General features: G+C 44.6%; 1 protein-coding gene across 1 annotated transcript; it reads left to right on the top strand.

Moving 5' to 3' along the window:
• The first annotated feature begins 2836 nt into the window (after positions 1-2836).
• Positions 2837-30954, top strand: wsb1 (WD repeat and SOCS box containing 1). Its single transcript, XM_033045684.1, has 9 exons — positions 2837-3190; positions 8299-8464; positions 14430-14689; positions 17723-17854; positions 18367-18467; positions 25979-26151; positions 27550-27663; positions 29374-29481; positions 30363-30954. Exons 1-9 carry the CDS (start codon positions 3151-3153, stop codon positions 30553-30555), a joined length of 1287 nt encoding a protein of 428 aa, XP_032901575.1. The 5' UTR covers positions 2837-3150; the 3' UTR covers positions 30556-30954.
• Positions 30955-63306: the final 32352 nt, after the last annotated feature.

Raw genomic sequence — 63306 nt, 5'->3', positions numbered from 1 at the left:
CTCTCCCCCCTCGCCTCTCCTCTCCCCCCTCCTCTCCTCTCCTCTCACCCCCTCTCCTCTCCCCCCTCTCCTCTCCTCTCCCCCTCTCCTCTCCCCCTCTCATCTCCCCCCTCCTCTTCTCTCTCCCTCCTCTCCTCTCCCCCCTCTCCCCTCCCCCCTCTCCCCTCCGCCCCCTCTCTCCTCTCCCCCCTCCTCTCCCCTCCCCCTCCCCCCTCTCCCTCTCTCCTCCCCCTCTCTCCTCCCCTCCCCCCTCTCCTCCCCCCCTCTCCTCTCCCCCCTCTCCTCTCCTCTCCCTCCCTCTCCTCTCCTCTCCCCCCCTCGCCTCTCCTCTCCCCCATTTCTCCCCCCCTCTCTTCTCCCCCCCTCTCCTCTCCCCTCCTCTCCTCTCCTCTCCCCCTCTCCTCTCCCCCCTCTCCTCTCCCCCTCTTCTTCTCCTCCCCCCTCCTCTCCTCTCCCTCCGCCCCCTCTCCTCTCCCCCCCCCCTCCCCCCTCCTCTCTCCTCCCCCTCTCCTCTCCTCTCCCCCCCCTCTCCTCTCCCTGCACCCTCTCCTCCACCCCTCTCTCTCTCCCCTCCATCCCCTCCCCCTTTCCTCCCCCCTCTCCTCTTCCCCCCCTCTCCTCTCCCCCCCTCCCCCCCTCCCCCCCTCTCTCTCTCTCCCCTCTTTTTCTCCCCCTCCTCCCCTCCATCCCCTCCCCCACCGTCCCTCCCCTAAACCCCCCTTCCCTCCACACACCCCTACCCCCTTCCCTCCACCCTCCCTCCCCCTCCCTGCTCCCCACCTCTTCCTCACCCCCCTCTCAGCCACCCTCTCTCTCCCCCTCTCCCCCCTCTCTCCTCCCCCTCTCTCTCTCTCTTTCCCCTCCTCCCCTCCCTCCCCTAAACCCCCTCCCCTCCACACCCCCTACCCTCTTCCCTCCACCCACCTCCCTCCCCCTCCCTGCTCCCCACCCCTCCCCCCTCTCTCCCCCTCCCCCTCTCTCCTCCCCCCTCTCTCCCCCTCCCCCTCTCTCCTCCCCCCTCTCTCCTCCCCCCTCCCCCTCTCTCTCTCTCCCCCCTCTCTCTCTCCCCTCCTTCCCTCCATCCTCTCCCCCACCCTCCCTCCCCTAAATCCACTCCCCTCCACACTCCCTACCCTCTTCCCTCCACCCCTCTTCCCCTCACCCCCTCTCAGCACCCCCTCTCTCTCCCCCTCACTCTCACCCTCTCTCACTCCTCCCCTCCTCCCCCACCTTTCCCCCGTCACCCACCCTTCCTCTTCTCCTCTCCACCCCCCTCTCCCTCTTGCCCCTCTCTCTGTGTTTCTGTATCTCTCTCTGTCTCTGCCCCATCTCTCTCTGCCCCCCCCCCCCCTCTCTAGATGTGACTGCAAGTTGGGGGCTATGCGTCAGTAGATAGTGTGGTTATGGGGTAAAAGGAGCAAATTAATAATATTAATATAATATCAAGGGGGGTAATTAGCGTGAGTGCGAGGGGGGGGGGGGGATAGTTAGTGTGTCTGACGCTGCATGCCGCCTCCCCCCCCCCCCCCCCCCACAACCGCACGTTGGGGGAACAGACCCAACGGGTCTGCACTTGGTCTAGTATATATATAAGCAGCACTTGCACTGAACTTATTTTTGTTGTTTATTATGGGTTTTACAGTGTACTAAGTTTACTTATGCGTTGTGCCGCTGCAAGTAAAAATATAATTGTTCCGGTTCGGGACATATGACAATAAAACACACTTGACTAGGAACTAAAGATGCCGGTTTACACTAGAGGACACAAAGTGCTGGAGTAACTCAGCGGGACAGGCAGCATCTCTGGAGAGAAGGAATGGGTGATGTTTTGGGTTGAGACCCTTCTTCAGACTTGTCAAGCAAAAGGGAAACGAAAGATATCGACAGTGATTAAGAGAGATATAGACCAAATGAATAATGATAAATGAGAAGCAAAAAAGTAACGATGATTTAAAAAAACTGTTTGCTAAATGAGAACGGGAACCTTGTGCGACGGGTGGGGGACAGATGGAGAGAGAGGGAGTGCGTGCAGGGGTTGCTTGAAATTAGAGAAATCAATGTTCATACCGCTGAATTGTAAGCTGCCCAAGCAAAATATGATAGGCTGTTCTTCCAATTTGCGATTAGACTCACTCTGACAATGGAGGAGACCGAGGACAGTAAGGTCAGTGTGGGAATGGGAAGGGGAATTAAAGTGTTTTGCAACCAGGAGGTCAGGTAGGTTCAGGCGAATTGAGCAAAGGTGTTCAGTGAAACTAGCGCACAGTCTACGTTTGGTCTCGCCGATGTATAAGAGTTCACATCTTGAACAACAGATACAGTAGATTAGATTGGAGGAGGTGCAAGTGAACCTCTGCCTAACCTGAAAGGACTGTCGGGGTCCCTGGACCTTCAAGGGAGGACAACGTTTCATAGGGACAGATGTTGCATCTCCTGCAACACCAAGGGGAAGGTACCTGGGGAGGAGGTGGTTTGGGTGGGAAGGGATGTGTTACATGATGGATGTGGTCATTTGGGGTCGGGACTGCCTTCAAAGAGTTTGAGCGTGGACGTGCACTCCGTGTCCTTTTGTATGCTATTCCACTTCCGCTGTTTATTGTCTTCAAACAAAGCACCCTTGCCTCTCGTGTGGTCCACTGAGGTGCAATCAATCGGGTTAAATAAACAGAGCGATGAAGGACAGGGAGGGAGGGAGGGATGGCGTCCCACGACCAAGCACAGTGACAAAACTGCGGTTGTTACGTCCACGTCCGCATCTGCCAACGCGGACGCGTGAGGGCGAGCTGGGTCGCTAGGCCCCGCCCTTCCCGGCGGCCATTTTGATGGCTGTCACTATAAAAGGGGGACGAGCGCCGCCACCACGTCAGTGCTCGCTGGTCGTCCGTCTACTCGCCACCAGGTCGTTGGCGCCCTCTCCTCGCACGCAATCACACCGAGAATTATAAACGCTCACCCTCGTCGTGGTGCGGGCGCCCGCGGCGGTCGATTGAGTGCGCTGCGAGGTGGTGTTTGCGGGAGGGTGAGGCACGGAGAGAGGGAGAGAGACGCCGTTGCGCAAGCCCCGGGCCTGGCTGGTGGCGCCGACTTTGTTCGCTCTTCCTTGTCCCGACGGCCGAACGTTCACCCAGAGCTCGCATCGCGCCTCCTTAGATGGCCAGCATCCCGGGGCATGTCAACGAGAATGAAATAGGTGAGGGAGGGCGGGAGGGAAGGAAGGGAGGGATGATGTGGGATCTCTCAAAGAGAGTTAGGTGAGTGGGAAAGCCTGGGCGGGTGAGAGGGAGGGGAGTGGAGGCTCAACTTGGGAGCTCAATGAAATAGGTGAGGGAGGGCAGGCGTGTGTGGGATCTGACAACTATATTTAAATAGGGGAGGGAGAGGTTGTGGGCGGAGAGGGAAGGGGGTGTGGGCGGAGAGGGAAGGGGGTGTGGGCGGAGAGGGAAGGGGGTGTGGGCGGAGAGGGAAGGGTGAGGAGAGGCGGGTGTGAGGAGGCGGAAAAAAGAGGGTGTGGGAGGGAGGGGGCGTGGAAGGGGAGTGGGGTCTGTCAACGAGACTGAAATGGGCGAGGGGGCGCAAGGCAGGTGTGAGGGAGGGTGTGAGATTGATAATACTGGCGGAGGAGATGGGCCGGAGGTAGAGTTTTTGAGGGAGGCTTGTGATGAGGTGAGAGGGAATGAATGAGAGCGGGTAAGGGTGGGGGTGTGATGAGGATAGGGAACGAGAGTAGATGAGTGCGATTATGGAGAGGTAGGAGCGAGTGTAGGGAAGGGAGGGAGAGTAGGTGGGTTGGGGGCGTGATGAGGGGAGGGTGTGAGTAGGTGAATGAGACTTGAGGGAATGAGAGTAGGTGAGGGTAGTTTGTGGGAGTATGTGGAGGAGGCAGGGTGGGGTAGTGAGAGTTTGTGAGGGGGTCTTGGGGAGATGTAGGGGGTGTAAGTAGTTGATGGGGCTTGGAGGGAGGCATTGCATGTAGGTGAAGGGGCTTTGGGGGAGGGAGCGAGGTGGGGGGAACTTGAGAGAGAGTCAGTGTCGGGTGGGCTTATGATAAGGGGAGGGAATGAAAGTTGAGGGGGCTTGTGGAGAGGAAGGGATAGCAGTTGGGGGGGGGGGCTTGTGGAGAAGGGGAAAGGAGTGAGAATAAGAGGTGTAATTGCGAAGAGGGTGGGGAAAGAATAAGTAAGGGGTAGACTTGAAAGGGGGTGAGAATAGGTGAGTGGGTTTGTAAAAAGGGAAAAGGAAGGAGAGTGAGGGTAGGCTCATGGGGGAGATTGGTGAGGGGTAGGATTCTGGTGAGGAATGGGTAGGTGAAGGGTGGGCTTCTGAGCGGATAGGTATGGGAGCGAGAGTGTGTGTGTCTGATGGTGACTGGGGATGGGCTGTGTTTAGCGGCATGGGGAGGCTGGAGGGAGGGCTGGGCTTTGCAGCCGGGTTGTCTCAGTGCCTCTTGCAGGGGCTGCAGCCACATTACTGCAGATTTTTCTCTCTGCATAATATTTTTGGGGAAAGGAATTCTCTTTAGAAACCTTGGTTAGTAGTTTGCCATCATTTTCACCAGCTTTTTGTTATCAGTTTTTCATATGTCTTGAACTTTGTGTGCATGGTTGGATAATGGTGTTGGCTCAATGGAGCTTCTGAATTATTTTAAATGGGTATTAGGACAAGTGTATTTTAACAAAACTGCATTTGCATTTGCTGAATGCCAAGATGTTTTAAATGTAAATTTCTGGTTGAAATTTTAAACACAAAACGCACAAATCTATTTTGAGATTAACATTGCAAATTTGAGCATTTAAATTTCAACATTGCCTCAAGTGATGCATACATTTTTTGGGTGCGTCTGTTTTACATTAGCCGGTATTTGGGTTATATGCTTTGTCAACATACATGGCCAATATCACTTTTTTGAAATTGTAAACCATTTTTCAAAGTTTAGGGTAGACAAAAATGCTGGAGAAATTCAGTGGGTGAGGCAGCATCTATGGAGCGAAGGAAATAGGCAACGTTTTGGGTAGAAACCCTTCAGACCTTCTTCAAAGTTTAGATGTGCATTGGCTTTGCATCACAGTATTTTGTGAATTTCTAAAACAAAAATTGTTATTGCTCAGTGCTTAGTTCTTTAGTTATTTGTTATTGAGAGAGAATGAAATAGAAATGTGTAGGAAGGAACTGCAGATGCTGGTTTAAACCGAAGACGGTCTCGACCCGAAACGTCACCTATTCCTTTTCGACAGAGATGCTGCCTGAGCTGCTGAGTTACTCCTCTCCCACCTGAGTTCATCAGAATTGTTTGGGCTGTATTTCGTACAGGTCAAATCTTGGTATGAGCTTGGAGTGCACTTGGAGTGCACCTTGACAACAAACTGGACTTGTCTGTCAACTCTGACTCCCTCTACAAAAAAGGCCAGAGCAGACTCTTTTTCCTCAGAAGGCTCAAATCCTTCAATGTGTGTAAGGATATGCTGCACATGTTTTACAACACAGTGGTTGCAAGCGTTATTTTCTACGCTGTTGTCTGCTGGGGCAACAGCATTAGTGCAAAAAACAATAGGAAGCTGGTCAAACTGGTTAAACGAGCTAGCTCAGTGCTGGAGGGGAGAGTAGATTCTGGGATGGAGGTGCTTGAGAGGCGTATGAGGCACAAGGTGCAGGTCATCCTGAAAAACCCTGGGCATCCCCTCCATATAATTCTGGAGAGTCAAAAGAGCACTTGGAACAACAACCGGCTCCTCTCCCTGCCCTGTAGAACGGAGCGGTTCAGGAGATCCTTCACCCCTGCAGCCATTAGATTTTATAGGCTGTAGGGGGATGCATTTTGCAATTATTAATTTTTAACTGTTAATTATTGGTCTTTTTAAGTATTTATTGCTCTCAGGTAGTGTCCACATTGTATTCTATGTATTTTCTGTCTGCGATTCGTTTTGAATCTGTGGGTTTGTTGGTTGGGAGCTTCTGGACATCTGAATTTCCCTGAGGGGATCAATAAAGTATTTATTATTATTATTATGCTTTTTGATGATCCTTGCTCTTGCAGGGCAAGGTTTAAGCTACTGGATGCCCTTGCCTGATTTGGGTGATTATTCTGAGAGTCGGTGGATGTGTTTAAACTTTCAGGCATACAGTTCAGGTGCAGTCCTTTCTTGTATGCAAGCTGTAGCTTGATTGAAGTGAAGATATGCAAAATGTTGCAATATGCAACATGCAATATGCAAAACAATTATTTGGCTTCGATGTCTGAAAGTTATGCTGCTTCTTAAGCTTAACTTGAGCAAGGATTATCCCATGCGAATAATGGAGTGAGAGTAAACCAAAGTTTGTGCATTACAATGTCTTTGGGACAGAAAACAAAATCAGTGTCTTTTCATAGCTGGAAAAATAAGCATGTTTTGTGTGTTAGTCTTGTTGCTTGTTGCCTTTCTCTTTGCGAGTGGTTGCTTTGACTACTCATGGAATTTGAGTCATTTCAGAGTAGAAATAAGTAGTTAATGAATATGCAAGAACTGTGCAAAAAAAGTGGCCTTGACAGGTCATTTGGTAAATCAACAATGTTATGATTTGTTTGAGCTTGCCTTGAGTACTGTCTTGAACAGTTAATGCAAGGATATGAATGGACCTTGACTTGTTTTTTAAAGTTTTGTTGTATGTAATTTTCTTGCATTATATCCCTCAGTGTGAACATAGATAGTGCTGCTACTTTTACAGAGGAAAAGAATAACACTTTGAGCATGCTGGCTTTAATGTGCCTGCCAAATAATGTTTTATTTATCAATTAATGATGCCTTTGAATGTTGGTGAAGTAATAACTTATTTTAGAAAATTGTTTTGGGCAATTTCACAATTGCAAGACTTTTTTTTGATATTTTGTAGTTTTATTATTGTCTTTAATTAGTCGGAATGCTTTGTTCAGTTATGTTTATTTGAATTTTCTCGATGTGTTGACTGGCATGGTTGCTCTGTGGGTTTCATTTTTCCATCAAACTGCGAATAATGTGCTTGCATGTGTTTTTGATGTAACGTCTGAAGAGACCAAGGGCATGACTTGATTACAATTCAAATTTAATCAAATGGGGCACAGTTGAGTTTTTAAGAACTGTACTGTGAATTATTTTAAATCTCTTGTCTCTTTTGAATAGCAGAATATATAATTAACCACTAAATCCCTTGAATGCTGATTACACCTAAAATTAAGCCTTGAACTTGCAGTTCCATTGTGTGGTGCTAATATTATTCAGGATTGTTGTGGTGGTCATCACCAAGTTTTTTTTACTAAGGGTTTGAAATGGTTGACTAATGCTTAATGAGTGTTGTGGGGAGGTGGGAGAAGGGGGAAACTCAAATTCCATAATGATACTGAAATCTGAAAGCCTGCAGGCTGGTTTCTAACTTGTTTCTAACTGTAATTTTGACCTTGCTACATTTGGCAACTAGTCCAAATGTTTCCATTTTTAATACATGCATTGTATAAAAACGATTAACTAGATGCTGGTTTAGAAAAAAGGGACATAGTGCTGGAGTAACTCTGCAGGTCAGGTAGCATCTCTGGAAACCGATAGATGAGGTTTTGGTTTCGAACCCTTTATCCTATCCATGGAACATCATCTATCCATGATCATTATGTGTAAAAACACACGTTGGAAATGCACAGCAGATCAGATGCCATTCAAGGAAAGAGGAAGAAAATTAACGTTTTTTGACTGGAACTCTGTTAGGCAGCAAAGATTCTGTTTTTTTTTTGTTTTTTTTTATTTCCAGCATCGGTGTTCGTTTGTATCTTAAATAGGTTTTGGTGATGTGAATAATAGAATGGATAACAATAATTAGACCTATTTCCTTCGCTCCATAGATGCTGCTGCACCCGCTGAGTTTCTCCAGCATTTTTGTGTACCTACAATAATTAGATCTTGGTTTGTGCACTGTGGTAATATTCAAATTGTTTTGTTTTGTACATGTGATGCCTCCAAACACGGTCTTATGTCGGTTGCTAATTTTTTTAAATCTTAGCGAAATAAAGCTGTTCTTTGGGGTCCTCTATTTAAATTTGAATTAATGAGCTTGTAGTATGATCCATCTATAATATTTTCAGTAATTTCCCCTGACCTTTGAAATGAGTCAAGATATACTGAAATTTGACAGAAAGCAGGACTTGCAGAGTGAGTCTTGTCCTGTTGTTGAATTACCCAGTGTTGCAAATTAGTTTAAATTCCATGGCATTTTGTTGATGACTGGCAATATGTTGCATTTCTACTGTCGAAAGTGTGAATTTTCCTTGGCTTAATACTTTGTATTTTTCTTTTTCTGCAGCAAAAGCCCGGCTAATTGCTGATCTTTGGGCACCCAGTGCTCCATTTGAACAGAAATCAGGCTGTGAAACTTGGACCGTTGCCTTTGCACCTGATGGCTCCTACTTTGCTTGGTCTCAAGGCCACCGTGTCGTAAAGTTAGTTCCTTGGTCTCAGTGCCAAAATAAGTGAGTATTTCAGAAGATTTGTATTTGAGTAGTAATTTAATCCACATGGAGGAACTTTCTCTCTGCCACTCTCCCACAAGGTTGGGCTTGAATTTAAACATGCACGCTGCTGCTGCTTAGCACTATTTGGGGGTTTTTTTAAGTGCATCTTTGGGCAATTTCCAGGAGGCAGGTTTTTTTTGTGATTTGAAATTGGAGAATTGTGGAGTAAGACAGTCCGACTTTAGATTTTAATTGCTGTGTAATTAGAAGCAATTGGTCAGTGATTAATTGAGTACTGGGCTGAATAAATGCCAAGTCCTTCTGTATGGCAGTTGAATAATGTGTCCTCAAACCACGTGTCAGTTGCTTGTGTGAGGATGGCTATTTATTGACAGCTGCTGCATTACACAAGTTAGCTTTGTATTTCTCTGAATAGTGCAAAGGTTTAGGGTTATGCAATTGTAATGAATTGCATCTATGTCAGACTGTTTTCCTGTGTTTGCTGCTCATAGTGTGTCATCTTGGACCTCTTGCAAATACAGCAGCCTTGGTGCAACAAAGACCTTTTTGACAAAATATATTCTGGATGAAAATAAAAGGACAATTGGTTTTATTAAGTGTACGGTTGCACTATTTTTGCAAATTTGTCCATAATTGTAGCTAGGTGGCTACTGAATTTTAGCAACCCAGCACTGAGTAGTTTTTTTTTTGGGGGGGAGGGGGAGAAGAGGGGGGAGTGATTTGCTTGTACTTGCCCACCTATGTCGTTACATCGCCAAAATATATCTGTAGTATTGATCTGCAGAATTATTATGGCATGTAAGGAAGGTATCTGGTGCAAAATAGCTGGTGTGTCAGTATGGAAATATTGAGTGTTTTTTTTAAATGGTCACGAGCAGCCATTTTGAGAGGGAATCTGACTGTTTTCATGTCTGCCCTTTTGTGGCAGTATGGGGCATTTGGTGTTAAGTATTTTTACAATTTATATGGGTTTGAACACTACCCTCAGCTGATGAATTGGTTTTCCAGCCAGGATTCTTCCTTTGGAAGAATCTCCATTGTGCAGACATTGTTCAGTGCCATTACTAATGGTATTGACGTCCTAAAGTTGTGATAATGATAGTTCTGATAATTGCGATGTCTGCTTCAGATTTTGATTGTTTAAATAACTTTGTATTACATGTCAATGTGCCGAAATAGATGAGGAATATTCAGCTATACTGGTGGGGCAGGTGATGTTTGATGTCTTGTACTCGGTGTAAGGATTTATCCACCAGCTATTTTGGTGATATTTACTATTGCCAAATGCATGATCGTCAGTGCCATTGATGAGACCCTTGATGAGACCAGCCACAGAAATAGATCAGCACAGGAACCGACCCTTTGGCGCATTGTCTGCGCTGAACTGATGCCAAATTGAACTGAGCTCTTTTATCTGTATATTCAGTGTTTATCTAAAAGCCTCAATGCTTTGTCATATCTGCTTCCTCCATCATCCCAAGTGGGTTCCAGGCACCTACCAAGAAAAACTTGAGCTGCACATCTCCTCGAAACTTTTTCATCTCTGACCTTAAGGCAATGCCTGTTAGTATTTGACCCTTGTATCTATGCCTCATAATTTTATGAACTCTTATCAAATCTCCTCTCAACCTCCAATGCTATGGAGAAAACAACCCAAGTTTGTCCAGTGTCTCGTTACAGCTGATGCCCTCTAATCCAAACAGCATTCTGGTAAACCTATTCTGCACCACCTTCAAAGCCTCCACATTCTTCCTGCATTTATGTGACCAGAAATGCGCCCAATTATCCAAATGGGGCTACCCAATATTTTGTAAAGCTGCAACATGCTATAATGAAATATTTTGCACTTAATTGAATAAGTGCCAGTCCACCAGTATTGGAGAACAAAGCAAACTGTCAGTAAGAGCAACATGCTAGGCTAAACATGGACGTCTTAACTCTCTCCTCCAGCAGCACATTGTTTGCCGTGTCTACCTGTGTCAGGAGCAAACACATTTAACACCACTCCTACTCCAGACTTGAAAATGCAATGTCCACACTTGATTGTTACTGTATGTTTTTTTTTTAATCCAAAAATATTAACGAATAATACTGTGGAAATGCCAGAAGCCAGCTCATAGAAACATAGAAATTAGGTGCAGGAGTAGGCCATTAGGCCCTTCGAGCCTGCACCGCCATTCAACATGATCATGGCTGATCATCCAACTCAGTATTCTGTACCTGCCTTCTCTCCATACCCTCTGATCCCCTTAGCCACAAGGGCCACATCTAACTCCCTCTTAAATATAGCCAATTAACTGGCCTCGACTACCCTCTGTGGCAGAGAGTTCCAGAGATTCACCACTCTCTGTGTGAAAAAAGTTCTTCTCATCTCGGTTTTAAAGGATTTCCCCCTTATCCTTAGCTGTGACCCCTTGTCCTGGACTTCCCCAACATCGGGAGCAATCTTCCTGCATCTAGCATGTCCAACCCCTTAAGAATTTTGTAAGTTTCTATAAGATCCCCTCTCAATCTCCTAAATTCTAGAGAGTGTAAACCAAGTCTATCCAGTCTTTCTTCATAAAACAGTCCTGACATCCCAGGAATCAGTCTGGTGAACCTTCTCTGCACTCCCTCTATGGCAATAATGTCCTTCCTCAGATTTGGAGACCAAAACTGTACGCAATACTCCAGGTGTGGTCTCACCAAGACCCTGTACAACTGCAGTAGAACCTCCCTGCTATACTCAAATCCTTTTGCTATGAAAGCTAACATACCATTCGCTTTCTTCACTGCCTGCTGCACCTGCATGCCCACTTTCAATGACTGGTGTACCATGACACCCAGGTCTCGCTGCATCTCCCCTTTTCCTAGTCGGCCACCATTTAGATAATAGTCTGCTTTCCTGTTTTTGCCACCAAAATGGATAACCTCACATTTATCCACATTATACTGCATCTGCCAAACATTTGCCCACTCACCCAGCCTATCCAAGTCACCTTGCAGTCTCCTAGCATCCTCCTCACAGCTAACACTGCCCCCCAGCTTAGTGTCATCCACAAACTTGGAGATATTGCCTTCAATTCCCTCATCCAGATCATTAATATATATTGTAAATAGCTGGGGTCCCAGCACTGAGCCTTGCGGTACCCCACTAGTCACTGCCTGCCATTGTGAAAAGGACCCGTTTACTCCTACTCTTTGCTTCCTGTTTGCCAGCCAGTTCTCTATCCACATCAATACTGAACCCCCAATGCCGTGTGCTTTAAGTTTGTATACTAATCTCTTATGTGGGACCTTGTCGAAAGCCTTCTGGAAGTCCAGATACACCACATCCACTGGTTCTCCCCTATCCACGCTACTAGTTACATCCTCGAAAAATTCTATAAGATTCGTCAGACATGATTTACCTTTTGTAAATCCATGCTGACTTTGTCCAATGATTTCACCACTTTCCAAATGTGCTGCTATCCCATCTTTAATAACTGACTCTAGCAGTTTCCCCACTACCGATGTTAGACTAACTGGTCTGTAATTCCCCGTTTTCTCTCTCCCTCCCTTCTTAAAAAGTGGGGTTACGTTTGTTATCCGCCAACCCTCAGGAACTACTCCAGAATCTAAAGAGTTTTGAAAGATTATTACTAATGCATCCATTATTTCTGGAGCTACTTCCTTAAGTACTCTGGGATGCAGCCTATCTGGCCCTGGGGATTTATCGGCCTTTAATCCATTCAATTTACCCAACACCACTTCCCGGCTAACCTGGATTTCTCTCAATTCCTCCAACTCCTTTGACCCGCAGTCCCCTGCTATTTCCGGCAGATTATTTATGTCTTCCTTAGTGAAGACGGAACCAAAGTAGTTATTCAATTGGTCCGCCATATCCTTGTTCCCCATGATCAACTCACCTGTTTCTGACTGCAAGGGACCTACATTTGTTTTAACTAATCTCTTTCTTTTCACATATCTATAAAAACTTTTGCAGTCAGTTTTTATGTTCCCTGCCAGTTTTCTTTCATAATCTATTTTTCCTTTCCTAATTAAGCCCTTTGTCCTCCTCTGCTGGTCTCTGAATTTCTCCCAGTCCTCCGGTATGCTGCTTTTTCTGGCTAATTTGTACGCATCATCCTTCGCTTTGATACTATCCCTGATTTCCCTTGTTATCCACGGATGCACTACCTTCCCTGATTTATTCTTTTGCCAAACTGGGATGAACAATTTTTGTAGTTCATCCATGCAGTCTTTAAATGTCTTCCATTGCATATCCACCGTCAACCCTTTTAGAATTAATTGCCAGTCAATCTTGGCCAATTCACGTCTCATACCCTCAAAGTTACCTTTCTTTAAGTTCAGAACCATTGTTTCTGAATTAACAATGTCACTCTCCATCCTAATGAAGAACTCAACCATATTATGGTCACTCTTGCCCAAGGGGGCACGTACAACAAGACTGCTAACTAACCCTTCCTCATTACTCAATACCCAGTCTAAAATAGCCTGCTCTCTCGTTGGTTCCTCTACATGTTGATTTAGGTAACTATCCCGCATACATTCCAAGAAATCCTCTTCCTCAGCACCCCTGCCGATTTGATTCACCCAATCTATATGTAGATTGAAGTCACCCATTATAACGGTTTTGCCTTTGTCGCACGCATTTCTAATTTCCTGTTTGATACCATCTCCAACTTCACTACTACTGTTTGGTGGCCTGTACACAACACCCACCAGCGTTTTCTGCCCCTTAGTGTTTCGCAGCTCTACCCATACCGATTCCACATCCTCCAAACTAATGTCCTTCCTTTCCATTACGTTAATCTCCTCTCTAACCAGCAACGCTACCCCACCTCCTTTTCCTTTCTCTCTATCCCTCCTGAATATTGAATATCCCTGGATCTTCAGCTCCCAGCCTTGGTCACCCTGGAGCCATGTCTCCGTGATCCCAACTATATCATAGTCATTAATAGCCATCTGCACATTCAACTCATCCACCTTATTACGAATGCTCATTGCATTGAGACACAAAGCCTTCAGGCTTGTTTTTACAACACTCTTACCCCTTATACAATTATGTTGAAAAGTGGCCCTTTTTGATTTTTGCCCTGGTTTTGTCTGCCTGCCACTTTTACTTTTCACCTTGCTACCTATTGCTTCTACCCTCATTTTACACCCCTCTGTCTCTACGCTCACACATTTAAGAAACCCTTTCCCTTTAACTCCATCCTCCACTATCCCATTTGACACCCCACCCCCCTTATTCAGTTTAAAACCACCCGTGTAGCAGTGGCAAACCTGCCTGCCAGAATGCTGGTCCCACACCTGTTAAGATGCAATCCGTCCCTTTTGTACAGTTCCCCCTTACCCCAAAACAGATCCCAGTGATCTAAGAATCTAAATCCCTGCCCCGTGCACCAGTTCCTCAGCCACACGTTCAGGTCCCGTATCTCCCTGTTCCTGCTCTCGCCAGCACGAGGAACTGGAAGCAAACCGGAGATAACAACCCTCATAACCCTCAAACCGGAGATAAGAACAACTCATTATCTCTTGTATAATTTGCCTGGGTAATAAATGCAGGCCTTAGTGATATTACATCATGTGTGTAATGGGTTTAATATTTACATTGCAGAGCAAGCAGTATGTTCAAAGTGCACAGATTGTCAGCTATTTTTTAAGTGTAGAGCAGGTGGTTTACCTAAAAATATTTGCTTAATAAATCATTAGTGGCAAATGAACCGTCATTGGAAAGTTTTGATAGAGGGCAAACTATCAAGATGAGAAAAAGATTCTAATTTTCAGACTGCTTTTATAATATTGCAGTTTTACTGCTTTTGTGGAAATACTGGGGTGTGGTTCAGACCTTTCACACTGGACATGTGTGGTGTGGTTCTGATGCCTGGTTGTACTTTCTAAAACTGTATTAAAACTCGGTTAATTTTGAATTACCAGCTTCCCATCACTAACAATTAGTTTTATTTCTTCCCAAAAGGTTCTGTATTGATGAGTACAATAATACAGGCAATAAGAGTCATCAAAAGCAAAATTCTGATGCTCGTAAGAATGCAGCAGCAGAGCATATTATAGACTGCGGAGATATTGTGTGGGCCCTTGCTTTTGGCTCCTCTGTACCTGGAAAACGCAGTCGCTGTGTGAACATTGAATGGCACCGATTCAAGTTTGGTCGAGACCAGCTATTATTGGCAACTGGCTTAAGCAATGGACGCATCAAAATTTGGGATGTCTATACAGGTATTGTACATCTGTACACTTATTTACACAACTTTTTTTCATCAACTTTGTCAAGATAGGGCTTAATCTGATCAACTAGAAACATGGGTGCCGTTGATATTTTTGTAGATAAATGCAAAATGTTACATTGTAAAATGAGCAGCTATCAGTTCAATTAGCACCCAAGTCTCCTTGACACCCATTGCCATGTTCCTTGAGCAAAAGTAATTGTTTTGATGTGTTAAATAGGGACCTGGTTCTCTCAAATTGTCTTTAGTTGAATGGTGGAATTGAAGAAGACATGTATGGATCATTTGACTATCCGTATAAAAAGAAAGCTACTAAGGCTTCTCCCGCTTCTTGGCTCTTGGTCTGCCACATTGAATGTTATTGTACATTCATCCAAGTACTTCAATATAATAAATGTTTAATGCCTAAACGAAAAGAAATTCCAGTATTCTCTTTTGGATGAAGTTCTTATTTACCCATGCCCTTCTGCCACTCCTGCCTCCTGTGTTTGTAAATCTATGCATCCGCCCCGCCCCCGGAATGTCATTCATATTTGAGCTGTGACAAGCTGCTTCCTTGTGCAAAAAATAATAATCTTGACTGTATGCTTGTCTTCCTTCCCTCCTAACAACTTGCAGCATTTCCACTGTTGATTCCCTGGTGCTATTGAATTCTCATGTAAAAGATTAGTATGGCCATTCTAGTGTACTGCTTTCCATGTACAATTTTAACACAATCATGTGTTTTACTCATGCCTTGACAGTTGAATTCTATCCTTCATGCACATTTTGTAACTTATTTGTTATGGTATCTGTGTGAATCTGGACATGTAAAGTGCCCTCCATAATGTTTGGGTCAAAGACCCATCACTTATTTACTTGCCTCTACTCCACAATTTGAGATTTGTAATACAAAAAAATCACTTGTGGTTAAAGTGCACATTGTCAGATTTTATTAAAGGGAAGTTTTATACATTTTGTTATCACCATGTAGAAATAATAGCTGTGTTTATACATAGTCCGTCTGTTTCCCCCACCCTCCCCATTTCAGGGCACCTTAATGTTTGGGACACTTGGCTTCACAGATGTTTGTCATTGCTCAGGTGTGTTAAATTGCCTCAATGCAGGTATAAGAGAGCTCTCAGCACCTAATCTTCCCACCAGTCTTTTGATCACCTTTGAAAACTTTTATTGCTGTTGATCAACATGAGGACCAAAGTTGTGCCAATGAAAGTCAAATAAGCCATTATGAGACTGAGAAACAAGTATCAAAAGAGAACACTGATGAGCTTACTAATCACAAAGGGACTGGCAGACCTCCACAGCTGATGACAGAAGAATTCCCTCTATAATAAAGAAAAAAAAAACAAAACCTGTCCGACAGATCAGAAACGCTCTTCAAGAGTCGGGTGTGGATTTGTCAATGACCACTGTCCGCAGAAAACTTCATGAACAGAAATACGGAGGCCACTGCAGGATGCAAAACATTGGTACGCTGCAAAAATAGGATGGCCGGATTAGTTTGCCAAGAAGTACTTAAAAGAGCAACTGCAGTTCTGGAAGAAGGTCTTGTGGACAGATGAGACGAAATTTAACTTGTATCAGAATGAAGGCAAGAGCAAAGTATGGAGGAGAGAAGGAACTGCCCAAAATCCAAAGCATACCACCTCATCTGTGAAACACAGTGGTGGGGGTGTTATGGCCAGGGCATGTTTGGCTGCTCAAGGTACTGGCTCACATCATTGATGATACAACTGCTGATGGTAGTAGCATGATGAATTATGATGTGTATAGACACATCCTATCTGCTCACGTTCAAACAAATGCCACAAAACTCATTGGCGGTTCATTCTACAGCTAGATAATGATCCCAAACATACTGCTAAAGCAACAAAGGAGTTTGTCAAAGCTAAAAAAGGGTAAATTCTTGAGTGGCCAAGTCAATCACCCGATCTGAACCCAATTGAGTATGTCTTTTATATACTGAAGGGGACTAGCCTCCAAAACGTGCATAATATAAAGATGGCTACAATACAGGCCTGGCAGCATCACCAGAGAAGATACCCAACAACTGATGATGTCCATGAATCGCAGACTTCAAGCAGTTATTGCATGCAAAGGAAATGCAACAAAATACTAAACAAGACTACTTTCATTTACATGACATTGCTGTGTCCCAAACATTATGGTGCCCTGAAATGGGGGAACTATGTATAAACATGATCAGCCCTGATCACATTGAATGGAGGTGCTGGCTCGAAGGGCTGAATGGCCTACTCCTGCACCTATTGTCTAACACTGCTGTAATTTCTACATGGTGAAACCAAAATGTATAAAAATGGCCTTTATTAAAATCTGACAATGTGCATGCTAACCACATGTGATTTGTTTTCTATTACAAATCTGAAATTGTAGCGTACAGAGGCAAATAAATAAATTATGGGTCTTTGTCCCAAACATTATGGAGGGCACTGTACTATTCTTCAGAATATTACATTATGTTGTGCTGCAGCAAGTAAAAATTTCATTGTTCTCTCTGGGACAATAAAACTCTCTTGACTCTTGTTTATTCTTTCTCTCTTCTCGGTTTCCTATAATTTTGTGTTTTGCTTGATTAAGCTCTCAAGTTTACCTCTATTCTCAAGATTGGAATACATTAGGAAATGTTCAGTGTAGCTTTTTTCCTTTTTTATTCCCCCTTCTCTTTCTCCCCCCCCCCCCCCCCCCTAATTTGTTCACAACTATCAACCTTTCTATTCCCATATCTATAACTAGCCATCCTACCAAGTAGAGCAATACCTTGGCAACCCTGGAGAATACAAGATTATAATTTCTATGTTAAATAAAATAATACTGCCTGTGGGAGTATTTTGTGCCTGTTTGGCACAAAAAGTACAATTGAACTAAACTTGTTTTGTCATGAGAACAAAGATTTTTATGCAGGAGCAACAAAATATTTAAAACTTGCTCTAATCTAAAAATCCATCGTAGCGTAATCTTGAACTGAGCATTGAATATTTCTATCACATTGTGATCTTCGTTTCAGGTAAATTCCTCCTTAATTTGATGGACCACACTGAAGTTGTTCGTGATTTGACCTTTGCACCTGATGGCAGCCTCATCCTTGTTTCTGCATCAAGAGATAAGACTCTGAGAGTCTGGGACCTTAAGGATGATGGTATGTCTGCTTTGGGGAAGAAAAACTTGTATTAACTCTGCTTGACTTTTAGTCCATGTAAATGAAAGTCCAATCAGAATTGTTTAACTATAACGATTAATGCATAATAATTTAAGTAACGGAGCCACAAATTAGAAGTATTGGTATTGTAAATTATGTACAAAGTAGTACATTGATGGACAGCACTGGTTTAAAACCATTGATGTACTCTGAGTTGCCAAATGAAAAGGGCAACTTGAGCAAGAGGCAGAACTATCATAATTAAAGCACCTTGGTGCTGTCTGCAAGGAAGAACAGGGTATTGATGATGGCTCTCTTAAGACAATTCCAGAAGTACACCAACTGTCTTGCTTTCCAAAGGAAGACATGTTTCCGTGCTATATCTATGCTGGAAGGTTAATTTTGTACATCTTCCTTCAAATTTGAACATGTGTGGAGAGTTTTTGTCCAAAGCTTAAAAAAAAAGATTGAATTGCCCTAAAATTAATTTAACAATCTCCGAATCTTTACAGGCAATATGGTGACCATACTGAGGGGACATAACAACTGGGTGTACTGCTGTGCCTTCTCCCCAGATTCAAACATTCTCTGTTCTGTTGGAGCTGGAAAAGCGGTATGTCTAGAAGTTCCTCCTTTCTCACTTTAAATTGTTTTGTAAATTGATGATTATGACTTGCATGAGTTGTGTTTTAGAGTATTTTAGCATTTCTGAATGAATTTGACTGTTTGGAGCCAGAAATGTTTTATGCTATTAAGATACAGAGACATTGTGTATGTAACAGCATTGCCATTCAAATGTTCAAAAGAACCCTGGGCTCAGCGTCAGTAATAAGCTACACACTTTGAAAGCTCAGTTGTTTTATTTCAGTACAAATCTGTAATTGAAGAGTTTCTCAATGTTTTTGTGTGTTTTCAGCACTGTACTGCAGAGCATGTGTGCAGGAAAATAAGTTTGACTTAATGTATGTCTTTTTAAAAAAAAAACCAAAAAAAAAAAACCCCTTTGGACTAATCTTCAACAGAATTACTAATTTTTTGACGCAATAATGTAAGCTTGACTACTTTACCACTGATTGTTGTTGTGAAACTGGAAGGAGAGAAGAAAGTTAATTTGTTTTCATTTACTATTCTCAACCAACTTTGGGATACAGTGCAATTTAAAGTTTTCTTTAAGAAAACTGGGCCCTGTCCTTTCCTAGCTCCTATGTCTCTCATCCTAATGTTAAAAAATAAAACGTAAACGTTTATTTTTGTCATTTTAATCCGCCTCTGACGAAGGGAACAGACACAGCCTCCTTTCAAGGCTTCAGATAGTTACAAGCATGAGTAGAGGAAAGGGATGGTTACTTTTGTGCGAGAATATATCTGGAGGATTTGCTGTGGCCTCATCCCTGTAAGTAAATGGATGGGGTTCAATGGACACTCCATACATGATTAAAATCAAATGCTGCATTTGATTGTTGGTTAAATTGATATTTCTAAGATGTTTGCTGTAACCTGACTGCCTGCATAGATAACTAAATCATTACCACCTCAGTCTCAGTTTAGTTTAAAAATACAATGTGGAAACGGCCATCCACTGCATCTACGGTGACTATCGATCACCTGTTCACATTAGTTTTGTTATCCCACTTTCTCATCCACTCCTGACACACACAGGGAAATTTGCAGCAGCCAATTAATCTACAAACCAGAGTGTCATTTGGAGGTGGGAGGGAACCGGAGCACCCAGAGGAAACTCGCATGGAGAACATGTAAACTCCATACAAACATCACCCGAGATCAGGAACAAACTTAGGTCACTGGAGCTGTGAGGTAGCAGCTCTACCAACTGCGCCACTGTCTCTTTCCCCAAGAGAAAAGTTAGGTCTGATCTTTTCCTCTCGTTTGATTTGTAAAATGAGCAACCAACAGATGATATGTGCTTCTAGTTGGTTGTGCAGATGCTCTAATATGTTTCAAGCCTTGTTCATTGACATTGACTCAGTTAAAGGCCATTCAAAATTTGAATGCATTGTTTCCTTTCTTTTAATCATGCTCAAACTCCACTTTAGCTGTTTCATTTAGTTGATTTTTTAAATATCTTTGTCAATATTCACAGAAGCAGCATGTTTATAGTCACATCTATATTTTTAAATCATTTGCAATATTTTTTGTTGTCCTTTTAATTTGTACTCTATTTTTCATACTTCAGTCTTGTCATTCCGAATTGTGCGATTGACTCCACTTTGACTAACAATAGAAGTTTGAAATATCTATTCTAAAATTCAGTCAGCAAACTGAGTTTTGCATAACATGAGCCGTAACACCTTCTGGCGTGGTGTCTTGGAACTACTATTAATGGACAGGATGAATACATTTTTGGAGGGGGGGGTGGAAATTACGTGAATTAAAATGGAATTCAAACCTGCAATCACATTGTTGCTCTCTTGACCCTAGCACAGGATTATACCTCATTAGCTACTTATTCTGTGCAATGCAAATGCGTACTACCAGTCATTTGATCTGATCAAATCCCAAGTGCCATTTTAGATTTTTTTCTGGGTGCCAATTTTGAATGTTTCAATCATAAATATCTGCTTCTGCATCTTTTATAATGGCCTTTATAGAAACAATTATTCAACACTACACATTTGTTTCCATAATGCTTCAAGTGATACGTGATTTTGGCAAAATAAATTAACTTGGGATCGCATTCGTCTTTGATGGCGATTTATTTCAAACAAAAGTATTTTCAGGGTTGACGTTTTATTAAATCAATTTTCTTAACTAAAGGTAAACACTTAATATGTAACTCTTCTGTAGTTATATGTCCAGGTAGCGAATAACAGACACTTGAGGGTAACTAAATTTGTAGGGTGGCATTTTGACTGAAGCCCCATAAAATCACAGCTTAAAGTAAATTGTTGTTTTAGATTTGAATAGTTTCTACCTTTGTTGTAAGGTTTGATGTCCAGAATTTGGTTTCCATGCCTTCCTTGAGTTGGTATGTATTAATTTTTAAACTTGGGCAGTTTCATTATAACAACATTGTCAGTAATTGAACCCAGATATCTAATGAGTTGCTTCCTTTGTGTTTTTTTACTTACCAATTTTTCGCAAATAGTCGTGTAGAACTATGATTTGTTACCACTTTTAAATACAAGCTAACTTCCTTCTGATTAGTATCAAATTGACCATTAAACCTTTTAACCAAAAAGTTTGTGTACTTTTTTTTTTTTAATAACAACATTAAAATCCAGGTATCTCCTGCTGTGAATTTTTGCTTGGAGGCAAATATTCTTCCAGTGCATGATGCTTAGAACACTTTCTCCATATTCCAGTTGTGACCTGATCTATAACTTCTATCATACTCTACAGTCCTCAAAATACCAAGAGCAACACTAGGTCTTGATGTTTTATACCTGTCCATGATGCCTCTTCAGTGCTCTGTTGCTTTTGGCTTTGCAGTTTAGAAAGATGACTCCACAGTTGCATGCATTGCAATCCATTTGCTGCCGTTTTGCTTATTTGCCCTATCTTTGTCATTCATTTGATTTTTTTGTTTACATCGCTTACAGTGCCAGCTCATTTCACATCAACAGAAAATTGTGCACTTGGTCTTGTCCTAGCTTCTAAACCACTTGTTTAATAGTTGCAATCCCAACACAATCTTGTGGGTGGTAACTAGACATGTTATGTTAATTTGAGAACCTCCTGGCAATCCCCATCTTGTCTCCTGTTCAGTCATTTTTATAGTTTTATTAATTTTGTCTTCAATTCCATTAGTTTCAAATTCCACTGTGGGAATTTATCGATTACTTGTTTCCAAGTCCATATAAGTAACTTCCATTGACATTCCTCTGTCCTGTACTTCAGTCATTTAATTTCCAGTTTCTTCAGGCATAGCACCATTACATGTTAGGAGGCTAGCTTAACTGCTTGACATTTATTCAAGATGAGACTATATCCACACCTTTATTTGGCAGATTGTGATTTTCAGTGACTAGTATTTTAAAACTTTTTGGCTGGAGTACTTGGCTTCTGCACTTGAAAGCTGTTGTTTCTCTGCCAATTGGAAGTTTTAAAAATTGTCTGTTGGCAAACGTGATGAGCAAGCCCTAGCTGGTATTTTCAGAGCCTGAAGAGATTTTGTAGAACATCAGTTATGTTTAATATTGAGTCTTGGATTGTTTTTTTTTAACTGTGAATTACCCAGTTTTAATTTGTCTTGATAATTATGGATAGCAACATGCTGCTGAACGTTGATTTTAAAATTTAACCGTTTCCCTCCATTTTACCAAGTATTTTTTTCCTCTTTAGATCTCCCACAGCATGTACCATTCCTGGCAGAGGGTGGGCAGGCGACCTGCTCCCTGGCCTCTGACAATGTTACCAGAAGGTGTGTGTGAGATGCCCAGGATCACTTACTTATTGGCATTTTCTCTCACTCTTCCTCAATGGGAAGTAATTGGCTTCAGCTTGGTCCTTCCCCAGACAACCTGGTGTAAGATCTGGAAAGCTGCATGGAGGAACCCAAGCGTGAACCTATGTTGTTAACTCAATGGAGCACCAACATGCTGCACCACTGAGCTGCCTTCTATCAATACCATGTTGGGCAGTCTGGTAGACTCTTTTATATCTTTACTTGTATTTTCAAAGAATGAGGGAAATGGACAATGTTGTAAAGTGACCGTCTTTGTACTGCATTTGGGAATTCAGTAATAACAACCACGAGCCAGTTTCTGTAGTCACGGCGCATTCTCTTGAAATCTAAGAGCTTTTGTAAATTTAACCAAAGATTAGCTGAACCAGATGCCATGAGGGTCTAATCCCTGAAGTTGTCTATTAAAGCACAAGATATTGATGCAGAGTGGTCCATTAATGTTATGCATTAAGATCATAGCTGTTTATGACCCTGGTGTCACCTGATTGTGCTAACCCCATAAGTTATCAGTCTACCTTCATACTGATTTATAATCAGTGTCCTGAGTGGGCACACTTGGGTAGAGAATTTCAGTGGATCACTGCATTCTGGTAGGGTAAAAATAGTTTGTCTCCAATCCTGAATGGCAGATCTTATATATTGAGATTGGCCCTTGTGTGGACAATTGGGGAAAGAGCATTCTGCATTTACCATGTCAAGCCCCAAAATAATTTGTATATTTTGGTTAGATCAATCTTATCAACCTTTCAGAGAATGCAGATACTGTCTGCTTAATATCTTCACATAAAGCCTCCCCACCAAAATGCCATCACCAATCTGGTGAGCATTTGCTGCATCTATATATAGTATTTGGTACAACTTCATCAGATTCCTGTACAGTTTTCAGTAAAAATCTTTAAATCTTGCAATCATAATACTCCTGTAATAAAGACCCATGTCCTGTGTCAGTTTTCCTAATTGCTTGCTGCATCTGCTTGTTTACTGAGTGATTTGTGCACGAAGCCCACATGGGTCTTACCAAACACTCATCTTCAGAATCACCATTTCATAAGATGCTCTGCTTTTTTCTGAATGAATGACCTTGCATTTTTCTACATTGTTCCCTCTGCCATGAATTCTCCCTTTTGCTGATGTTATCCATACCACCTTGAAACCACACTGTCCCTTTCAGCTTTCACTGATGTATAGTTTTGCAAATTCAATAAATGCACTGTATTTGACCCCACTCACCCAAAACCCCATGTATAGATTTCAAGCATCTGGAGCCCTGGCATTGATCCCTGTGGCACACATCCACTAACAACCTGATAATTATCTGTTCTATTCCTACTGGTTTAACATACAACAAAGGATAGTACAGTACTGGAACAAGCCTATCAGCCCACAATATCTGTACTGAATATAATGCTAAGATACACTAATGCCAGCTCCGTGCACATGATCTGTATCCCATTCCCTTTATACGCATGTGCCTATTTAAAAGACAAATGCCACTGATATCTGCCTCCACTACCACGTTTGGCAGTGCTTTCAGGCGCCCACCACCCTCTGATTTAAAATAAAAACTTGCCCCGCTTATCTCCATTAAACTTGACCCCTCTAAGTATGCCCTCTCATCTCTGACATTCTACCCTGGGAAAACGTTCTGACTGTCTACCCTGTCTATTTCTGGCAGTGTTAACCATGCCCTCATCCACATGAATATACAGCTGCTAATCTGTTTGAATTTTGCTTAAGAATCTCTAGTATGGTTATTTATCAAAAACCTTCTGAATGTCCAATACATCACTGGTTCACCCAGCCCTATCTTATCCTATGGGCTGTAACCCCAAATCCAATTAGTCAAGCTTGATTTTATTTTTCTTTCCCCTCCTTTAATAAATCAATGATTCTTCCCAGTCCTGTTAGTGGCCTTTTCACAACATTGTTGTACCATTTTTAATGTTGGGCTATCTGGCAAATACCTATTTTTTTTTTTCCCTCTACATTTTAAATGGTGTGGGTTCATTTTGCTATCTTCCAATATGTGGTATTTCAACAACTGCTATCCCCATAGCTGCCATTTAAAATGATAATACTTTTTGGGATGCAGTTCATGTTCTGTGGATTTTGCCTTTTGCCCCATTTTTTTCTCCATGCTCCTTATCTCCAGCTTCCCTTTCGTGGTGGCAGGGATTTGTTTTTGATCATGACCCATACATTGAGAGCAAGCGCATGGAATTGAGCTGAAACCTAAAAGTTTTCTGAGATTTTTTTTTTCCCCGCATCCCCTCCAGCATGACACCTGCTACTTGGGTTAGCATCAGGGTTGGGTAATAAACAATGGCCTTGTATGCCATGGGGAAGTGTAAAGCATGAGTTGCCTTTGATACCCTGGGTTGGCCATGCTTCCTTGCGAAGTTCAGTTTTCAGGAAAGATTAAACCATATTTTGTAATTTCTGGACTCATCAGTTTATTTTAATTCCGTAAACTATGCTGAATAAATGCAAGTAACTTTAACATTAAAACTGAGTAATAATTGATAGTAACAATGCTACATGTAACTTCATACACTTCTTTGAGATTTTAATTTAAGACCATTGAGCAGATTTAATTTTAACAGTTGAAAAGATCAAAATGTAACGTTCTAAATTTGCCATATCATTTACTTGAACTTTTTTAATTTGTAAGCTTTTCCACATGGCCACATGTACCTTGCTTGTTTTCTATTTGTAAATTAATTAACACTGATAGCTGAGAATTGGTGTATCCAACCCGTTCTGAAGACTATCTAGGCTGTATAGCATTGCTTTAACTGTGCTACCACATTCTTCAGGTGAGGGCACTGCTTTAGTGCTTCTGAGGCAGTGACTTCTATCTGGCTGTGGAAGTGCCTGATCATAGTCCAAATGGCTCCATGCTGAAGGACAAGTGGAATCCAAGTTGTTTTTGGATCACTTGAGTGGAATAGGTAGAGGCCTGGGAGCAGGTCACCTGTCCTAATTACCTACTGGAGAGTTGCATGGTATATTTAACTCCGGGAAGAACAAATTTGAGAAAATTTTGCCCACGGATAACATACAATAGCATATCGTAACAAATTGTAATCTCTAGTATTCAGTTTGTCTCGAGTTGAATCATCTGGGTAATATATCTTCATGACAGTAATGTCGCCCTAAATGTAAAGTTGTTGCCTCCGTTTTGTGCTGTTTGCCGAAGGTTTGTTCCTTTAGGCCGTCAAAAATGTTCTTTTCTCTTGCAGTATCTGCTGTTTCATAGGCTCTCGCTCCTGTCGAAAAGGTTTTGTAAACACACGTGAACTTTAACTCTGAATGGAGGTTCCGTTGGAGTAACAAAATGTTATGCTTAAGTTACCTGTACAGTATTTTTCTACATATATATATACACATATATTTAATGTTGCATCTGGGAAATGTAATTAAAACGTTGTAAAGTTTAAACTATTGGCATCCTCTGAGTATTAAATAGTAATTAAATATTGGATGCATTAATTAAAATTGTTAATTATAGCTAGCATGTTTACAAATTGCCGTTTAAATTTATTTTAGTTGTAGTTAAAACTGAACAATTTTAAGTATAATTCAACAGTTTTATCAGAATTTGTTAATCCTGCCTTATGTTATAAAATAATAGACTATTATTTCGGGGGGAAAAATACCACAAACTAGGACTGTAAAGTGTGACTGTCTCATTGCAGGTTTTTCTGTGGAGCATGGATAAATACACAATGATTCGTAAACTGGAAGGTCACCTGAATGACGTCGTATCATGTGAATTCTCTCCTGATGGAGCACTATTGGCAACAGCCTCCCATGACACAAGAGTTATTGTTTGGGATCCACACATAGGCAGTATTTTATTGGAACTAGGGTGCGTAATCAGTTTTGTTTTTGTTCGATGTGAATCAGCAATATTTCATAACACAATAAGACCATTGAATTTCTTTGCTCGTCTATTTTCTGGTTTTGTCATCGAGTCATACCGCATGAAAACACACCCAGAGTGCTTGTGGAGAGGATGTTTCCACTAGTGGGAGAGTCTAGGACCAGAGGCCATAGCCTCGGAATAAAAGATTGTACCTTTCGAAAGGCGATAAGAAGGAATTTGTTTAGTCATAGGGTGGTGAATCTGTGGAACTCATTGCCACAGATGTCTGTGGAGGCCAAGTCAATGGATATTTTTACAGTGGAGATTGACAGATTCTTGATTGGTCTGGGGTTATGGGGAGAAGGTAGGAGAATGGGGTTGAGAGGGAATGATAGATCAGCCATGATTGAATAGCAGAGTAGACTTGGTCTCATTCTGTTCCGAGACCTTATGAACCTGCCCATACTGACCGACATGTCCCATGTACACTATTCCCTCTTGGCTGTTTGTGGCCATTATCACTCTAAACCTATCCTATCCATAAATGTGTTTCTTTTGGATTCCCACCATGCATGGAGACACTTTATCGGCTAGGGTTGTTTTTTCTGGTGTAGGATAGGCTGAGGAGGTGACCTGAGAGGGCTATGTGAAATTTAAGAGGGTGGGTAGTGAAAGTATTTTTCGATGGTGGGGATGCCTACAACAAGAAGGCATTGGTTTGGAGAGAATGAATGATGGGTATTTTTTCCACCCAGTAAATCTGGCATGGATTGTTGCAGAAGTGGAGGTAGCAAATAGCTCATGATACTTGTGCATCAATACTTGAATCACCAAGGTGAATCACAGCTACTTTTATCCTTTTCACCGCAGAGCTTTGGTGCTTGTGTACATGTGGAAATGGTATTTTGTAATGTATTGGCAAGGAACTACTGAAGAAAGGGTTTCCTGTCTTGGAAATGTAATCCAAGCCAGTCTGGAATTCTTTTGACAATTGTTTTTCAACAACCATCATCGTCATCCTTTATCATCCCTGCACAGTTAGTTCAGTGGGTTCTGATTTTTATGTGGTATAAAATTGAATATTTTAAGAAATGTGAGAATTATCTTTAATTCTTTCTATAGGTGCATGTTGTTGTACCTTGCCATTATACTTGCAACTGTAAGATTTAACATTAAACATTGTGTCAGTGCAAGGGAAGGAACCAAGCTGTTCATGTTTTTTTAAAGTAGAGGTTCATGCCAAAGGTCTTTAGCAGACTTCAGTTGAGAAGGCCAATTAATTAACTTGTAGATCACGTTTTTGTACTTTCACACCCTGAAGTTTGTCTTTCAATGTAACTTCAACGCAAATGGAGAGTTGAGATGTTATGATGATTATTTTTTTATTTTGCTGTTTAATAGGCATTTGTTTCCGTTTCCTACTCCAATATTTGCTGGTGGAGCAAATGATCATTGGGTGAATTCTGTTGCCTTTTGCCACGATGGTATGCACATTGCCAGCATTGCTGATGACAAGTAAGTCACTTGTGACAACAGATTCATTATTGCAATGGATGTAAATTCTTTGGGGTGAGGAGTGGGGAACAAATGTGGTGACTTGCAGATTTCCTCGATGTTGATTATTTAAGCAGATGTCTAATTTAGGGATGCAGTGCGGAAACAGGCCCTTCGGCCCAGCAAGCAGACCAGCGAACCTTGCACACTAATACTATCCTGCACACACCAGGGACAATTTTATATTATACTAAGCCAATTAACCTACTGACTTTGGAGTGTGGTAGGAAACGAAAGATCCTGGAGAAAACCCACGCCTGACATGGGAGAATCGTACAAACTTGTACACACAGCTTCCTTGGTCAGGATCGAACCTGGGTCTCGGGTGCTGTAAGGCAGCAACTCTACAGCTGCACCGTCGTGCCACCCACCATGGTGGAGAAGCTTTTGAAAACTTGTTTTTATTGCTGCCCGTATTTAATGTGACCAGGATTAGAGGGGATTTGAGGAAAACTTTTCACGTTGGCCAAAGATGATCTGTGAACTCGTTCCATAAGGAGGGACACACATAACTGCATGGATGAGCACTTGGTGTGTCATGTATCATCCATCAGGATATAAACCAAGAATTGGAAAAGTGAGACACTATCTGTATTTCAGGTGGTATATGGTGATTTTGTTGCTTCTGTGCTGCAGGTTTTGAAAGATTCAGTACTGAGTGTCTAGTCTGGTCTTCGGTGGGTGGTCATGTCCATTCTGTGGTCAAATGCCATTTCACATTGAGGATTGGTCATAAAATCATAGATATATGCCACTGAAAGAGCACCCTGACCTCAATTTGTCCATGCCAACTAAAATGTCTCTGAGCTGGTCCCATTTGCTGCATTTCGCCCATGTTCTTCTGGACCGTTTCTCTCCATTTGTGTCTATTGTCTTCAATATTACAATTGCAACTGTTGGTTATGGCAGCTTGTTCCATCTACCGCCACCCTCTGAGGAAAAAGTTGACCCTCAGTTCTCTTTCCCCCTCACCTTAAATCTTTTTTAATTTGATTAAAATAAAAAAAACTTTAATTTTCGACGTTCTATCCTGGGGAAAAGATTGGCTAGTCAACCTATTTATGCTACTTCTAAAAGGTCATCCCTCTACTTCCTATTCAGTGAAAAATGGTCCTAGCCGCTCTCCATAACTCAAGCCTTCCATTCTTGGTAACATTTGTTGATGGAGGCCACGTCATCCTCCCTTTGGTTCATTTAAAAAAAGTGATGTGCTTTACTAAGAGGTGCAACTCCAAAAATACATTGTCCAAGTTGAATGTGGATTTGTTTGAACTTGGAATAAATGGAAATCCTCCTGTAAAAGAACAGAGTGAAATAATTAAGTTGCTCAAACCATTCAGATTGACCAGGTTTGACTGAAGTTGGTCCCTGGTGCACATGCAACACTCTTGCAAGAATGCAGAGGAGTTGGCAATGTTGGGGCACCAGTGAATGTGGAAGGAATTACTCCTACAGATGGGGAAGGACCGGCTGTGAGGCAGGATCAGGGGCATTGTACATTGGATGGTTTCCTTTATTTTTAAATCTTAAAAATCCATATGTTCAAGTGTTTTCAGATTCTCTGTTAGCCAATGCCAACGTTGTTTTGATGTGATGGCATAATTATCAAGGCTCTTTGAGTAGACTGACAATATTATTTAAATACCAGTTATGTTTGTTTTGTCTTTTCAGAATATTACGGTTCTGGAGCATTGATGCAGACTGTCCAGTGGAGGTTGCACCATTATATAATGGAATATCTTGTGGATTTTCTCCAGATGGTCATGTTCTTGCTACAGGGTAAGTATCTTAACACTCGTTTAATCCAGTGAAACTTTTATTTTATTTTTTACATAAATTAACATTATTGTTGATGTGCAATCCAGCAGTATTGATCTACAAATATCACTAATAATACTCAACCTGCAGATCTGGTTTTGTTTTGATCTTCGGCAAATCATGTGCTTCTTTCTGTCAGCCACGTTGGAATATTGTAGCTGATGGGCTCTTGAGTGGATGCTGATGTTCCTTCCATCACACCAACCATCAAGCATTTTATTTGCATCTTAAGTGCATGTTAATATGCATCTTTGAGAGAATAGAAGTGTTTTTTAATTTTATCTGACAGTGTTGTAAAATATTGGTAAACTTTGATGGACCACATAATTTTATTAAGCCTGAATTATTTCTTACATTTTAACCTAAACTAAATATTCCTGTTTAGTTTCCAGATACAGCATGTTTCTTCATAAACTTCAGACCTCCGAGTCCGAGACCATGGATCACCCATTCACACTCGTTCTATATTATCCCACTTTCTTATCCGCTCCCTACACTATAATCGCGGCAATTTACAGAGGCCAATTAACCTACAAACACGCACACTTGTGGGGTGTGGGAGGAAACCAGTGCATTTGGAGGAAACGCATGCAGAGCGTGCAAACTCCACATTGACAGCACCCGAGGTCAGGATCAAATCAGTCTGGTGCTGTGAGACAGCGGCTCTACCAGCTGCAACACTAATGCTGTCCCTGTTATAGTTCCTGTTCATGTTATATAGATTCAATTTGGCTATTGCTTTCAATTCTTCAAATTGGGGGTTTCTTCAAAAAATAGTGTATGCAGCATTGTCGTCAATGACCTTTGATCAAATAAACTCATGGCTTTCTCATTTTTCCAAGGTCACGCGATGGAAGTGTTCACTTCTGGGCTACCCCCAAACAAGTCTCCAGTCTTCAGCATCTCTGCCGCATGACCCTACGAAGAGTATTGGCTACAAGTTCTGTTGAGAAACTGGCCATCCCGTCCCAGATAGTTCACTACCTGACATATCGGAAGTCTGACCAGTGTGAACTGCTTAATGTGGAGGCTTAAGAGCAAATTGCTTTTGTGATACAAATGTATTAAAGCAGGTTCATTTTTTTTGCTGCCTTGTAAACCAAGAGATTGTAGCATCTTTACAGCATGGAGACTTCATACAGACTTACTTTCTCTTAAACTGTACATATTCTGTAAACTTGTACCATTTTTATATATATCAGTCTTGTACAATGGTTATTTTCTGTTCTTATGCCGTTGATGGTCCAATCCCTTTTTCAGGTCATTTTAGTAAGGTGGGTGTGAAATTTTGTTTGATCTTTTGCTCCAGTCTGGAACAGAGGGAAAAACTGTCAACTGCCAAAGATTTGAACACTTTGCAAATGCGAGCATTACTTTACTTGAAATGTGAATTTATTTTTGTTCCATTTTTAAGTATTAAAAGGTTATGTTTTATCTGTTGGCATTTCCTGTCTGAGTTTTGTTCTGGGCTTTGCACAGGTCTGGGTTAATATAGTTTACAGTCATCCCTCTCTCCATCTTGTACACCCCTTGCACAATTCTGGGTAATTTGGGCCCCCATTCAGAACATTTTGCATTCTTCCTAAATTGTGAAGAGTTGGTTACAGGAAGTGGACAAACCTGAGCTTAAGTTTAGTGCGACTTCCGCTTTTGTATTCCCAATAACCCAGTCACAAAGCTGTTGATCTGCATTTCTTGGTAACTAAATTTGTAGGAAGGAACTGCAGATGCTGGTTTATGCCAAAAATAGACACAACAGTCCAGAGTATATCAGTGGGTCAGGCAGCATCCCTGGAGAAAAAGAATGGCTGAAGAAGGATTCCGACCCAGAAGTCACCTGTTCTTTTTCTCCAGAAATGCTGTCTGACCCGCTGAGTTAATCGATTTTGTATCTACTTTCACCTGTCACTTTCAAAGATCTATGTGCACACGTATCCTTTTTTTCTTCTTAGTTTATAGTTTTGTTTATTGTCACGTGTACTGAGGTACAGTGAAAAGCTTTTGTGTGCTATCCATTCAGCGGAAAGACAATACATGATTGCAATCGAGCCATTTGCATGTTAAGGGAATAATGTTTAGTGCAAGGTAAAGCCAGCAAAATCCGATCGGGGTAGTCCGAGGGTCACCAATGAGGTAGATAGTTTTGGACTGCTCTCTGGTTGTGATAGGATGATTCAGTTGGCTGAACAGCTGGGAAGAATCTGTCCCTGAATCTGAATCTTCACACCCCATCCCTCAAATTTCTGTTTCCTGCAGACTCTTCAGTTCCTTGAATGTTGCCATTGGATCTCTCTACTTAGTGAATTGGAGGATGACAGTTAATTTCCATTCAGTATCTCTTGCACATTCATGCGCTGACCTTCACCCCCTCAGTCCCAATGTATTACTGATCTAAATACTGTATGTAGCGTTCCTGCAATGTAGAAACAAGGATGTTGGTTTACCTAAAGGGACACAGTGCTGGAGTAACTCAGCGGGTCAGGCAGCATCTCTGGAGAACATGGATAGGTGATGTTTTGGGTTCGGACCCTTCAGACTGATCTTATTTCAGCATTCCTATTTTGATTTTGTAGGAAGCACTTTAGCAGTAAGTGTGATTTGATTGCTCTCATTTCAAAGGGTATTCAAATGTAAAGAATTAATTGGTGAACAAGTCTAAAGATTTTGATATAATCTGAAGTTGAAATTTGCAAGCAGATACAGCCGCCCTCCAGTACACTTAATTTTATAAATAGATGTTTTCTTTGATTTCTGATGTCCTTGCAACCTTTTAGATTGAGTAGGTAACAAACTTCAATAGAACAAACAGAATATGAATTTTGTGGATTTGGGGAGAAAGTAAAGCTTTTTTAATCAATATGTTTTGTAATCTCTTGTGTCGATTATGGATGTAATCTAAATGGGGAAAGTCTGTTCAGAGCAATGAAAAGCACCCAATGCAGAAGCCAAGGTCTGGTGGAGCAAATGAGTGAAACTGATTGTGAGTTAGTTTTTTAGTTCAAAGATACAGTGTGTTAACAGGCCCTTCGGCCCATGCTGACCAGCAAACCCCCAACACTAATGCTATCCTACATATAGTAGGGGTAATTTACAATTTTACCCAGCCAATTTGGCCTACAAACCTGTATGTCTTTGGAAGGTGGAAGAAAACCAGAGATCTTGGAGAATACCCACACAGGTCATGGGGAGAATGTACAAACTCTACAGACAGCACCTGTAGTCGGAATCGAACCTGGGTCTCTGGCGCCGCATGGCAGCAACTCTGCTACTGTGCTGCCCTATCTGGAGCGTTATAAGAAAGGGCGCAAGGGAAAGAGAAGGCACTCTAGTCCAGCATGCTGAGGTATACGGTAGATCAGACTAGAGCTTGCACAATCTTTACCGGATTGGAATGCAGACAAGGGAACAATGCAGAAGTAATAGGCCAGTTATATGTAGAAACAAAGAATCGCAGATGTTGGTTACTGCACAAGGACAAAGTGCTGGAGTAACTCGGCATGTCAGGCGGCATCTCCAGAGAACATAGATAGATGACGTTACGGGTCAAGATCCTTCGGTTATACAGGTACACCATTCATTTTCCGGCTTCCTTAGTTCCAGAGCCTTGCCCGATTATCCATTTCGCCAGACCAAAGGAGGTCATGTAATAATAATTCTGTGACCCACTAATTATGCCCTTCCTCTGTTTAAAGCGCCATGGACTGCCATAAATTGAAATAATTAACAAAGAAGTAAACAATCAATTTGTTCAGGACGGTGACACGCTCTAAAAGGGTGTGCGCCACTTGCAAGACTCTTGTAATTTTGTCTGGATTAATGGAGGTGCTGGACCATCAGTTGCTGGAAAATCGGTGGTGGACCTGTAGAGTTGCCCATTCAAGCTCAGCCCAAGACGTGGCTTTCTTTCTGAAAGTTCTTCCTAACAAAATTCCATGCAGCTTGAAATCTGCAAGAATGTATGCTATCTCAATGTATGCAACTTGGTGATAGATTTTGGTTGCAAGAGCAGAGCTGTGGTAATTGAAACTGCATGCAATCATTAAGAGGAGAAACAGCTACAGTATCTGGGGTCGGAGACGCAGCGGATTCTATGATATGCAAGGTCCAGAGAGATCTTGAAGATCAATACTTCCATATACTGAGTGGATTCATGTCTTTCCTCCCACACCATTTATCTTTACTCCCCTTGCACATCAAGGAATGGCAGATTACCTCTCATTCAAGCGCCAACTCATTAAAATAAGATGTAGCAACATACAGCTCCAGAACAGGTCCTGTGGCCCACAATGTTTGTTCTGAACATTATGTCAAGATAAACTAATCACATTTGCCTGCACATGATCCAAATTTCCAGCTAGATTTCAGTTCCTATAAGTGTATATAGACACAGAAAGCTGGAGTAACTCAGCAGGTCAGGCAGCATTTCTGGAGAGAATCAATGGGTGAGGATTCTGGTCGAGACCCTTCTTCAGACCCGCAACACCACCCATTCCTTCTCTCCAGAGATGCTGCCTGGCCTGCTGAGTTACTCCAGCTTTTTGTGTGTCTATCTTCAGTTTAAACCAGCATCAGCAGTTCCTTCCTCTAAGTGTAAATATTGTGTGTGCCACCATTGGCCTCGATCGGCACTACAGACAGGAGAGCCGTTTGTATGGATTGAAAGGAAGCAAACCGGGTCTTTGCTGGTGAGCAATCTTTCCCTGACTCACGACTTGATTGACTATGATGAAGGCAATGTAGTCTCTTTCAATAGGCAAGATGGCTGTGTTCAAGTTACTAATACTAAATGTCACAACATTTATCTAGGCACATTCTGATATTGTTATTTTTAATGTGAATACCTTGAGTTTTAAAAAAAATGACCTCGTCAGCTGCGTCTTTCACGATCACTTACAACCTGTTTGTTGCCTTCAATTCTGCTTTCCCATCTGGTCCTTTTATGCCTCGATTTCTCCCAAATCCAAAATTTCCATGGATCCCCAAAATTTCGCAGATTCACACCCTTGGGTCAGAAATACTTTGCAAGTAGTTTGAATGTGCTTTAGTGAGATAGATTATTTTCCTAACTCAAGATGAGTTTGAATAACTTACTTTGCATTTATCTGTTATTTGCAATTGGTAATGATATCTCTGGGAACATGTTATCTGTTGAATGTTGCACTAACCTAAGCAAATAACTTTGTTAATAGCAATCCATTTTGGACTGAAATTTATCACAAAGCAAAGAATTTCTTAAAGTCCAGATCAGAAAGCTTGCATTTTAAAATGTCATTTCGCACGAAAGAAGGTATCATTAAGATCTGCTGTGATTCTAATCTATGTTGAACTATAAATAATTTAAAATTCAAATCTCGTCACTTGTAAGGACAGATCAGCCTAACTTGCAAAGTTAGTTGTCAAACATTTTCTGTTCCCATTCCCACACTGAGGTTTCTGTTCTGGGCCTCCTCCACAGTCAGACTGAGGATACACGCAAATTGGAGGAACAGCACCTCATATTTGCTTGAGCAGCTTACAATGGTATGAGTCTGAAGAAAGGTATCGACCCGAAAGGTCACCCATTCCTTCTATCCAGAGGTGAGTTACTCCAGCATTTTGTGTCCATCTTCTAGCAATGGTATGAATGTTGATTTCCCTCATTTCAAGCAACACCTGCATTCCTTTCCTCCCCACCCTTGTCATCCTACTAGTTTCATTGTTCACATGCTTGTATCCCTGTCATTAGCACATCTTCCCCAACCATCAATGGGCCATTATGGGACACCATCCTTCCTGAAGTCATCTGTTGCCGGCCCTGTTTTGTTCTGGCCTTCTCTATCTATCAGTCTGAAGAAGGATCCCAACCCGAAACGTCACCTATTCCCTTTCTCCAGACATGCTGCCTGACCTGCTGAGGTACTCCAACATTTTGTGTCCAACTTGCAAAGCAATTGATTCCAGCATTAGGGCCACATTTGGTAGCTGTGTACATTGCGGCTTTTATATGCTGCAATTTTACTTTTTTTGTCTGGACGACAACATGCATGTTAAACTTCACGTAAAATTAAATAATCCAAATTGTATTAAATTATTTGTGAATGCATGTCTATCAAACACATTCTCAATCAACATTAGTTTTAAGCAACATTAATTGAAAAAAAAACTCCTTCAGGGTAAAGACCTTAATTGACTCTCATCATGCGTAAAGAGATGTTTGATTCTCGACCCAATTGGTAGTAGATGGTAGTTCAGAGTTCACACTAGTTCTATGTTATCCCACTTTTGCACCACTCGGGCAATTTACAGAGTCCAATCCCGCAGTCTTTTAGATGTGGGAGGAAATGAGCAATTGAACGAAACCCACGGGTCACAGGAAGAACGTGCAGACTCCACACAGATAGTACCCAAGGTCAGGGTCGAACCTGGGTCTCCAGTGCTGTGAGTCAGCAGCTCCTCTTGCTGCGCCACTGCGCCGCCCGAACAATTGCGTGTTTAAGTTGTCTTTTCTCCCTGATTAAAAAAAGTTAATGTCATTTTGTACTTTTATCACCAAATTGACAATATTTTGTCTGCCCTGGACACACTTTAAAATATAGGACAGATGCTGATAGTTAATAAAGTTGGCTATAAACCAGAATAGGCATTTTTTTTGTAACTAATGTGACTTTTTGGATGACTGAGGGGGAATATTGCCAAGCTAAGGTTGAAGCTGAGATCGCCGATAATAAGTGCCTGGGCAATGGACTGGAGAGTGGTTGACCTACAAAGTTCAGCAAGTGTTCTCCCAATGCCTTTGTGAAAAATACATAACGTCCTATGAATACCCATCCACAGAGAACAGCATTTTTTATCTTAAAGATCGACAAACAAATTGCATTTCCAAATTAAGTAGTCAAAACAAAACCAAAAACCCACATTATCGTGTAAGAAAAAACGAGATGCCGCAGTTGGTGGACATGTGTGGTGTGGGTTCGGGAGAGTGGATTGTGGTTATTTTCATTGACTGAAAATGCAGAGACAGCACTAATAATTGAGAGACCAGAACTCTAATTCCACAACAGCAACAGGAGAATTTAAAGTCAGACAACTAAATAAAGCTGGTACCATTGGCCCGTTGTGAAAGCCTGTCTGGGTTATGAGTGTTCTTACAGGAACGGTATCAGTTGATTTAGTTTAGTTGTGTTTAGAGATACAGAACGGAAACAGGCCCTTCGGCCCACCAAGTCCGCGCCAACCAGCGATCCCCACACACTAGCTCTATCCGACACACAATAGGGGCAATTTACAATATTTACCGAAGCCAAACTAACCTACAAAGCTGAATGTCTTTGGAGTGTGGGAGAAAACTGGAGCACCCGGAGAAAACCCACGCGGCCACAGGGAGAACGTGCAAACCCGTAGTCAGGATTGAACCTGGGTCGCTGGTACTGTATGGCAGCAACTCTATCTCTGCACCACCGTTTCACCCATCCTTAATCACTTTGGCTAATATGTTGCAATAGACCCACAGTAACATTGGTTGATTTTTAACTTGAAGAACCACTCAGCTGAATCATTCACTATGACTATGTGGACTTCCATAGTTGAATCGAATACTTTATTGTCACATGTGACAAGTCACAGTGAAATTCTTGGCTTGCAAACCCAAGGTATACAAATAGTCACCACGTAGAGGGCACTGGCAGAGTATCCCATGCCAGGTCCTCCTTTGTTTCCACCCACCCTGCCCCCTCATAACGATTCCCCCTCGCTCCAGGTCCACATAATTCCTCCCACATCCCAAAGACACGTGGGTCGGAGAGGTATCCGGTCATCGTAAAATGCACCAAGGGATGTGTGAGTTGTGGAATCTGGAGGAAATGATGATGATGATGGTGATGGTGATGGTACTTTATTCTAACGCACCTAGGTGCAGTGAAATTCCTTGATTTTACATACAAAGTACACCAAAGAGGCACCACGAAGGCCCCGACAAAGTTAGAAAAAGTACACGTCCCTTCTTCATCTCCCCCCCCATGTCTAGTGTGTGTGTCCCCCCCCCCCCCTTAGTTATCAGCGACCCCCTCCCCCACCACTGGATCCTCCTTTGTTCTTGCCCCCCCCCCCCTCCTCCCTTAGTTGGAAAGAGGTATGTGCATGCATTAGGGAACATTGGAAAAAACAACAAGCATGATGGTGGATTTTATTATCTCCAGAACTCCCCTCAGCTCCACAGATTTTAACACCCACCCACACACTGGAATCAATTCCCAGTTCCGGGATGTTGGAGGAAACCAGAGAACCTGGAGGAACCCACAAGGTCACAGTGAGAAGCTGCAAATTCCATGCAGGCAGCCCCCAAGGTCAGGATCGAACACAAGTTGCAGTGGCTTTGAGGCTGCAGCTCTACAAGCTGTGGCTGTGCGATGCTGTGCATCTATGATTTCACACTGACCGTACGGCTTTACACCTTATTGAAGCAAAATGCAAAATGCATCCTTTAGTTTGCATTGCTAACTCTTGCCTCATGCATTCAAGCACAATTCAAGGGGGGGATTCAAGGGCGGCACGGCGGAGCAGCGGTAGAGTTGCTGTCTCACAGCGCCAGAGACCCGGGTTCGATCCTGACTATGGGGGCTGTCTGTACGGAGCTCGTACCTTCACCCCGCGACCTGCGTGTGTCCTCTCCGAGATCGTCACTTTCCTCCCACACTCCAAAGACGTACAAGTTTGTAGACTTGGTGTAAAAATGTAACTTGACCCCAGTGTGAGTGACACAGATGGCGTCCTGGTGCCACCGCCACAAACTGGAACTCAATGCTCTTAAGACAGTGGAATTGATAGTAGACTTTAGGAGAGCTCCCCCTCCCCTCACTCACTATCAACAACACCACAGTCACATCTGTGAAGTGTTTTCAGTTCCTGGGAACCAGTTCAAGTTCAAGTTCAAGTGAGTTTATTGTCATGTGTCCCTGATAGGACAATGAAATTTGTGCTTTGCTTCAGCACACAGAACATAGTAGGCATTTACTACAAAACAGATCAGTGTGTTCATATACCATCATCTCCAAGGACCTTAAGTGGGGGGCTACCATCGACTCCACAGCCACAAAGGCACAACAGAGGATGTACTTCCTGCGGCAGCTGAGGAAGCACAATCTGCCACAGGCAATGATGGTCCAATTCTATACGGCCATCGTAGAGTCTTTCCTCACCTTCTCCATCATTGTTTGGTTTGGCTCAGCCACCAAGCACGACATCCGGAGGCTGCCGCGAATCGTCCGATCAGCTGAGAAGGTTATTGGCTGCAACCTTCCCTCTATTGATGAACTGTACACTGCAAGGGCCAGGAAGCGAGCGGGTAAGATCACATCTGACCCCTCTCACCCTGGCCACAAACTTTTTGAATCACTTCCCTCTGGAAGGCGACTCCGGACTGTCAAAGCTGCCACAGCCAGACATAAAAACAACTTTTTTCCACGAGTAGTAGCTCTACTCAACAGCCAAAAATCTGTAGCCTCCTTTTGCTCTGGTATTTTATTTAATTCACATCTTTAATCAATATTATTTTATTATTAATGTTTAATGTTTCATGTGTCATTCCTAACTGTCATGTTGTCACTTGCGGGCGGAGCACCAAGGCAAATTCATTGTATGTGAATACTTGGCCAATAAACTTATTCATTCATTCAAATGTAGGAAAGAACTGCAGATGCTGGTTTAAATCGAACAGACACAAAATGCTGGAGTAATTCAGTGGGACAGGCTGATGGGTCTCGACCCGAAACGTCACCCATTCTTTCTCTCCAGAAATGCTGCCTGTCCCGCTGAGTTACTCCAGCATTTTATGCCTACTTTGAAGTAGTACTTCTCCTCACGCTGACAGGTGTTCTGCGAGACCCTCCCTCACTGCTCCCCCGGGGTCAAGGAAAGAGCGTTCACGTCGCGGCCCTGTCTCCACCACCACCCACAAGAAGCACAAGAAGCGACAAGACAGACACCATGGTATGCAGATGCCGAGATGTGTGTTCAGCTCTGGTTGAACAGCTTCTAATCTTGTGTGTGGACTCAATAAGAAGAACTGCTCCCCTCCAGTTCCTTTCCCTCTACTTTCAATTTGAAGAAGGGTCCCGACCCGAAACATCGCCGATCCCTTTTCTACAGAGATGTTGCCTGACCCACTGAGTTACTCCAGCGCTTTGTGTCTATCTTTGGCGTATGCCAGCGTCAGCAGTTCCTTGGAAGGTATGTGAGCTGTAATTCCCCTTTAAGGGCAGGGTGGATTGAAACATGAGTTCATTTGCCTGACAAGTATCTCATGCTGTCTTTGCACTTGGTGTTCATCAAGTTCCAGCTGGCGTTCAGTCACGCTGATGCTGCCAAGAAGTTACCGAATGACAGCACAGGCAGCTGAAGCAGGCTGCAGCTGGACTGCTCCAGTCACTGACGATCCCAGCCAAGGTTTTTCATTAACGCTTGAGGGCCAGGCCAATGTTACAGAATTCTGAAGCATATTCGGGCGGGGCGGCCCAGTGGCGCAGCGGGTAGAACTGCTGCCTCACGGCGCCAGTTAAATGCCGACCTCAGACGCTGTCTGTGTGGGATTCACATGTTATCCCTGTGACAGCATGGATTACCTCCTGGTGCTCCAGTATCCCCCCCATGTCCCAAAGACGTACAGGTTTGTAGGTTAATACGCCACTGTAAATTGTCCCTAATGTGCAGGTGAGTGGTGAAATCTAGGGGAAATTTATGACAGTATGGAGAGAACAAAATGTGTGAGAAAGAACTGCAGATGCTGGTTTAAATCGAAGGTAGACACAAAATGCTGGAGTAACTCAGCGGGTGAGGCAGCATCTCCTGAGAGAAGGAACGGGCGACGTTTTGGGTTGAGACCCTTCTTCAGCCTGAAGAATGGGCGACGTTTTGGGTCGAGACCCTTCTTCAGTCTGAAGAAGGGTCTCGACCCGAAACGTCGCCCATTCCTTCTCTCAGGAGATGCTGCCTCACCCGCTGAGTTACTCCAGCATTTTGTGTGTACCATGGAGAGTACAAAGTTGGATTATGTTAGTGGATACAAGGAACTGCAGATGCTGGTTTACAAAAAAAAAAGATTGCTGCAGTAACTCAGCAAACTCACCTGGAACATCACCTATCCATGTTCTCCAGAGAGAATAAGGGGTCTCTGGAGATCAATAGAATTGATAGTAAATCTCTGGAGAACATGGAGAGGCAACATTTCAGGTTGGGACCCTTCTTCAGACTGATTGTAGTAAGGGGAAAGAAAGCAGGATGAGAGGGATAAAACCTGGCAAGTGATAGGTGGATACAAGTGAGGGGGGGGGGGGGGGGAGTTTGATAGGCAGATGGGTGGACAAAGAATAAGAGATACGATACAATACGATAGAACTTTATTTATCCCAGGAGGGAAATTAATCTGCCAACAGTCATAAAACACAAAGTACATGAAACATGAAATTTTACTTCGGAGTCACGTGAGTGACTACGTGAAGAACCCGTCCAGCACGCATGCGCAACATACTTCAAAGCAGCGGTGTGGAATCACAGAAAGACACAATAATTGAAATAAACATAGTAAAGAAAAGGAGAACTTAAATACCAGTTGATCTCTATAATTGAGGGTGGGAGCGGAGGGCACGTAATCCCTCATCGTAACTCCTCATAAAATACAGATCAAACTTCGAACTGGTAAGTTCTCGTTTAATCTTACTGTTAAAGTGACGAATGGAACAGATTGGGGATGTGCAAAGATTGGGGTGGGGGTGGAGGGGAGTCAGTCTCAGTCTACCCCATGACAGAAGGGGGAGGAGTTGTACAGTTTGATATGAGGGAATATGCACAAAATGTGAAGTCAGAGGAAAGGATAAGGTGGAAGGGGACATGACAAGAGGAAATGGTTGTTATTCTTTAGTTACCTAACGTTGGAGAATTCTTTTCATTTCACTGCACATCTCGTATGTGTATGTGACGAATAAGCTTGACTTGACTTCAATGTTCATACCGCTGGGTTGGAAACTACCCAAGCGGAATATGAGATGCTGTTCCTCCAGTTTGGGTGTGGCCTCACTCTGGCAATGGAGGAGGCCCAGGCCAGAAAGGTCAGTGTGGGAATGGGAAGGATTAGCAACCGGGAGATCCAGCAGGCCTTGGCGGATCGAGTGCAAGTGTGCAGTGAAACAGTCGTCCACTCTCTGCTTGGTCTGGCGATGTAACGAGGTAGAAATATGTCAGGTGTAAGGCCATTTGTAGGCACAGAGATTTCAGTGTACCCCAAAGTGTACATTAGTTTAGTTCAGTTTAAGCTCACAGCATGGAAAGAGGCCCTTCGGCCCATCATGTCCACGCCAACCCATCACTCACCCGTTCACACTAATTCCATGTAATCCCACTTTGCGCATCCACTAGGGGCAATTTTTACAAAGCCAATTAACCTACAAACCCACACGACGTTGGGATGCGGGTGGGAACCGGAGCACCTGGAGGAAACCCATGCCGTCAGAGGGAGAATCCACACAGACTGCTCCCGAGGTCAGGACCGAAGCTGGGTCTCTGTCTCTGTGAGGCCGCAGATATACCAGCTCCGGCAGTGTGCCATCCTATTTCATAAAGATCACGGCCTTCAAACGGTTAAGCAAATCCCTTGGGTCTTGCAGAAGATGTATCTGTAATTACAGAGGCTGTCTGAGTCAAGGCCGGAGTAAGGAGCCATTCTCTGTATGACCTTCACATTGTTCACAACCAGTAAGCTAGCGATCTCTCAACTTCTCACAGACAAGTTTACTTTAGAGATACAGCGTGGAAACAGGCCCTTCGGCCCACCGAGTCTGCGTCGACCCGCACACTAACGCCATCCTACACACAATAGGGACAATTTATATTTAATACCAAGCTAATCAGCCTACAATCTTGTATGTTTTTTTAGTGTGGGAGGAAACCCGGAGATCCCGGGGAAAACCCACGCAGGTCACACACGGGAAGAACGTAATCAAGATCGAACCCGGATCTCTGGCGCTGTAAGGCAGCAAAACTACCGCTGAGCCACTGTGCTGCCCCAAATAAGCCACAAGTATGTTCCTAAGGCACCAGAAGCCGTGACCCCAGCACACATGAGGTATTTCCAAAAAATAGTCTGTTTTGGCGGTCTGATAAACGACTCCTGGAGTTTTCAACAAAACTTTATTCAAAAGTTCAAGTTGCAGCATACAGGTTTAACAGACACGTCTGGCCACATCGGTTGTCAGCACTGAAATAACGCGCGCAAGGGACAAACTCAGCGGGACAGGCAGCATCGCTGGAGAGAAGGAATGGGTGACGTTACGGGTCGAGACCCTTCTTCAGACCTTTAAACCCTCTAAACCTTCAGACCCTCGAAACCTTTCTTATACATATCCCTGTCTTATAAATTATTTTTAATGCTGTTATCATACCTGCCTGAACTATCTCCCCTGGCAGCTCATTCCATTTTGTGAAAAAGTTACCCCTCAGGTTCCTAGTGAATCTCCACCCTCCCCTCACCTTAAACCTCTGTCCACTGGCTCACCCTTTAGATATTAAGGTTGGTAACCAGGAAGGGAATATTTGCAATAAAATGAAAGGACAAAAAAGTGTGTGAAGGAGACAAGGGTTAGGTGTGAAATGTAAAGCCAGTGGAATTAATATATGGACAGGAGTGGGAGGGAGGGGCGGAAGGGGAGGGGGAGGAACGGGTGGGTGCGCATCCAGGTGGGGCACAGGGAAGAAAAGACGGAAAAAAAGAGAGAATTGTGTTTTAGAATTAGGGAATTAGAATTGGAAAGATACAGTGTGGTAACAGGCCATTCGGCCCGACTTGCCCACACCAGCCAACATGTCCATGCTACACTAGTCCCACCCGCCTGCTTTTGGTCCATATCCCTTCAAACCTATCCAATCCATGTACCTGTCTAAATGTTTCTTAAACGTTAGGATAGTCCCTGCCTCAACCATCTCCTCTGGCAGCTTGTTCCCACCACACTTTGTGTGAAAGATTTACCCCTCAGATTCCTATTAAGTCTTTTCCCCTTCGCCTTAAACCTGTGCCCTCTGGTCCTCGATTCACTTACTCTGGGCAAGAGACTCTGTGCATCTACCCGATCTATTCCTCTCATGATTTTGTATACCTCTATAATATCACCCCTCATCCTCCAACGCTCCAATGAATAGAGTCCCAGCCTACTCAATCTTGTCCATGCCAACCAAGTTGGCTACTGGGCTAGCCCTATCTGTTTGCATTTAGTTCGTAGCCAAGAGGATTGAAGGATATTTAAAAGTAAGGTGGTCACCCCTTTAAGTCTGAGATGTTTTTCTCAATCTTTGGAATTCTTTTACGATGGGAGTGAAAGCAGAGTCTTTGAATGTTTTTAAGGCAGAGATAGATAGATTCTTGATAAGCAACATGTTGGAAGCAGGTGGACAGGTCGGAATGCAGAGTTGAGGTTACTTTCAGATCAACCACAATCTCACTAAATGGTGCAGTGGGCCTGGGAGAGCAATCTTCTCCTGCTCACAGTTTGCATGTGTAAGACGCGCTGTACTGCAGCATAGTGGCGCAGTGGTAGAGCTGCTGCCTTACAGAGCCAAGGAACAAGGTTCGATCCTGTCCTCTGGTGCTGTCTGTACGGAGTTTGTACGTTCTCCCTGTGACTGCGTAGGTTTTCTCCGGATGCTCCGGTTTCCTCCCACGTTCCAAAGACGTACATGATTGTAGGCTAATTGGCTCTGGTAAAAGAAAATTGTAACTTATCCCTCGGGTGTAGGATAGTGCTAGCGTGTGGTCGGCGCAGACTTGGTGGGCCGAAGGGCCTGTTTCTGCACTGTTTCTCCAAAGCGTAAAGTCTAAAGACTCTCCCAGCCTGTAAACATTCCAGTGAAGTCAGATGAGCTGCCAGCTGTCCCTGGCGTTACTAATTCCTCAGCCAGCGTTCCCAGAGCAGATTAACATTAACATTCCTAAACTCTGGAATTCTATCCCTAGACGTCTCTCTATCCTTTGCAACGCTCCTTAAAACCCATGGGCTTCTGGTCGACTGTCTTAATCTCTGCCAGGTTTCAACCATCTTTATGTTTGTTTGGTGATGTTTAATTTGTGTTTTGAGGATTTTGAGGTTAATTTTGAGCAAATCTCAGAGCATGTTTTTTGGCATTTGAAGATACCACTGGCAAAGGCTGAGCTGTTAAAAGTTTGCTACAAGCCCAGAGGCCAGAATTGGGGAGGTGTAGACAACTTGGAGGAGGGTTGCAGGGTGGGTGGGGGTTGCAGAGATAGGGAGCGGGTCTGCTGCAGATCGGAGTTGCAGAGGCGGGAAGGGGGGAGGGTGTCTGGGGAGGGAGAGGGGGGGCTACACTACAACATGAGGTGGGGGCTGCCGTGGGACAGGGCTCGAGAGATAGGGAAGCATCTGGGGTAGAACAGGGTTACAGAGACAAGGAAAGATCCAGTGGTGTGAGATGACTATAGGGATAGGCAGAGGAGTGGGGTAGAAGGAGGCTGCAGATAGGTGCAGGTCCAGAGGTGTGGGAGGTCTACAGAGAGAGGGACAGTTTGGGGCAGGAGGGGGCTACAGAGGCAGAGATACAAGAATGATTCCAGGAATAAGTGGGTTAGCATATGATAAGTGTTTGATGGCACTGGGCCTGTAATCGCTGGAGTTTAGGTAGAGGGGGGACCTCATTGAAACTTACAGAATAATGAAAGGCATAGATAGAGTGGACGTGGAAAGGATGTTTCACTGGTGGGAGAGTCTAGGACCAGAGGTCATAGCTTCAGAATTATAGAGCGTTCTTTTAGAAAGGAGGTGAGGAGGAAGTTCTTTAGTCAGAGGGCAGTTAATCCGTGGAACTCGTTGCCACAGAGGGCTGTATAGGCCAAGTCAGTGGATATTTCTAAGGCAGAGATAGACAAATTCTAGATTAGAACGGGTGTCAAGGATTATGTGGAGAAGGCAGGAAAATGGGATTAGGAGGCAGAGATCAGTCATGATTGAATGGAGGAGTGGACTCGATGGGCCAAATGGCCTAATTCTACTCCTATAACATGTGAACTTGTGAGAATATCAGTGTAAGGGAGTTACAGAGATAGGAAAGGTTTAGGGGTGAGTGGAGGCTACAGCGAGAGAGAGGATTTTAGGGCATGATGGCCAAAGAATTAGGAGTGATTTTGTTGTGAGAGGGGGCTACGGTGAAAGGGTGGGTGGAATGTGGGGGGGCGGGGTCTACAAAGATAGGGATGGTTTTCGGGTGGGAAGGGCTTCTGCGGGAGAGTATTAGGATGGGAGTGGGCAATGGTCTAAGGACATTGGGGGGGGAAGGAGGGGGGGCTGCCCAGACGGAGGGAGATTTGGAGGCAGGAGGGGGCGACAGAGACAGAGAGAGGTCCAGGGGTGAGGGAAAGCTATGGGCAAGTGGTATGGTACAGGAAGGGGCCAGATTCCAGAGATAGGATAGAGTCTAAGAGTGAGAGGGGGTTACAGGGTTAGGGAGGGCTGGAGAGGTGACAGGTCTAGGGAGAGATCCAGGGACCGTGAGGGTTTACAGATAGGCTGGGACAAGGGGTGGTAGGTTTGCAGCGATATGTATTGTACAGGAAGTGGGGGGAAGGGGGTTGAAGAGACGGGGAGGGAAGGAGTTACAGACAAAGGGAAAGCTTTGTTGGAGGTTCCTTCTTGATCCCCTCCAGAGCTCCTCTGCTGCCACCCTGTGGTGAGACATGGAGCTGAGAGGCAGCTTGGAGCCAAACTACCCCCCGATGATTTTATTCTGCGGTAGCCTTCAGTGTTAGAGTCATGGGGTCATACAGCACGGATACAGGCCCTTCAGCCCAACTCATCCACGCCCGACCAAAATGTCTGTCTAAGCCAGTCCTATTTGCCCGCATTTGGCCCACATACCTCACTTTCCCTATCAATGTACCTGTCCAAATGTCTTTTCCATGTTGTTATAATACTGGCCTCAACTTAAGTACAAGTTCAAGAGTTCAAGAGAGTTTATTGTCATGTGTCCCAGATAGGAAAATTACATTCTTGCTTTGCTTCAGCACAACAGAATATTGTAGGCATAAATAAATTCAGAACAGATCAGTGTGTCCATATACCCTAGAATATATATATATATATATATATATATACACATAAATAAGCATAAGTAAGTGCAAAAGGGTATTAAACTTCAGGTTTTTCTTTGAGTTGAGTTTAATAGCCTGATGGCTGTGGGGAAGTAGCTGTTCCTGAACCTGGATGTTGCAGATTTCAGGCTCCTGTACCTTCTACCTGAAGGCAGCTGAGAGGTGAGTGAGTGGCCAGGATGGTGTGGGTCCTTGATGATGCTGCCAGCCTTTTTGAGGCAGCGACTGCAATAGATCCCCTCGATGGTAGGGAGGTCAGAGCCAATGGTGGACTGGGCAGTGTTTGCAACTTTCTGCATTCTTTTCCGCTCCTGGGCGCACAAGTTGCAGAACCAAGCCACGATGCAACCGGTCAGCATGCTCTCTACTGTGCACCTGTAGAAGTTTGAGAGAGTCCTCCTCGACATACCGACTCTCCGTAATCTTCTCAGGAAGTAGAGGCGCTGATGTGCTTTCTTTATAATTGCATCAGTGTTCTGGGACCAGGAGAGATCTTCGGAAATATGCACGCCCAGGAATTTGAAGTTCTTGACCCTTTCCACCATTGATATAAACGGGAATGTGGGTCCCCATCCTACCCCTTCCAAAGTCCACAATCAGTTCCTTGGTTTTGTTGGTGTTGAGAGCCAGGTTATTGTGCTGGCACCATTTGGTCAGTCAGTCGATCTCACTTCTGTACTCTGACTTGTCCCCATCAGTGATTCGTCCCACAACAGTGGTGTCGTCGGCGAACTTGATGATGAGATGAAACACCTCTTCTGCAGCTCGTTCCATATACCCAACAGTCTTATTAGTGAAAAAGCTGCCCCTCAGGTCACCTTTAAATCTTTTGTTGCGTGCTAACCGGTCATCAGAAATACACAATTACAATCTCCTCCCCAGCTAATCTCTGCTGTGGGGTTCCACAAGGTTCCATCCTTGGCCCCATTCTCTTCTCCCTGTATATGATCCCCTTAGGCCAAGTCATTGAAAGGCACGGCATTTCCTTCCATTGCTACAGATGATACCCAACTCTATCTCCCCCTGAAGCCCAAAAACCAATCAAATCTGTTTAACCTTACCCACTGCCTCGAGGATATAAAGTGTTGGATGGCCCAGAACCTCCTCCAACTAAACGAGAGTAAGTCTGAGGTCATCCTTCTCGGCCCCTCGGACTCAATCAAAATGATAGCAGGCAGCCTTGGAAGCCTTACCCCATTACTCAAACCTCACGTCAATAACCTTGGCGTGATATTTGACTCAGCACTGAAATTTGACAAACAAGTCAATGCCGTGGTAAAAGCTAGCTTCTTTCAGCTTCGGACGATAGCTAAAATAAAACAATTCCTCCAGTTTGATGACCTGGAAAAGATCATCCACACATTCATCTCCTCCCGCCTAGATTACTGCAACTCCCTTTACACTGGCATCAGCCAATCTTCCCTGTCCCGCCTGCAACTGGTCCAAAACGCCGCAGCGAGACTCCTGACGGGCACCCGAAAAAGGGACATCACCCCGATCCTGGCCTCTCTCCACTGGCTCCCTGTGCGGTTCCGTATAAACGTCAAGATTCTCCTCTATGTCTACAAAGCCCGCAATGGGCTTGCCCCCACCTACATAAAAAGTCTTCTCACCCACCACTCCACCTCCAGGCCCTTCAGATCGGCCGACTTGGGGTTGCTGAATATCCCACGGTCTAGGCATAAGCTCAGGGGCGACCGCGCCTTTGCGGTTGCAGCTCCTAGACTGTGGAACAGCAGCATCCCCTTTCCCATCAGAACTGCCCCCTCCATCGACTCTTTTAAGTCAAGACTAAAGACTTATCTATACTCCCAAGCCTTTCCTGACGTCCTCCGAGTGAGGGCTACATGTATATATGTATGTAGTTTGTTTTGTTGTGCTATTCTTATAACAAATGTAAAGCACTTTGGCCAACGAGAGTTGTTTTTTAAATGTGCTATATAAATAAATGTGACTTGACTGGACTTGACAATCGATCCATTCCAGTAGTTTACTAGAACTGGTGTGCGAGCGGGTGATCGATGGTCACTGTGGACTCGGTGGATGGAAGGGCGCGGAAACAGGCCCTTCGGCCCACCAATTACCCGTACACAAGTTCTATCCTACACACTAGGGAACAATTTACAGAAGCCAATTAACCCACAAACCTGTACGTCTTTGGAGTGTGGGAAGGAAACCGGAGCACCCGGAGAAAACCCACGCAGTCGTAGGCGGAACGTACAAACTCTGTACAGACAGCACCTGCAGTCAGGATCGAACCCGGGTCTCTGACGCTGTGAGGCAGCAACTCTACCGCTGCGCCACCGTGCCGGACCCTACAAAAGTTTGTCAATTCTGTTAAATTAATTAAACTAAAAAGTTGTAATTGGATTTTGAATAAATGTGCAATTCACTGTCACTCTTTAAAATGTTGCTGTGTTATTATTATCTTCCTTAGTGGGTCATTCACATGGCTATTTTGAGTAATGCTTTTTACAGCGTAGGATGGGGGCGCCGGGGATGGGTTTATGGAAACAGGGGGCAGTGGCACGAAAATGTTTGGGAACCACTGAGTTAAATGGAGAGATTAAAGCTGCAAGCACTCCCCTCAGCTCATCACATTGAGTCATACACTCATACAGCGTGAAAACAGGCCCTTTGGCCCAACATGCCCATGCCGCTCAAGATGCCCCATCTACACTAGCCCCACGTGCCTGAATTTGGCCCATACCCCTCGCGGAGGAGAAGCAGCCAGACCAGCGAGTGAGTGGATTGGATGAAGGCTCTCTCGTAGGTGAGCAGCATTCGGGAGCTTTAAAAAGAGCGGCAAGAGTCAGCCCGGGGCAATTGCCTCGAAGGTTGCAGAACAGCAGCAAGGCTCGTTGCTGGGACCCCAGTTATTTACAATATATATTAACTATTTGAATGAGGGTATCTCCAATGTGACATCTCCAAGTTTGCGGGTGACACAAAGGTGGGTGGCAGTGTGAGCTGCGATGAAGCTGCTCTGAGGCTGCAGGGTGTCTTGGAGAGGTTGTGTGAGTGGGCAGATGCCTGGCAGATGCAGTGTAATGTGAACAAATGTGAGGTTATCCACTTTGGTGGCAAGAAGAAGAAGGCAGATTATTATCTGAATGGTGTCAGATTAGGAAAGGGGCGGTGCAACGAGACCTGGGTGTGCTTGTACATCAGTTACTGAAAGTAAGCATGCAGGTAAAGCAGGCAGTGAAGAAAGCTAATGGCATGTTGGCGTTCATTGCGAAAGGATTTGAGTTTAGGAGCAAGGAGGTCCTACTGCAGTTGTACAGGGCCCTGGTGAGACTGTACTTGGAATATTGTGTGCAATTTTGATCTCCTAATTTGAGGAAGGACATTATTGCTATTGAGGGAATGCAGCGTAGGTTCACCAGGTTAACTCCCAGGATGGCGGGAATGACATATGATGAAAGAATGGGTCGACTGGGCTTGTATTCACTGGAATTTAGAAGGATGAGAGGATATCTTATAGAAACATATAAAATTCTTAAGGTGATTGGACAGGCTAGATGCAGGAAACATGTTCCCTGTGTTGGGGGAGTCCAGAACCAGGAGGCACAGTTTAAGAACAAGGGGTAGGCCATTTAGGACTGAGATGAGGAAAAACAATTTCACTCAGAGAGTTGTGAATGTGTGGAATTCTCTGCCACAGAAGGCAGTAGAGGTCAATTCACTGGATGTTTTCGAGAGAGAGTTAGATTTAGCTCTTGGGCTAAAGGAATCAAGGGATATGGGGAAAAAGCAGGAACGGGGTACTGATTTTAAATGATCAGCCATAATCATATTGAATGGCCGAATGGCCTACTCCTGCACTATTTTTCTATGTTTCTATGAAACCTTTTCTATCCATGTACCTGTCCATGTGTCTTTTAAATGTTGTTATAATCTCTGCCTCAACTACCCCCTCGTTCCATACACCTGGGAGAAGATTCAGCAGCTTGAAAGCCCAGAAGTCCCGACAAGAACAAATTCTTTCGATGGGCCTGTTTCTGCGCTGTATGCAAACGAAACATGCAGAAGCTTGTGAGGAATGAAATCACACAGGTGTCCGGGGTTATGGAGAGAAGGCAGGAGAATGAGGTTAGAAGGGAGAGATAGACCAGCCATGATTGAATGGTGGAGAAGACTTGATGGGCTGAATAGCCTAATTCTACTCCTATCCCTTATGACCCAAAATATGCCTCTTTTGTTCGTGTTGGGGAGTGGGCCCTGGTATAGGCATGTGACAGACTATTCAGTGACAAGGCAGGGTGCGCAATAAATTCAGGGCTATGCCTTAAATGAGATGTTAATACATGAAGGTACATACATGAGATGGCCACTTGACACCTTTCCCCAATCTCATCAAAGAGGCTTCAATGATTGCCAATTAAGTTGAATATACATTGATTGTCCTCATTGGCATTAATCAGGAAGTCCCCATCTGATAACTGGATTCAGTAACCTTATCTTTGCAAGTTACCCTGTGAACAGCTGGTTCTGCTTTTTTGAAGATTGGGTCTTATTTTAAAGATTATCACCTCTCGTTATGATTCTGTAACTCCTGAATACTCCCTAACATTCAGCCATCCCCTAGAGAGATTAGGTGGTAAATTGGCAAGGTTTATCTAGAAATAGATAGAAGTTTAAAGAGTAGAAAAAAGAACTGCATATGCTGGTTGATACCAAAGATAGATGCGATGTGCTGAAGGGGCATCAGGAAGCATCTCTGGAGAAAACAGACTTGTCTGAGGATGAGTCCCGACCTGAAACGTCACCCATCCTTTTTCTCTGGCGATGCTGCCTGGCCTGCTGCGTTACTCCAGCACTTTGTGTATACCAGTTTAAAGAGACGTGGCATGGTATAGTCTTGCAGTTCCTGCCTGGTTGTATCATGACACAATGGGAACGTGATGAGAGTGGTGGACTCGGCCCAGTCCATCACGGGCACAGTCGCAACTTCACTAGTTCACGAGTTATAGGAGTAGAATTAGACCATTCGGCCCATCGAGTCTACTCTGCCATTCAATCGTGGCTAATCTCTGCCTCCTCATCCCATTTTCCTGCCTTCTTCCCATAACCCTTGACGCCCATTCTAACCAAGAATTTGTCTATCTCGGCCTTAAAAAAAATATCCACCGACTACTTCTGGGTATCACTGATACTAACTAGTCCTCCACACCAGGCTCTGGCTCAAGAAGGCAGCATCCATCATCAAGGATGCCCACCACCCAGGTAAGGTTCCCTTCTCTTTGCTAACCATTCTGTGCAGTGTCCTGGGACATTATGCTTTGCTAAAGAGGCCGCGTAAATGGACACACAATGGACTACGGATGCTGGAATCCTGAGCAGAAACATATGCTGGAGGAACTCGATGGGTAGGTCAGCAACTGTGGAGGGAAATGGACAGATGATGTTTCAGATTGGGACCCTTTTACAGACTGACTGGATACATCCTAAATATCTCTGTACCGCCCACTCCCCTGACATCAGTCTGAAAATGTCACCCATTCCTTCTCTCCAGAGACGCTGCCTGTCCCGCTGAGTTACTCCAGCATTTTGTGTCTACCTTCATCCTAAATGGATGTTATTTTTGGGAGGTTAAAAGTGGTGGGAGTATGTACCGTTAATGGCAGGACCCTCAACATCATTGATGTACAGAGGGATCTTGGGGTCAAAGTCCATGACTCCTGGCAACATAAGTAGGTGGAATGGTAAAGAAGGCATAAGGTATGCTTGGCTTCAGAGCTCAGGCATTGAGTATATGAGTCAAGTTATGATGCAGCTTTATAGGACATTGGTTAGACTACATTGAGAGTTTTGAATGCAGTTCTGGTCACCCCAATAAGGAAGGGTATGGAGGCTTTGTAGAGGGTGCAGATGAGGTTTATCAGACTGATGCCTTGATCGGGAAGTATTTACCTACATGGAGAGGTTGGACATTCTTGGATTGTTTTCTCTTGAACGCTGGAAGTTGATGTGAGACCAAGTTAATTAAGTATATAAAATTATGAGAGACATTGATGGGGTAGACAGTCAGAAACTTTTTTTTTTCATGGTGAAAGTATCAAATACGAGAGGGCATAGTTTAAAGGTGAATGGGGCAATGTTTAGAGGAGATGTGGGGGTCAGATATTTTTACGCAGAGTGCTTGAAATGTGTTGCCAGGGGTGGTGATGGAGGTAGATATGATAGTGGCATTTAAGTAACTTTTTAGGCGCATGGATGTGGAGGGATATCGATCTTGTGCAGACATGTCTATGTTTGGCACAGACATTGTTCCTGTTTCTGTGCTGTTTGGCAAGAGCAGAACTCGCTATCAAAACATGGAGGGGACGGGGGCCACAATTTTTTGGCGGCCACATGCGCACACACACACACACACACACACACACACACACACACACACACACACACACACACACACACACACACACACACACACACACACACGGCTTCGGAGGCTCAATCCAGCGCTAAAAGCGGAGATTTTAAAACCGGGATCACAAAAACTTGGGGGGGATGTCCCCCACCTCTCAAAACATGGGGGGGAGCGTGTCCCCTCGGCCCCCCCCCCCCCCCCCCGGGTTTTCCGCCCCTGCTGTATGGTAATGTTCTATCCACTATCTGCCTCTGACTCAGCATGGAATTGCAAAGATTGCAAAGCCTTGTGGCATACATTGGTGGGACTAGGACTGAATGCATCTCCCAGATGCCAAGAATCTGAAGTAAAAGCAGAAATTCTGAAGATGGATGGTGACCGGAAACTATACCGATCCAATTTCTCCGGAGATGCTCCCTGACCCGCTGAGTTACTCCAGCACTTTGCATTTTTTGCTCCCAGATTCCAGCATCTGCAGTTCCTTGCTCCGACTAAAAACAATGAAAATGTTGTAAATTCACAGCAGCAGCAGCAGTGAGGGATGGGAAATACTCGGGTCGGAAACTGAGCTTGCGTTTCGGGTTTCAACTCGATGAAGTGTGACCCTTTTCTCTGTGTGTCTTGTGGAGTATAGAAGTAATAAGTTGGCAGAACTGCTCCCTCCCTCTCTGCTCTCATCTGCTGCTGTGTTACATGGATCTCTTCCCCCCCCTCCATCCCTGTGCCCCATCTGGACTTGCACCCATTTCTCCCTCTCCCTCCCCCTCCCCCTCCTCCTCATTCCTTCCTCTAGCTTCACAATTTGCAACTCTTCAATCAGTCTGTCTCACACCAGCGCGGCGCGGTGGCGCAGCGGTAGGGTCGCTGCCTTACAGAGCCAGAGACCCGGGTTCGATACTGACTTCAGGTGTAGTCTGTGTGGAGTTCGCAAGTTCTCCCTGTGACCTTGTGAGTTTCCTCTGGATGCTCCGGTTTCCTCCCACATCCCAAAGATGTACGGAAACTATAGCCTGACTTCGGTGGTTGGTAAGATTTTAGAGTCAATTATAAAGGATGAGGTTACGCGGTACTTTGAAGTTCACGATAAACTAGGCCGAAGTCAGCATGGTTTTGTGAAGGGAAGATGTCTGACAAATCTGCTGGAGTTCTTTGAGGAAGTTAATAGCAGGACAGACAGAGGGTAGGTTGTAGATGTTGTTTACCTAGATTTTCAAAAGGCCTTCGACAAGGTGCCGCATGTCAGGTTGCTAAGGAAGGTGATAGCCCAAGATATTAAAGGGAAAATATTAGCATGGATAGCGGGTTGGCTGGATGGCAGAAAGCAAACAGTTGCAATAAAAGGCTCTTTTTCAGGTTGGCTGCCAATGAGCTCCGCAAGGGTCGGTGCTGGGGCCATTTCTCTTCACGTTGCATATTAATGATTTGGACAAGGGGATTGAAGGCTTTGTGGCCAAATTTGCAGATGATGCTAAGATAGGTGGAGGGGCAGGCAGTGTAGAGGAAGCAGGGACTCTGCAGAAGGGTTTGGTTTGGTTCAGAGAGCAGGCAGAGTAGTGGCAGATGAAATTCAGTCCAACAAAGTATTCAGACCTTCTGAAGAAAGGTCTCAACCCGAAATGTCGCCCATTCCTTCTGTCCAGAGATGCTGCCTGTCCCGCTGAGTCACTCCAGCTTTTTGCGTCTGTCTTTGGGATGTGTCTTTTTGTACCCATTCCACCTACTCCCAAATTTCCCCTACCCTTCCCTAGATTGGGTGATTGGGAATTCATCCTTGGCGTATGGGAGGTGCGTTCAGTAGTTTGGTGACATTGGGGAATGTGTCCACTGGTACCTGCTGTCAAGCTTGTCGGAGTGTGTTTAGTTTACTTTTAGAGATACAGTGCGGAAACAGGCCTGTCGTCACACCAGCGATCCATGCACATTAACAATATCCAACACACGTTAGGGACAATTTTACATTTATATACACCTAGCCAATGAACCTATAAACCTGTACATCTTTGGAGTGTGGGAGGAAGCCGAAGATCTCGGAGAAAACCCACGGGGAGAACGTGCAAACTCTGCACATGTAGCACCCATAGTCAGGATGGAACCCGGGTCTCCGGCGCGGTGAGGCAGCAACTGTACCGCTGCAACGCCGTGATGCCCACTGTGTTGCTGGCAGTGGCTTGCGACTGCAGTTGTCATGGAGACAATTTGTGCAAAGCAAGATCACGCAAGCCGTGGGATCAGCGACTAACCAGGGTAGAATAGAGTGAGGGTAGAGTTTTCATTGGAGGTTGGTGGAGCTCTGGAAGGACAGACCTATTAAAGCACTCAAACACAGCGGCAGGCCATTCGGCCCCACGGATCGATGCTGGTGTTATCTGCCTGTGCTTTTGGGGTATCGGAGGCTGAAGGGTGATCTTACGATACGGCACGATACGATAGAACTTTATTTATCCCAGGAGGGAAATTAATCTGCCAACAGTCATCAAAACACAACATACATGAAATATGAAATTAAGGTGAAGAATGGAAAGGATTGGGGATGTGCAAAGATTTGGGGAGGGGGGTGAGGCAGTCTCGAAAAGCGCCTGGACCTGATGGTATACCCGGTCGTGTTCTAAAAACATGTGCGGACCAACTGGCTGGAGTTTTTACTGACATTTTCATCCTCTCGTTTCTGATGTCTGAGGTTCCCACCTGCTTTAAAAGGGCATCAATTATACCAGTGCCCAAGAAGAGCAAGGTGGCATGCCTCAATGACTATCGACCAGTGGCACTAATGTCTGTGGTGATGAAGTGCTTCGAGAGGTTGATTATGGTGCATATCAACTCCTACCTCGACAAAAACCTGCACCCACTGCAGTTCGCGTACCGCCACAACAGATCAATGGTGGATGCGATCTCGCTGGCTCTCCACTTTGCTCTGGACCACTTGGACAACAAAAATTCATATGTCAGGCTGTTATTCATTGATTACAATCATCCCCTCCAAGCTGGTTACCAAACTCGCAGAACTGGGTCTCTGCGCATCCCTCTGCAACTGGATCCTCGACTTCCTCATTCACAGACCATAGTCAGTTCGTATTGGTGCAAATGTGTCAGCCTCGATAACAATCAGCACGGGAGCACCTCAAGGCTGTGTGCTTAACCCCCTGCTGTACTCACTCTATACTCATGACTGCATAGCTAGTCATAGTGTGAACTCCAAGTTCGCTGACGATACCACTGTTGTGGGATGTATCACTGATGGGGACGAGTCAGAGTACAGAAGTGAGATCGACCGACTGACCAATTGGTGCCAGCACATTAACCTGGCCGTCAACACCAGCAAAACCAAGTAACTGATTGTGGACTTTGGAAGAGGTAGGATGGGGACCCACAGTCCCGTTTATATCAACGGGTCGATGGTGGAAAGGGTCAAGAGTTTCAAATTCCTGGGCATGCATATCTCTGAAGATCTTTCCTGGTCCGAGAACACTGATGCAATTATAAAGAAAGCACATCAGCGCCTCTACTTCCTGAGATGATTACGGAGAGTCGGTATGTGAAGGAGGACTAGGTGCACAGTAGAGAGCATGCTGACCGGTTGCATCGTGGCTTGGTTCGGAAACTTGAGCGCCCTGGAGAGGAAAAGACTACAAAAAGTTGTAAACACTGCCCAGTCCATCATCGGCTCTGACCTTCCTGTCTTTCGAGGGAAGTAATCATAGTCGCTGCCTCAAAAAGGCTGGCAGCATCATCAAGGACCCACACCATCCGGGCCATACCCTCATCTCCCCACTACCTTCAGGTAGAAGGTACAGGAGCCTGAAGACTGCAATGACCAGGTTTAGGAATAGCTACTTCCCCACAGCCATCAGGCTATTAAACTTGGCTCGGACAAAACTCTGAACATTAATAGCCCATAATCTGTTTATTTGCACTTTTTCAGTTTATTTATTCATGTGTGTATATATTTATATAATGGTATATGGACACACTGATCTGTTCTGTATTTCGTGCCTACTATGTTCTGGTGTGCTAAAGCAAAGCAAGAATTTCATTGTCCTATCAGGGACACATGAAAATAAACTCTCTTGAACTCTTGAACTCGGTCTACTCCACGACAGAAGGGAAGAAGGATCTCCTGTGGTGTTCTGTACTGCATTTTGGTGGAACCAGTCTGTTGCTGAAGGTACTCCTCAAGTTGACCAGTGCGTCATGGAGGGGGTGAGCTGTATTGTCCAGGATGCTCTGCAGTTTGAGGAGCATCCTCCCCTCCAAGACCACCTCCCATGAACCCGCCTTGTAGAGGTGTATAAAATCATGAGGGGGTTTTCATAGGGTAAATGCACACAGTCTTTTACCCAGCGTAGGGGTAGCAAGAACCGCTCTCCAAGAACATCTGCCGCCACTTTATGCCGTGCGCCGGGGAGGGGGGGGGGGGAGGGGCCAGGATAAATACCGTGATCTGACAAGAGAGTCAGCAAGACATGCGTTTCAACACATCCTGTCGCCTTGCACCATACTTGCCAGTCGAGAGTGTTTTATTGTCATATCTTCCAGACAGAACAGTGACATTCTTACTTGCAACAACATAAACAGCACCTCCTATTTCGCTTGGACAGCTTACAACCCAGCAGTATGAAGATTGGTTTCTCTAACTTGGAGTAACCCTTGCATTCCATCTCTCTCCATCCCTCCCCCACCATAGTCGTCGTACTAGTTCTACTCAGCGGGACAGGCAGCATCTCTCTCTAGAGAGAGAGAGAAGGATCGAGACCCGAAACGTCACCTATTCCTTCTCCCCAGAGATGCTGCCTGTCCCGCTGAGTTACTCCAGCATTTTGTGTCCATCTTCAGTTTAAAACAGCATCTGCATTTCCTTCCCACACATACTAGTTATCCTGTTGTCCTGTTTTGTTTAGTTTATTTCCACGCTAACAGTGAAAAGCTTTTGTTGCGTGGTAACCAGTAAGCGGAAAGACAACACATGATTACAATCGATCTATTTGCAGTGTATAGATACATACAATACAATACAATACAATTTTATTTGTCACTTGAACCTCATTGAGGTTCAAATGAAATGTTGTTTCTGCAGTCATACACACAAGAAAAAGACCCAAGACACAACACAATTTACACAGACATCCATCACAGCGCATCTCCTCCTCGCTGTGAAGGAAGGCAAAAAACTTATCTCTCCCCTGCACTCCCCATTCCCCTCCCGATGTCAGAGTCAAAGCCCCCGGCGGGCGATGGTAATTGTCCCGCGGCCATTAACGCCGCTCCGGGTGGTGCAAGGCCGCGCTCCGGGTCTTGTTGTTGGAGCCCCCGGCGGGCGCTAGCAAAGTCCCACAGCCGTTGAAGCCGCGCCGGGCGATGATGTAAGGCCCCGCACCAGCAACTCTTCAATCCCGCAACTCGGGCGGGTGAAGTCGCCGTTGCAGAAGCCCCGAAAAGCGGTCTCCCAGCAGGGACCCGCGGGCTCCCGGTATTACTGTCCACCAGACCTGCGGTTGGAGCCTCCGAATCTCCGGGGATCCGGTCACAGCAGCGCGCCACCACCGCTCCTCCCGCTCCGAACTCGGCCAGCTCTACGATGGTGAGTAGGTCCGCAGCTCCGCGACTGGAGCCCCAGGTCGTTTCTGCTGGAGGCCGCCCACGGTTCTCAGCCCCAACGACAACGGAGACCCGACAAGGAAAAGGTCGGGTTCTCCGTGCAGGGGAAAGATTTTAAAAGTTTCCCCGCCTGCCCCACACACACACACACACACACATACCCCGTCAAAAAAAATAAAAACTACATTGAAACAAGACAAAAAATAATAAAAAGACAGATGGACTGCAGAGGCCGCTGCTACGCGAGTCGCGCCGCCCACTTTAAAGGAATAACGTTTAGTGCAAGATAAAGCCAGCAAAGTCCGATCAAAGATAGTCCGAAGGTCACCAACGTGGTAGATAGTAGTTCAGGACTGTTCTCTGGTTGTTTCTCTGTCTATATTAACTCGTTATCACCTATCCCACAGCCCACAATGGACCATTGTGGACTCCACATTTCCTTGAATATTGTTGCTTTCTGCATATCTTCCATTCATTTGTCCTAAGTACCGTTTATATATCTCGTTCCCCTCTCGCCTGACTCTCCGTCTGAAGAAGGGTCTCAACCCGAAACGTCACCTTTCCCTTTTTCTCCAGAGATGCTGCCTGTCCCGCTGAGTTACTCCAGCTGTTTTCAAACAAAATGCCCTGAATTGGTAGGGAGTGGATGGGAAAGTGGGATAACATAGAACTAGTGTGAACGGGTGATGAGTGGTCGGTGGGCCGAAGGGCCTGTTTCCATGCTGTATCTCTAAACTTAAGTAATAAAGCTCTTGTGAAATGGTGGGGAGGGATGAGACTCCAGTGCTCTTCTCGGATTTAATGGGGGCCCTTTCCTTCCATTGTGGTTTGTTCCTGTTTTGAAAAGGGTTGAGTCACTGGACCTAGCCCCGAGCTGCTCTCTGATTCACTTCCTTTCACTGTGTGACATCACCTCTTGTTAAAGAGTGTAGCCATCGAACTGCCCCTGGGACGGGCTGCCGTGTGCTGCTGTGTGTGGGCAGCAGGGGGAGGTAGAGAGGCACCGTGCTTCAAGCAGCCCAGCCCTACCCACCTCAGTGCTGCCACTGATCCCTCCTGGACTGGAACCGTTCATTGGCCTTGCACTGCCTGCATCTCCCTGCTAAACCCGCACTATCTTGCCGTTCTGATCCCCTAATGTTAGCAGAGGATGCAACAGCTTGAATGCATGTAGCAGCGGATTCAAGAACCGCTTCTTCCCCACTGTTATCAGACTAGTGAACAGACCTCTCACTTAATTAGAACATTGGGCAGCACAGTGGCGCAGCGATCAAGTTGCTGCCTTACAGCGCCAGAGACCCGGGTTCGATTAAAATTATTATTATTATTATTTTTTTTTAATCTGCGGTTTCTCGCTTGCTGTAACACATGTTGCATTCTGTTTCTTTTCTTTTGCACTGCCTGTTGTACTCGTGTACGATACTCTTTACCTGGATAGCATGCAAAACAACATTTTTCCGCTGTACCTTCCTATACATGACAATGATAGACTAATTCTATACCATTTGGCCTCCTTCCTGAGCACATCAGTAATAGGCTGGCAGACAACACCAAGACTTGATTTGCACACAATGAGGGAGGTCGCCACATTGTGGAGCAGGATGTGGATCTCGGATTGCAGTGAATTGTGGACACAACCCAGACCATCACACAAAGCCAACCTCCCTGCTATTGATTCCATTTATGCCTCGCGTTGCCTCGGCAAGGCCAGCAGCATAACCAAGGACGAGTCGGAACCCCGACCACTACCTCTTCTCCCCTCTCCCATCAGGCAAAAGGTACAGAAGTGCGAAAACGCACACCACCAGATTCGGGGACAGTTTCTTCCCAACTGTTATCAGGCAACTGAATCATCCTACCTCAACCAGATAGCAGTGCTGAACTACTAGCTACCTCATTGGTGACCCTCGGGATAACCTTGATCGGACTTTGCTGGCATTACCTTGCACTAAACGTTATTCCCTTCTCATGTAACTGTACACTGTAAATGGATTGATTGTAATCATGTATTGTCTTTTGGCTGACTGGTTAGCACACAACAAAAAGCTTTTCACTGTACCTCGGTACACGTGACAATAAACTGAGCTGAACTGGATCTGCCACAGAAATGGGTGGAGAAATGGCCGATGGAATCCGTGCAAATGTGAGCTGTTGCACTTTGGGAGCGAATGGAAGGGGAAAGTGTACCGTTAATGGCAAGACCCTTAACAGCATTGATATACAGAGGGATCTTTGGGTCCAAGTCCATAGCTCCCTGAAAGTGGAAACACAAGCAGATGGAGTAGTACAGAAGCTGTATTGGCATGTTTGCTTTCATTGGTCGGGGCATTTAGTATTAAAGTCAGGAAGTCATTCGGAAGCTTTATAGGACTTTGGCTATGCCACACTTGGAGTATTGTCTGCTGTTCTGGTCACCACATTACTGGAAGGATGGAGGGGCTTTGAGGGTGCAGAATTCCTGACCCATGTCCACTCAAAATGGAGGCGAAGGATTTTGAGTCCAATGCTTAAGGATCAAGTAGAATGCTCGGGATAAACACCGGAAGTAGAACACAACGTCCCAAGCCATCTAGTCGCCCATCTCTCGGGCACCTTCTGCCCCCTCCTGCACCTGGGAGTGTTTCTTAGCACCTTGTGAAAAGGCCAGTAATGTCTCTTAGAAGATTAAACCACAAGAGAGTTAATCCATTGCTGTCAATAATTGAACGTCAAAGAATAAAGGAAAACATCTTTGCAGAGAGCAGCGCAGTGTCAACTTTCAAACATGTTCTTGCAGACTGCACAGTCAGGACTCGTCAGGCTGAGATTCAGGGACCATTCGCCAATGGTGGTAGTAACTGATGCTTGCAGCGAAATAGGTTCTGAGTCTGTTCGAGGACTAATGGAGGCAACAACTGCAACCAAATGTCCACCCGTCCCATTACCTGGAGATTTCATGTTCCAGACCTCGCCCACATCAACCACCTCGGAAGCCATGGATCGAGAGTGGAAGCAAGTCGTTCCCTGTCCTGACTCGGAAGAAAAAGGTTCTGCACGTTAACCCCCGCCCCCACCAGCATGGATTTATGTCCAGGCATCTGCACCCTTGTTGCCTCTACCTCCTTCTAGTTTAGTTTAGAGATACAGTGCAGAAACAGGCCCTTCAGCGCACCGAACCCACGCCGACCAGCGATCCCCATACACTGGCCCTATCCTATTTACAATCGTTGCTTAACCCAAATCAACCTACAAACCTGTGTATCTTCAGAGCACCTGGAGAAACCCTACATCATTACAGGGAGAATGTACAAACTCCGTACAGCCAGCACCCGTAGTCAGGATCGAAATCCGTGTCTCGGGCGCTGTAAGGCAGCTACTCTACTGCTGCGCCACTGTAAAAGGAACCCGAGGAAGTGATAGGAGCTGAATTAGGCCATTCGGCCCATCAAATCTACTCTGCCATTCAATCATGCTGATCTATCCCTCCCTCCGAATCACATTCTCCTGCCTTCTCCCCACAACCTCTGACACCTGTATTAATCTAGAATCTGTCAATCTCTGCCTTAAAAATATCCATTGACAGCCTCCCCAGCATTCTGTGGCAATGAATTCCACAGATTTACCACCCACTGACTAAAATAATTCCTCCTCATCTTCCTAAAGGAGTGTCCTTTAATTCTGAGGCTATGACCTCTAGTCCTCGACTCTCCCACTAGTGGAAACGTCCTCTTCACATCCACTCTATCCAAGCCTTTCACTATTCTGTACGTTTCAATGAGGTCCTCCCCTCATTCTTCTAAACCCCAGCGAGTACAGGCCCAGTACCGTCAAATGCTCATCATATGTTAACCCACTCATTCCTGGGATCATTCTTGTTAACCTCCTCTGGGGCAGCTTTTTCCACACCAAGAGTGGTGGTGTATGGAATGAGGTGCAGGAGGGGATAGCTGAGGCAGGTACAATAACAACATGTAAAAGACACTTGGACAGGAACATGGATATGAAAGGCTTCGAGGGATATGGAAAAAATGGGATTAGTTGAGTTGGGATATCTTGGTTGGCATGGATATGGGCCGAAGGGCCTGTTTCTAAGCTGTATGACTCTTCGACCCCATCACTTGCCTCTCCCATGGTTCAGACTGAAGGCCAAGGGTTCCCTGCTGTGTGATGAGCTGCAGTTTCAAGCCAATGGTCTGGAACAATTCTTGAGGGAAAGTGTGTAGGATAGTACTAGTGTACGAGGTGATCGCTGGCCGGCACTGACTCAATGGGCTGAAGGGCCTGTTTCCACACTGTATCTCTAAAGTCTAAAGAAAGGAACAGGGGAAGGGTTTTGACCTGAAACACCACATATCCATGTTCTCCAGAGATGCCGCCTGGCTGGTTGTGTTACTCCAGCATTTTGTGTCTTTTTGTGTATTAACCAGCAGCTGCAGTTCTTCGTTTGTGTTCCCTGTTTCAACATTTAAAACCATTGCTTCTCGGCCTTTTGGCTAAAATCAAGTGTTCTTATCAGTTTAATATCTAGGGGCGGTACAATGGCGCAGCGGTATAGTTGCTGCCTCACAGCGCCAGAGGCACGGGTTCGATCCTGATCAAGGGTGCTCTCTTTACGGCGTTTGTATCCGTGACCTGCGTGGGTTTTCCCCGTGACCTGCGTGGGTTTTCCCCGTGACCTGCGTGGGTTCTCCCCGTGACCTGCGTGGGTTTCTCCCCGTGACCT

The sequence above is a fragment of the Amblyraja radiata genome, chromosome 28 (assembly GCF_010909765.2).
Source record: "Amblyraja radiata isolate CabotCenter1 chromosome 28, sAmbRad1.1.pri, whole genome shotgun sequence".
In the NCBI taxonomy this organism is placed as follows: Eukaryota; Metazoa; Chordata; class Chondrichthyes; order Rajiformes; family Rajidae; genus Amblyraja; species Amblyraja radiata.
Note: the sequence above shows the minus strand (reverse complement) of the source record. Positions and strands in the feature narration are given on the sequence as shown.

Excerpts from the sequence above, each read along its gene's own strand:
- wsb1 (XM_033045684.1), top strand. The coding sequence starts at position 3,151 with ATGGCCAGCATCCCGGGGCATGTCAACGAGAATGAAATAG. Across the intron at positions 17,855-18,366 it reads CTGGGACCTTAAGGATGATG|GCAATATGGTGACCATACTG; the intron begins GTATGTCTGCTT and ends GAATCTTTACAG. Across the intron at positions 27,664-29,373 it reads GCCAGCATTGCTGATGACAA|AATATTACGGTTCTGGAGCA; the intron begins GTAAGTCACTTG and ends TTGTCTTTTCAG.